Genomic DNA, 72,089 nt, shown 5'->3' on the forward strand with positions numbered 1-72,089 from the left:
TCTCTCTCTCTCTCTCTCTCTCTCTCTCTCTCTCTCTTTCTCTCTCTCTTTCTTCCTCTTCTCCTTCTTCTCCTCTCCTCCTCTTCTCTTTCTCAGTCTGTTTCTTCTCTTTTTTTTTTCTTTCACTTTCTCTTCCTCTTCCTCATCTTCATCATCATCACCTCTTCCTATCTACCCTTCCCTCCCCTTGCCTACCTATCAACCTCCTCCTTATCATCATCCTCCTCCTTCCCTTCTCTTCCCTTCCCTTCTCTTCCTCCTTTCCCTTTCCTTCCCTTCCCATCCTCCTTACCTATCTACCTACCTCTCCTACCTTCCCTTTTCCTTCCTATCCCTTTCCTTCCCTTTCCTCTCATACCCCTCCATTCCTTCCTTCCTCGTCATCATCATCATCATCATCATCATCATCATCATCATCATCATCATCCTTTCCCTATGACGTCACCACCGAGAAAAAACAAGTAAAGAAGAAAAAAACAAGAAATAAGGAAAAAGGTCAAATGAAAAGACAAAATCAGTGAGTTAAATGAAATAAAAGCCAGAAAAAGGTAAAATATTAAAGAAGAACAACAACAACAAATACAAGAAAACAAGAAGAACAAAAAAGAAAAAAAAGAAAAAAAACTCAATGCAGGAAAAAAGGAAAAAAGGTAAAAAAAAAATCGTGCTCCTATTTTGTGGGCGGACTCGGCTCCTTGAATGTAAATCAGGCGGCGTATTGTCAACAGGTGCTCGCGGACAGGTAAAGAGGAGGGGGTGAAAGGTGAGGTGAGGTTACAGCGTGAAGGAGGTGGTGATGACGAGGACTGGTGGTGGTGTTAGTGGTGGTGATGTTACGTAGCGGTGTTAGTGGTGATGGGTGATGACTGGAATGGAGATGAGTGGAGTGGTGACTGACTACAAGGTGTGGCTATGTTATGAGGCTAATGATGAATGGTGAAGAGAGGCATGGGGAGAGTGAGTGTGAATGTGATTGTCGTGTGTGTGTGTGTGTGTGTGTGTGTGTGTGTGTGTACTACCCGTGAACATTTCGAATCACACACATACGCACACACACGCACAAAGTTATCTCGCTCCTAAACTAATTCGGTACAATTCGGCACATCAATGGGAAAAAAAAGAACTATTGCAAAACACAGTAGAAACAAAAACTCACCGGCGCTGGATGGATTTTTATGGCTCGTTCGGCGCGGCCAAACTCGGCGAGGCGGCCCCTGAAAAATACAGCAAGAAAACATTGGCGTAATTAATGACTTTTTCCGAGTTATTATTAGTATTAGAATTATTATTAGGAGTAGTAAAGTAGTAGTAGTAGTAGTAGTAGTAGTAGTAAGAGTAGTAGTAATGGTTTTAGTAGTAACAGCAGAATGGTGGTGATAGTGGTGTTGGTGACCGAAGTGGTGATTAAGTTATGGTGATGGTAGTGAAGCTCGTGGTAGTGATATGTCGGCAGTGGTGGAGTCGGTAGTGGTGATTAATGGTACTGGTAGTGGTGGTGATGGTTGAGGTAGTGTTAACGATAGAGGTGGTGGTGGTGATGGTGGTGGTGATTATAGAGGCAGAACAAACACTACCACCACCACCACCTCCACCAGAACCAATATCGGAAAAAGTATCGGGCCAACATATTTTTTGAGAGATATTTATAGCCAGCCAGTAGCTGCCCTTTCTTTCCGCCCTTATAATTAGGTGTAGGTGCGCACGTGGGTAGGCTGGCCCGCTCCCAAAGATGGATTAGTTAGTAAGCTTTTTGTCCTATTCTTTTGTCCTTTTTTTCAATTAGTGAGTGTGAAATAGATAGAATGGGGAGAGAGAGAGAGAGAGAGAGAGAGAGAGAGAGAGAGAGAGAGAGAGAGAGAGAGAGAGAGAGAGAGAGAGATTAGCTCAGAGATACCCTGGAGATACCTTTTTATTTTCCTCCCTTCCTTCCTTCCTCACTTGTCTTCCCTTCCTTCCCGTTTGATGTTTTCTCTCTTCCTTTTCCTCCATTTCCCCCCCTTTCCTCCTCCCCTCCTCCTTCTCTCCATCACTTTTTGCTGTTTTCCTTTTTCAGTCCTACTTTTTTTATTCCTTACTTCCTTCCTCCTTCACCTCCCTACTTCCTTATTATATCTCTCCCTTACTTCTTTACTTCCTTCCTTCCTTCCTTCTATACTCGCCTCACAGCTCCCTAATCCCTTTCTTTCTTACTTCCTTTTTCCTCCTTTACTTTCTTTTTTCCCCCTTAGTTTCTCCTTTTCCTGGTTTCTTCCTCCCTTTTCCTTTTCCTCCATTTTCATCTTTTATCCCTCTCTCCATTATTGGCGTTCCTTCTTCTTCTCCTCAGTCCCCTTGTCCCGCCTCTCTTATTATCCACCATTTCACTTTCTCTATCGTCCACTTTCTCTCTCTCTTCCCTACACTTTTTTCTCTCCCTCCAATCACACATTTTTCCGTAACTTTCCAAATATTTTCTCTCTTTCTTTTCTTCCACTAACAGCTCCCTTTTTTCCTTCCCTCTCTTTCTCTTCCTCCTCGCATTTACACTTTCCTTTACCACCTTCCCTTTCAGTTTCTTCCCTCCACATCTTCTCTCCTTTCACTTCCAGCTCCATTTTTTCTCCTTTCCTTTCTATTACCTCTTCCGCCGGTGACGTCACGGCCGTAACCTCGGGGCAAATACCAGTGTTATTATTCTAATTCATATATTTCGCACAATACTTAAGATGGTGGGAGTAAACAATTATTGAAGGGAAAAATGCTCACTTCTTACCCCACAGGGCCGTTATTTTAAACGTATCGAGCTGCCTTTACGACTATTCCCAAGGCCGCGGAGAAGCTTGGCCAAGTTGTCACGGGTGACTTTACCATTCATGACGCTGAAGGCGTGTACAGCCATCACTACGATCACAAAACAGTCCGTGAATACCCCGGCAACTTCAACGAGAGGCTTTTCAAACAGGCGAGCCGAGGCGAAGATTACTTTATAAATAAGACCTTCCATCCAGCCAATCAGATCCCGTAGCTAAGCACACCCTCCCTCCATCAAGCCAATCAGCTCCCGTAGCTAACATCTCCCTCCCTCCATCCAGCCAATCAGCTCCCGTAGCGATCTTCACTACAAAAGGTGCAACTAGCTCTAGATTCAGCCCTATGCAATGTCAACTCTGTGCTCCCTAAAACGGCATATCGCAAACCGAGGTGATGTGGTAAATCTCGACCCTATACAGGGTAAGAAAAAGGAGAAGGGTGACTCCATCTCAAGAAATCAAAATCGCGTGGCTGATCCCCGAGGCCAGGCGAGCCTCAGAACCTTAGACACACACACACACACACACACACACACACACACACACACACACACACACACACAGAGGATAATGAGGCAGGGGACTAATGGACTAACGCTCTGCCGTGACAGGATAGGGAGGCTTCCCTCCAATAAGGAACAACAAGAGGAAGGCCTCCCAGAGGGAGTTGAAGCAACTCCCGAGGGCCGCTGCCGAAGCTGATGTCGGTCTGCTCCTGCTGCGACAGGAAAAGTTCTCGCGTGTTATTCGCCTAGCTCACGCAGCACGCACGCACTCACCCCGCAACGCACGCCAGCACGAACTCACTCCCCAACGCACGTTCGCTCGCACTCACCCCCCAACGCACGCACGCACAGACGCAAGCACACACGCACGAACGATCGGACGCACAAGCACGCACTCACCCCCCACCCACGCTCGCACGCACGAACGCAAGAACACACGCAAGAACGAACGGACGAACACACGCTCGCACACACCCATCCCCAACGCACGCTCGCACGCACGAACACGAATACACACGCACGAAGGAACGGATGAACACACGCTCGCACGCACGAATACGAGTACACACGCACGAAGGAACGGACGAACACACGCTCGCACGCACCCATCCCCAACGCACGCTCGCACGCACGAACACAAGTACACACGCACGAAGGAACGGACGAACACACGCTCGCACGCACGAACACGAGCATACACACGCACGAAGGAACGGACGAACACGCTCGCACGCACGAACACGAGTATACATACCCACGAAGGAACGGACGAACACACGCTCGCAGGCACTGACCGCCCAACGCACGCAGCACACAAGCACTCACACACGCAAGCACGCACACAATCACGTACCCACGCATGCACACGCACGCAAGCACACATACTCACGTACATATGCACGCACCCACGCAAGCATGCAGGCACGCACGCACACACTCACACAAGCAAGCACGCAGCCACGCACGAAAGAACGCATGCACTCATGCAAATACGTAAGCACGCACGAAGGCACGGACACTCTGATGACGACCCAGGCAACAAGGCACCCTGACACTCCCTGGACACTCTCTGAACAATGGATGGACACTCTGATGACGACCCACGCATCTAGCATTAAGGCCTTAGGTGTTGTGTGTTGGGTAGGGTTGCTGACTCCTCTGGGGTGAAGGAGACTCATCCTGAGCAGCATACAGCACCAAGATAAGGCGATACAGCTACCCAACACAAGGAAACGGAAAATAAAGAAAATAACACCGAAGAATTAAGATTACAATATAAAGAACACAAAAATAAAGAAGTGATAGAAACGCAAAATCAAGAAAAGGAAAAAAATCTAGCAGAGTAAGTCCTTTGGTGCTGTGTGTTGGGTAGGGTTGCTGACTTCTCTGGGGTGAGGGAGACTCATCCTGAGCAGCATACAGCACCAAGATAGGGCGATACAGCTAGCCTGCACAACATCAGGAAACGTAAAATAAATAAAAATATCATCGAAGAATGGATATTACTGAAAAAGGAACACGATAATAAAGAACTTGTAGAAAAACATCATGAAAGTGAAAACCAATCATTGGGGCAAGCATTAAGGCCTTTGGTGTTGTGTGTTGGGTAGGGTTGCTGACTCCTCTGGGGTGAGGGAGACTCATCCTGAGCAGCATACAGCACCAAGAAGAGGCAATATAGCTAGCCAACACAACACCAGGAAACGAAAAATAATGATAAAGAACACCGAAGAATGGATATTACTGAAAAGGAACACGAGAATAAAGAAGTGATAGAAACACAACATCATGAAAGTGAAACAACTCATTGAGGCAAGCATTAAGGCCTTTGGTGTTGTGTGTTGGGTAGGGTTGCTGACTCCTCTGGGGTGAGGGAGACTCATCCTGAGCAGCATACAGCACCAAGACAAGGCGATACAGCTAGCCTGCACAACACCAGGGAACGAAAAAAAAAAATAATAACACCGAAGAATGGATACATATAACAAAAAAAAACAAAAACATCACGAGAAAAATAAAGTGATAGAAACACAACATCAAGAAAAGGGAAAAATATCTAGCATTAAGGCCTTAGGTGTTGTGTGTTGGGTAGGGTTGCTGACTCCTCTGGGGTGAGGGAGACTCATCCTGAGCAGCATACAGCACCAAGATAAGGCGATACAGCTAGCCTGCACAACGCCAGGAAACGGAAAATTAAATACCGAAGAAACGATATTACAGAAAAAGAATACGAAAATAAAAAAGTCTTGGAAACACAACATGGACTGACACTCTGATGACGACCCACGCAACAAGGCCCCCTGACACTCCCTGGACACTCTCTGAACAATGGACGGACACTCTGATGACGACCCACGCAACAAGGCCCCTGACACTCCCTGGACACTCTCTGAACAATGGACGGACACGCTGATGACGACCCACGCAACAAGGCCCCTGACACTCCCTGGACACTCTCTGAACAATGGACGGACACTCTGATGACGACCCACGCAACAAGGCCCCTGACACTCCCTGGACACTCTCTGAACAATGGACGGACACTCTGATGACGACCCACGCAACAAGGCCCCTGACACTCCCTGGACACTCTCTGAACAATGGACGGACACGCTGATGACGACCCACGCAACAAGGCCCCTGACACTCCCTGGACACTCTGAACACTGCCCTGACCATTTGCAACAAAAAATCTCCTCACGACGTAACCTAAAAAGGACAAAATCCCCCCCGACAAAAAAAAAAATAGTTAACTTTCCAAACTATAACGAAATAGTTGTCACCAACAAGACATCAAAATAAAGAAGCCATAAAAAAGAAAAAGAAAAAAAGCAACAAAGAAATCAACTCAAGCAGTATTAAAAAAAATGACCTAACAAATCTAAAAAGGTCAAATCCTGATCAGTCAAAAAATAGAAAACTAAAAACATATAATGCCAAAATGTAACGAAACGTATGAACTCAAAACCAAGAAAGAAAAGAAAAAAAAAAAATAACCAAAAATCAAATCAACACCAAAAAAAAAACGAAACTGAGGAAAACTAAAACTAAGAGAAAAAAGAAAACCGGCAGCGGCTTGATTATCTTTGGCTTCAGCCTGGCTTAGATGGACAGACGAAGGAACACAGAAAGACAGGAATAAAGGATGAACTGAAGTGTAAGAGAAGGAAGAAAGAAAAGAATATTATTATAAAGAAAAAAATTATAGGAGAGAGGGAAGAATGGAGGGAAGGATGGAAAAAACGAAGAAAGAAAGGAAGAAAAATATAAAGAATAGGAGAAAGGGAGGAAGTAAACAAAGAAGGCAACAAAGCAGATGTAGATTCAGAAAAAAATATACAGATGGACGGAATGAGATGAACGGAAGAAAGAAAGGAAGAAAAATAGTTGCCTGGGTGGGATGCTGACGCTGGCTTAGTGTTCAGGGTGAAATGCTGACCCTGGCTTAGCGTTCAGGGTGAGATGCTGACCCTGGCTAAGTGTTCAGGGTGGGATGCTGACCCTGGCTTAGTGTTCAGGGTGGGATGCTGACCCTGGCTTAGTGTTCAGGGTGGGATGCTGACCCTGGCTAAGTGTTCAGGGTGGGATGCTGACCCTGGATTAGTGTTCAGGGTGGGATGCTGACCCTGGATTAGTGTTCAGGGTGAGATGCTGACCCTGGCTTAGTGTTCAGGGTGGGATGCTGACCCTGGCTTAGTGTTCAGGGTGGGATGCTGACCCTGGATTAGTGTTCAGGGTGGGATGCTGACCCTGGATTAGTGTTCAGGGTGGGATGCTGACCCTGGATTAGTGTTCAGGGTGGGATGCTGACCCTGGCTTAGTGTTCAGGGTGGGATGCTGACCCTGGATTAGTGTTCAGGGTGGGATGCTGACCCTGGCTTAGTGTTCAGGGTGGGATGCTGACCCTGGATTAGTGTTCAGGGTGGGATGCTGACCCTGGATTAGTGTTCAGGGTGGGATGCTGACCCTGGATTAGTGTTCAGGGTGGGATGCTGACCCTGGATTAGTGTTCAGGGTGGGATGCTGACCCTGGATTAGTGTTCAGGGTGGGATGCTGACCCTGCATTAGTGTTCAGGGTGGGATGCTGACCCTGGCTTAGTGTTCAGGGTGGGATGCTGACCCTGGCTTAGTGTTCAGGGTGGGATGCTGACCCTGGCTTAGTGTTCAGGGTGGGATGCTGACCCTGGCTTAGTGTTCAGGGTGGGATGCTGACCCTGGCTTAGTGTTCAGGGTGGGATGCTGACCCTGGCTTAGTGTTCAGGGTGGGATGCTGACCCTGGCTTAGTGTTCAGGGTGGGATGCTGACCCTGGCTTAGTGTTCAGGGTGGGATGCTGACCCTGGCTTAGTGTTCAGGGTGGGATGCTGACCCTGGCTTAGTGTTCAGGGTGGGATGCTGACCCTGGATTAGTGTTCAGGGTGGGATGCTGACCCTGGCTTAGTGTTCAGGGTGGGATGCTGACCCTGGATTAGTGTTCAGGGTGGGATGCTGACCCTGGATTAGTGTTCAGGGTGGGATGCTGACCCTGGCTTAGTGTTCAGGGTGGGATGCTGACCCTGGCTTAGTGTTCAGGGTGTGATGCTGACCCTGGCTTAGTGTTCAGGGTGGGATGCTGACCCTGGATTAGTGTTCAGGGTGGGATGCTGACCCTGGCTTAGTGTTCAGGGTGGGATGCTGACCCTGGCTTAGTGTTCAGGGTGGGATGCTGACCCTGGATTAGTGTTCAGGGTGGGATGCTGACCCTGGCTTAGTGTTCAGGGTGGGATGCTGACCCTGGCTTAGTGTTCAGGGTGGGATGCTGACCCTGGATTAGTGTTCAGGGTGGGATGCTGACCCTGGATTAGTGTTCAGGGTGGGATGCTGACCCTGGCTTAGTGTTCAGGGTGGGATGCTGACCCTGGCTTAGTGTTCAGGGTGGGATGCTGACCCTGGCTTAGTGTTCAGGGTGGGATGCTGACCCTGGCTTAGTGTTCAGGGTGGGATGCTGACCCTGGATTAGTGTTCAGGGTGGGATGCTGACCTGGATTAGTGTTCAGGGTGGGATGCTGACCCTGGCTTAGTGTTCAGGGTGGGATGACCTGGCTTAGTGTTCAGGTGGGATGCTGACCCTGGCTTAGTGTTCAGGGTGGGATGCTGACCCTGGCTTAGTGTTCAGGGGTGGATGCTGCACCTGGCTTAGTGTTCAGGGTGGGATGCTGACCCTGGCTTAGTGTTCTGGGTGGGATGCTGACCCTGGCTTAGTGTTCAGGGTGGGATGCTGACGAGTGTAGGAGGCTGTGGCGGGGGTGTCGTTCGAGGGACAGGAGGAGGCGGTGGCGGGGGTGGCGTGCGAGGGACAGGAGGAGGCGGCGGCGGAGGTGGCGTGCGAGGGAGGAGGCGGTGGCGGGGTGGCGTGCGAGGGACAGGAGGAGGCGGTGGCGGGGTTGGCGAGGGACAGGAGGAGGCGGTGGCGGGGTGGGGTGAGGAGGAGGCGGTGGCGGGTGGCGTGCGAGGGACAGGAGGAGGCGGTGGTGGGGTGGCGTGCGAGAGGAAGGAGGCGGTGGCGGGGGCTGGCGTGCGAGGGACAGGAGGAGGCGGTGGCCGGGGTGGCGTGCGAGGGACAGGAGGAGGCGGTGGCGGGGGTGGCGTGCGAGGGACAGGAGGAGGCGGTGGCGGGGATGGCGTGCGAGGGAGAGGAGAATGAGGTGGCGGGGGTGGCGTGCGAGGGACAGGAGGAGGCGGTGGCGGGGGTGGCGTGAGACGGACAGGGGGAGGTGGTGGAGGTGCGAGGGACAGGAGTAGGCGGTGGCCGGGTTGGCGTGCGAGGGGCAGGAGGAGTCGGTGGCTGGGGTGGCGTTGAAGGGACAGTAGAAGGCGGTGGCGGGGGTGGCGTGCGAGGGACAGGAGGAGGCGGTGGCGGGGGTGGCGGTCGAGGGACAGGAGGAGGCGGTGGCGGGGTGGGCGGTCGAGAGACAGGAGGACGCGGTGGTGGCGTGCGAGGGACAGGAAGAGGCGGTGGCGGGTGGCGTGCGAGGGACAGGAGGAGGCGGTGGCGGGGGTGGCGTGCGGAACAGGAGGAGGCGGTGGTGGGGTGCCGTGCGAGGGCCAGGAGGAGGCGGTGGCGGGGGAATCGTGCGAGGGACAGGAGGAGGCGGTGGCGGGGTGGCGTGCGAGGGAAAGGAAGAGGAGGAGGTGGCGGGGATGGCGTGCGAGGGAGAGGAGGAGGCGGTGGCGGGGGTGGCGTGCGAGGGACAGGAGGAGGCGGTGGCGGGGGAGGCGTGCGAGGGACAGGAGGAGGCGGTGGCGGGGGTGGCGTGCGAGGGACAGTAGGAGGCGGTGGCGGGGATGACGTTCGAGGGACAGGAGGAGGCGGTGGCGGGGATTGCGTGCGAAGGACAGAAGGAGGCGGTGGCGGGGATTGCGTGCGAGGGACAGGAGGAGGCGGCGGGGGTGGCGTTCGAGGGACACAAGGAGGCGGTGGCGCGGGTGCCGTGCGAGGGACAGGAGGAGGCGGTGGCAGGGGTGCCGTGAGAGGGACAGTAGGAGGCGGTGGCGGGGGTGGCGTGCGAGGACAGGAGGAGGTGGCGTGGGGGGGTGGCGTGCGAGACAGGAGGAGGCGGTGGCGGGGGTGCGAGGAAAGGAGGAGGAGGTGGTGGGTTGGCGTGCGAGGTACAGGAGGAGACGGTGGCAGGGGTGACGTTCGAGGGACAGGAGGAGGCGGTGGCAGGGTGGCGTGCGAGGGACAGGAGGAGGCGGTGGCGGGGTGGCGTGCGAGGACAGGAGGAGGCGGTGGCGGGGTGGTGACAGAGGGACAGGAGGAGGCGGTGGCGGGGTGTGCGAGGGACAGGAGGAGGCGGTGGTGGGGGTGTCGGGCGAGGGACAGGAGGAGGCGGTGGTGGTGGCGTGCGAGGGAAGGAACAGGTGGAGGCGGTGGCGGGGTGCGAGGGACAGGAGGAGGCGGTGGCGGGGTGGCGTGAGGGACAGGAGGAGGCGGTGCGGGGGTGGCGTGCGAGGGACAGGAGGAGGCGGGCTGGCGTGCGAGGGACAGGAAGAGGCGGTGGCGGGGGTGGCGTGCGAGGGACAGGAGGAGGCGGTGGCGGGGGTGGCGTGGGAGGGACAGGAGGAGGCGGTGGCGGGGGTGGCGTGCGAGGGACAGGAGGAGGCGGTGGCGGGGGTGGCGTTGGAGGGACAGGAGGAGAGGCGGTTGGCGGGGGAGGACAGGAGCAGTGGCGGGGTGGCGTGAGGGACAGGAGGCGGTGGCGGGGGTGGCGTGCGAGGGACAGGAGGAGGCGGTGGCGGGGATGGCGTGCGAAGGACAGGAGGAGGCGGTGGCGGGGTGGCGTGTAAAGGGACAGCAGGAGGCGGTGGGGATGGCGTGCGAGACAGGGAGGCGGTGGCGGGGGGTGAGGAGGAGGCGGTGGCGTGGTGGGCAGGAGGGGTGGCGTGCTAGGGACAGGAGGAGGCGGTGGCCGGGTTGGCGTGCGAGGGACAGGAGGAGGCGGTGGCGGGGGTGGCGTGCGAGGGACAGGAGGAGGCGGTGGCGGTGGTGGCGTGCGAGGGACAGGAGGAGGCGGTGGCGGGGGTGGCGTGAGAGGGACAGGAGGAGGCGGTGGCGGGGGTGGCGTGCGAGGGACAGGAGGAGGCGGTGGCGGGGGGGGCGTGCGAGGGACAGGAGGAGGCGGTGGTGGGGTGGAGTGGACAGGATGAGGCGGTGGAGGCTCTGGCGTGCGAGGGACAGGAGGAGGCGGTGGCGGGTCTGGCGTGCGAGGGACAGGAGGAGGCGGTGGCGGGGGTGGCGTGCAAGGGACAGGAGGAGACGGTGGCGGGGTGGCGTGAGGAGACAGGAGGAGGCGGTGGCGGGGTGGCGTTCGAGGGACAGGAGGAGGCGGTGGCGGGTGGCGTGCGAGGGACAGGAGGAGGTGGTGGAGGGTGGCGTGGAGGGACAGGAGGCGGTGGCGGGGGTGGCGTGCGAGGGACAGGAGGAGGCGGTGGCGGGGGTGGCGTGCGAGGGACAGGAGGAGGCGGTGGCGGGGGTGGCGTTCGAGGGACAGGAGGAGGCGGTGGCGGGGGTGGCGTCCGACTGACAGGAGGAGGCGCTGGCGGGGGTGGAGTGGGAGGGACAGTAGGAGGCGGGGGGGGGGGGGGGGTGCGAGGGACAGGCGGGGGTGGGGGGGGTGGCGTGCGAGGGACAGAAGGAGGCGGTGGTGGGGGTGGCGTGCGAGGGACAGGAGGAGGCGGTGGTGGGGGTGGCGTGGGAGGGACAGGAGGAAGCGGTGGTGGGGGTGGCGTGCGAGGGACAGGAGGAGGCGGTGGTGGGGAGACGTGCGAGGACCGGAGGAGGCGGTGGACGGGGTGGCGTGCTAGGGACAGGAGGTGGGGGCGCGGGGGGTGGCGTGCGAGGGACAGGAGGAGGCGGTGGCGGGGTGGGCGTGCGAGGGACAGGAGGAGGCGGTGGCGGGGGTGGCGTGCGAGGGACAGGAGGAGGCGGTGGCGAGGGTGGCGTGGGAGGGACAGGAGGAGGCGGTGTATGGGGTGGCGTGCGAGGGACAGGAGGACGCGGTGGCGGGGGTGGCGTGGGACGGACAGGAGGAGGCGGTGGGTGGGGTGGCGTGCGAGGGACAGGAGGAGGCGGTGGCGTGGGTGGCGTTCGAGGGACAGGAGGAGGCGGTGGCGGGGGTGGCGTGCGAGGGACAGGAGGAGGCGGTGGCGGGGTTGTCGTGCGAGGGACAGGAGGAGGCGGTGGGGGTGCGTGAGGGACAGGAGGATGCGGTGGCGGGTGTGGCGTGCGAGGGACAGGAGGAGGCGGTGTCGGGTGTGGCGTGCGAGGGACAGGAGGAGGCGGTCTCGGGGGTGGCGTGCGAGATACAGGAGGAGGCGGTGGCGGGGATTGCGTGCGAGGGACAGGAGGAGGCGGTGGCGGGGTGCCGTTACGAGGGAGAGGAGGAGCGGGTGGGTGGCGTGGGAGGGAAAGGAGGAGGCGGTGGCGGGGGTGGCGTTCGAGGGACAGTAGGAGGCTGTTGCGGGGGTGGGGTGCGAGGACAGGAGGAGGCGGTGGGGGTGGTGAGAATGACAGGAGGAGGCGGTGGCGGGGTTGGCGTGCGAGGGACAGGAGGAGGCGGTGGCGGGGGTGGCGTGCGAGGGACAGGAGGAGGCGGTGGTCGGGTTGGCGTGCGAGGTACAGGAGGAGGCGGTGTCGGGGGTGGCGTGGGATGTACTGAAGGAGGCGGTGGCGGGGTTGGCGTGCAAAACAGGAGGAGGCGGTGGCGGTGTGGCGTTCGAAAGACAGGAGGAGGCATTGGCGGGGTTGAAGTGAGGGACAGGAGGAGGCGGTAGAGGGGGTGGCGTGCGAGGGACAGGAGGAGGCGGTGGCTGGGGTGGCGTGGGAGGAAAGAGGAGGCGGCGGCGGGGTTGGCGTGCGAGGGACACGAGGAGGAGGTGGCCGGGCTGGCATTCGAGGGACAGGAGGAGGCGGTGGCGGGGGTGGCGCTCGAGGGACAGTAGAAGGCGGTGGCGTGGGTATCGTTGGTGGGACAGGAGGAAGCACCGGCGTGGGTGGCGTGCGAGGGACAGGAGGTTGTAGCGGAGGTGACGTTCGAAGGACAGTAGGAAGCGGTGGCGGGGGTTGCGTGCGACTGCCAGGAGGAGGCGGAGGCTGGGGTGGCGTGCGACGGACAGGAGGAGGCGGTGGCGGGGTGGCGGGAAGGACAGAAGGAGGAGGTGGCGGGGATGTCGTTCGATAGATAGGAGGAGGAGGTGGCCGGGCTGGCGTGCGAGGGACAGGAAGAGGAGGTGGCGGGGGTGGCGTGCGAGGGACAGGAGGAGGCGGTGGCGGGGTTGGCGTGCGAGGGACAGTAGGAGGCTTTGGCGGGGGTGACGTTCGAGGGACATTAGGAGGCGGTGGCGGGGGTGACGTTCGCGGGAGCAGGGGAGGCGGGGGCGGGGTGGTGTGGGAGGAGGAGGCAGCGGTGGTGGTAGCGAGGGACAGTAGGGGTGGTGGCGGCGTTCGATAGATAGGAGGAGACGGTGGCGGGGGTGACGGTCGTGGGACAGGAGGAAGCGGTGGCGGGGGTGGAGTGCGAGGGACAGGAGGAGGAGGTGGCGTGGGTGGCGTGCGACGGACAGGAGTAGGCGGTGGCGGAGATGGCGTGCGAGGGATAGGAGAAGGTGGTGGCGGGGGTGGCATGCGATGGACAGGAGGAGGTGTTGGCGGGGGTGGCGTGGGAAGGACAGGAGGCGGCGGTGGCTGGGGTGGTGTTTGAAAGACTGGAGGAGTCGGTGGCGAGGGTGGAGTGCGGGGGACAGGAAGAGGCGGTGGAGCGTATGGCGTGCGTGGGAGAGTAGGAGGCGAGGGAGGGAATGCCGAGCGAATGACTGGAGGAGGCCGTGTCGGGGGTTGCGTGCGAGGGAAAGGAGGAGGCGGCGGCGGGTTTGGCGTGCGAGGGACAGGAGGAAGCGGTGGCGGGGGTGGCGTGCGATGGACATGAGGAGGCGGTGGCGGTGATGGCGAGCGAGGAACAGAATCAGGCGGTGGCGGGGTTGGCGTGCGAGGGACAGGAGGAAGCGGTGGTGGGATTGGCGTGAGGGACAGGAGGAGGCGGTGGCGTTGATGGCGTGCGAAGAAAAGAATGAGGCGGTGGCGGGGTTAGCGTGCGAAAACAGGAGGAGGCGGTGGTGGGGGTGACGTTCGAAAGACAGGAGCAGGCGGTGGCGGGGGTGGAGTGCGAGGGATAGGAGGAATCGGTGGAGGGGGTGGCGTGCGAGAGATAGTAGGAGGCGGTTGCGGGGACGGCGTGCGAGGGACAGGATTATTTGGTGGCGGGGGTGGCGTGCAAGGGACAGAAGGAGGCGGTGGCGGGGGTGGCGTGCGTGGGACAGGATGAGGCAGTGGCGGGGGAGGCTTTTGAAAGAAAGAAGGAGTCGGTGGCGGGAGTGAAGTGCAAGGGTCAGGAAGAGGACCAAAAACGCCTTCACGAGGTGTGTCTTGGTTCACCCGCATGAGGCCATGAGCAGTATTCGACTGTTCACGACTGACGCTGGAGAGGAAGCCACCACTGGGAAGTTTGTGGTGAGGGCGGAGGCCAGGAAGCTGCAGCAGGAATACTGTTGCGGTTCTCGAGACCTGAATAGGATGGAGTTTGGCCACGTGACGTGCAAAGGGAACCGCGGCATCAACACCGCCCGGCCGCAGTGCAGGATCATGCCTCCGGGTCGCAAGGCCAAGCAGGAGTACCAGTACGAAAGAGTGGTGCGGCGCCCCACTCCCCCGCTGACTCGTGACCACCTCGGCGCCGCCATCCAGCGGCGAGGCTTCAAGCTGCCGCGCAGTCAGAAGCTCCACCTCATGAGGAGTGCCAAGCTGCACACCAGCTACTCCAGCGGCAAGGACGGCGAAACATTTCATTAAGGTGGGAAGGGACGCTCGTAAACATGATCTGTATCGATCACTTCCTCGTGAATAGCATGCGTGCTGGCCTTGATATTTCGGCCGTGTCCACTCAGTGACGGGGTCGCCTCCACTTCATAACGCAGCGCTGTGGCCTCAGTATTTCGGTAATGGGGATGTCCGTTCCGTCGCGGATGTTGATTTTACGTTGTAAGGATGCTGTTTGATATGTTTCATTTGCGTCTGATATGTTTCCTTTCTAGATTATGTGTTGTGATATGTTTCCTTGCCATGTAATGTCGTGTGATATGTTTCCTTGCCATGTAATGTCGTGTGGTATGTTTCCTTGCCATGTAATGTCGTGTGATATGTTTCCTTGCCATGTAATGTCGTGTGATATGTTTCATTGACATGTAATGTCGTGTGATATGTAATGTCGTGATATGTTTCGCCATGTAATGTCGTGTGATATGTTTTATCTTCATATAATGTCGTGTGATATGTTTCCTTGCCATGTAATGTCGTGTGATATGTTTCCTTGCCATGTAATGTCGTGTGATATGTTTTATCTTCATATAATGTCGTGTGATATGTTTCCTTGCCATGTAATGTCGTGTGATATGTTTCCTTGCCATGTAATGTCGTGTGATATGTTTTATCTTCATATAATGTCGTGTGATATGTTTTATTTTCATATAATGTCGTGTGATATGTTTCCTTGCCATGTAATGTCGTGTGATATGTTTTACTTTCATGTAATGTCGTGTGATATGTTTCCTTGCCATGTAATGTCGTGTGATATGTTTTATTTTCATATAATGTCGTGTGATATGTTTTATTTTCATATAATGTCGTGTGATATGTTTCATTTCCATGTAATGTCGTGTGATATGTTTTACTTTCATGTAATGTCGTGTGATATGTTTCATTTCCATGTAATGTCGTGTGATATGTTTCCTTGCCATGTAATGTCGTGTGATATGTTTTATTTTCATATAATGTCGTGTGATATGTTTCCTTGCCATGTAATGTCGTGTGATATGTTTCCTTGCCATGTAATGTCGTGTGATATGTTTTCTTTTCATGTAATGTCGTGTGATATGTTTCCTTGCCATGTAATGTCGTGTGATATGTTTTCTTTTCATGTAATGTCGTGTGATATGTTTTCTTTCATGTAAGGTCGTGATATGTTTTCTTTCATGTAATGTCGTGTGATATGTTTTCTTTCATGTAATGTCGTGTGATATCTTTCCTTTGCATGTAATGTCGTGTGATATGTTTTCTTTTCATGTAATGTCGTGTGATATGTTTCATTTCTATATAATGTCGTGTGATATTTTTTCTGTTCATGTAATGTCGTGTGATATGTTTCTCTTCATGTAATGTCGTGATATGTTTTCTTTTCATGTAATGTCGTGTGATATGTTTTCTTTTCATGTAATGTCGTGTGATATGTTTTCTTTTCATGTAATGTCGTGTGATATGTTTTCTTTTCATGTAATGTCGTGTGATATGTTTTCTTTTCATGTAATGTCGTGTGATATGTTCTATTTTCATGTAATGTCGTGTGATATGTTTTCTTTTCATGTAATGTCGTGTGATATGTTTTCTTTTCATGTAATGTCGTGTGATATGTTTTCTTTTCATGTAATGTCGTGTGATATGTTTTTTCATGTAATGTCGTGTGATATGTTTTCTTTCATGTAATGTCGTGTGATATGTTTTCTTTTCATGTAATGTCGTGATATGTTTTCTTTCATGTAATGTCGTGTGATATGTTTCTTCATGTAATGTCGTGTGATATGTTTTCTTTTCATGTAATGTCGTGTGATATGTTTTCTTTTCATGTAATGTCGTGTGATATGTTTTCTTTTCATGTAATGTCGTGTGATATGTTTTCTTTACATGTAATGTCGTGTGATATGTTTTCTTTTCATGTAATGTCGTGTGATATGTTTTCTTTTCATGTAATGTCGTGTGATATGTTTTCTTTTCATGTAATGTCGTGTGATATGTTTTCTTTTCATGTAATGTCGTGTGATATGTTTTCTTTTCATGTAATGTCTTGTGATATGTTTTATTTTCATGTAATGTCGTGTGATATGTTTTCTTTTCATGTAATGTCGTGTGATATGTTTCTTTTCATGTAATGTCGTGTGATATGTTTTCTTTTCATGTAATGTCGTGTGATATGTTTTCTTTCCATGTAATGTCTTGTGATATGTTTTCTTTCATTGTAATGTCGTGTGATATGTTTTCTTTCCCTGTAATGTCTTGTGATATGTTTTCTTTCATTGTAATGTCGTGTGATATGTTTTCTTTTCATGTAATGTCGTGTGATATGTTTTCTTTTCATGTAATGTCGTGTGATATGTTTTCTTTTCATGTAATGTCGTGTGATATGTTTTCTTTTCATGTAATGTCGTGTGATATGTTTTCATGTAATGTCGTGTGATATGTTTTCTTTTCATATAATGTCATGTGATATGTTTTCTTTTCATGTAATGTCGTGTGATATGTTTTCTTTTCATATAATGTCGTGTGATATGTTTTCTTTTCATGTAATGTCGTGTGATATGTTTTCTTTTCATATAATGTCATGTGATATGTTTTCTTTTCATGTAATGTCGTGTGATATGTTATCTATAATTATAATGTCATGTTATATGTTTTCTTCATGTAATGTCGTGTGATATGTTTTCTTTTCATATAATGTCGTGTGATATGTTTTCTTTTCATGTAATGTCGTGTGATATGTTTTCTTTTCATATAATGTCGTGTGATATGTTTTCTTTTCATGTAATGTCGTGTGATATGTTTCATTTTCATATAATGTCGTGTGAGGGAGGGAGCCGCAGCCACGACGATGGAGGGAGCAGCAGCCACGACGAGGGAGGGAGCAGCAGCCACGACGACGGAGGGAGCAGCAGCCACGACGATGGAGGGAGCAGCATCCACGACGAGGGAGGGAGCAGCAGCCACGACGACGGAGGGAGCAGCAGCCACGACGACGGAGGGAGCAGCAGCCACGACGAGGGAGGGAGCAGCAGCCACGACGACGAGGGAGCAGCAGCCACGACGACGGAGGAGCAGCAGCCACGACGACGGAGGAGCAGCAGCCACGACGACGGAGGAGCAGCAGCCACGATGAGGGAGGTAGCAGCATCCACGACGACGGAGGGAGCAGCAGCCACGACGACGGAGGAAACAGCAGCCACGACGACGGAGGGAGCAGCAGCCACGACGAGGGAGGGAGCAGCAGCCACGACGACGGAGAGCAGCAGCCACGACGACGAAGGGAGCAGCAGCCACGACGGAGGAGCAGCAGCCACGACGACGGAGGAGCAGCAGCCACGACGACGGAGGGAGCAGCAGCCACGACGACGGAGGAGCAGCAGCCACGACGACGGAGGAGCAGCAGCCGACGACGGAGGAGCAGCAGCCACGACGACGGAGGAGCAGCAGCCACGACGACGGAGGGCAGCAGCCACGACGACGGAGCAGCAGCCGACGACGGAGGAGCAGCAGCCACGACGACGGAGGAGCAGCAGCCACGACGACGGAGGAGCAGCAGCCACGACGACGGAGGAGCAGCAGCCACGACGACGGAGGAGCAGCAGCCACGACGACGGAGGGAGCAGCAGCCACGACGACGGAGGAAGCAGCAGCCACGACGACGGAGGGAGCAGCAGCCACGACGACGGAGGTAGCAGCAGACACGACGACGGAGGAAGCAGCAGACACGACGACGGAAGCAGCAGCCGACGACGGAGGAGCAGCAGCCACGACGGAGGGAGCAGCAGCCACGACGACGGAGGGAGCAGCAGCCACGACGACGGAGGGAGCAGCAGCCACGACGACAGAGGGAGCAGCAGCCACGACGACAGAGGGAGCAGCAGCCAAGACGACGGAGGAAGCAGCAGCCACGACGACGGAGGGAGCAGCAGCCACGACGACAGAGGGAGCAGCAGCCAAGACGACGGAGGAAGCAGCAGCCACGACGACGGAGGGAGCAGCAGCCACGACGACAGAGGGAGCAGCAGCCAAGACGACGGAGGAAGCAGCAGACACGACGACGGAGGAAGCAGCAGACACGACGACGGAGGGAGCAGCAGCCACGACGAGGGAGGGAGCAGCAGCCACGACGACGGAGGAAGCAGCAGACACGACGACGGAGGGAGCAGCAGCCACGACGACAGAGGGAGCAGCAGCCACGACGACAGAGGGAGCAGCAGCCACGACGACGGAGGAAGCAGCAGACACGACGACGGAGGGAGCAGCAGCCACGACGACGGAGGGAGCAGCAGCCACGACGGAAACACTGAAGAAATGGTTCAAAGGAAAAAAAAACACTGAAGAAACGACGATTTAAACACACACAAAAAAATAAAACGAAAAAAGAATACTCCGAGGAAACGATGTTGTTAAAAAAAAATCGGGAATTAAGAAGTGATAGAAACACAACGAAAAACGGAATAAAACATCAAGGTAAGCGTTAAGGCCTTTGGTGTTGTATGTTGGATAGGGCTGCTGACTTCTCTGGGGTGAAGGAGACTCATCCTGAGCAGCATACAGCACCGAGATAACGCGATATAGCTAGCCTTCACAACACAAAGATACGGAAAGTAAATAAAAATAACACCGAAGAATGGAGACCAAAGAAGAATACACCGAAGAAACGACATTTAAAAAAAAATACACCGAATAAACGATACAAAAAAAAATACACCGAAGAAACGATGCAAAGAAAAATACACCGAAGAAACGATACAAAGAACAATATACTGATGAGACGACGATAGAAAGAAATATACACTAAAAGAACGATACATAGAAAAAATTACCTAATAAACGATACTCCAGAAAAATGCACCAAAGAAACGATAGAAAGTACAATACACCGAAGAAACGATACAAAGTAAAATACACCGAAGAAACGATACAAAGAAAAATTCAGCGAAGAAACGATACAAAGTACAATACACCGAAGAAACGATACAAAGTACAATACACCGAAGAAACGATACAAAGTACAATACACCGAAGAAACGATACAAAGTACAATACACTGAAGAAACGATACAAAGTACAATACACTGAAGAAACGATACAAAGTAAAATACACCGAAGAAACGATACACAAAAACTCATCGAAGAAAAGATACAAAAAAATAAATACACTGATGAAATGGTATAACGTAAAATATACCGATGAAACGACGATACAAGAAAAATAGACCGAAAAAACGATATTGTTAAAAAGTATCGTTAATTAAGAAGTGATATAAACACATAAAGAAGAGGAAAGAAAATCATGGCAAGCGTTAAGGCCTTTGGTGTTGTATGTTGGGTAGGGTTGCTGACTTCTCTGGGGTGAAGGAAACTCATCCTGAGCAGCATACAGCACCAAGATAAGGCGATATAGCTAGCCTACAGAACACAAGGAAACGGAAATTCATGAAAAATAACACCGAAGAATGGACAGCAAAGAAAAATACACCGAAGAAGCGATACAAAGAACAATACACCAAAGAAACGACAATTAAACGAAAAACAGAAAAAAACGGCAAAAAGAAAAATATACGGGAGAAACGACGATAGAAATAAACATATAGCAAAAAAACGATACAAAGAAAACAACAGCGATGAAACAATACAAACAAAAATACACTGAAGAAACGACGATACAAAAAAAACATGAATAAAACGGTATAAAGAAAAAGATATATACCGAAGAAGCAACAATTGAAAGAAAACTCACAAACGGTACTAAGAAAAATACACCAAAGTAACGATACAAAGAAAAATACACCGAATAAACGAACAAAGAAAAATACACCGAAGAAACGATATTGTTAAAAAAAATCGTTAATTAAGAAGTGATATAAACACTTAAAGAAAAGGAGAGAAAATTAAGGCAAGCGTTAAGGCCTTTGGTGTTGTATGTTGGGTAGGGTTGCTGACTTCTCTGGGGTGAAGGAGACTCATCCTGAGCAGCATACAGCATCAAGATAAGGCGGTATAGCAAGCCTAAACAACACAGGGAAACGGGAAATTAAGAAAAAATACACCTAAGAAACGACGATACAAAGAAAATAGCACGAAATAAACGGTCGAAGAAATATCTGCCGATGAAGCAACGATATAAAACAACGATATAAACCCATCAAGAAAGGAAAAAATAATCAAGGCAAGTGTTAAGGCCTTTGGTGTTGTATGTTGGGTAGGGTTGCTGACTTCTCTGGGGTGAAGAAGACTCATCCTGAGCAGCATACAGCTCCGAGATAAGGCGATATAGCTAGCCTTCACAACACAAGGAAACGGAAAGTAAAGAAAAATAACACCGAAGAAAGGAAAGCAAAGAAAATACACCGAAGAAAGAATACTACAGAAAAATATATCTAAGAAACGATACAAAGAAATATACACCGAGGAAACGCGACAAAGAACAACACACTGAAGGAACGGTATAAAGAAAAATATACCGATGAAACGACGATGAAAAGAAAAATACATCAAATGAACGATCCAGAGAAAAATTTACCTAAGAAACGATAATACATAAAACTTCACCGAAGAAAGAGTATAAAAAAATATACCGATGGAACGACGATACAAAAAAAAAAATACAGAGATAAAACGGTATAAAGAAAAAAAAAACGAAGAAACGACGATAAAAATACACCGAAGAAATTATATTACTGATAAAAACACCAAAGAAACAATACACAAAAAAATCACCAAAGAAAAGATACAAAGAAAAATACATCGAAGAAACGATACAAAGAAAAATACATCGAAGAAACGATACAAAGAAAAATACGTCGAAGAAACGATACAAAGAAAAATACACCAAAGAAACGTTACAAAGAAAAATACACTAAAGAAACGATACAAAGAAAAATACACCAAAGAAACGATACAAAGAAAAATACACCGAAGAAACGATAAAAAGAAAAATACACCAAAGAAACGATAAAAAGAAAAATACACGAAAGAAACGATAAAAAGAAAAATACACCGAAGAAACGATAAAAAGAAAAATACACCAAAGAAACGATACAAAGAAAAATACACCGAAGAAACGATAAAAAGAAAAATACACGAAAGAAACGATAAAAAGAAAAATACACGAAAGAAACGATAAAAAGAAAAATACACCGAAGAAACGATAAAAAGAAAAATACACCAAAGAAACGATACAAAGAAAAATACACCGAAGAAACGATAAAAAGAAAAATACACCGAAGAAACGATAAAAAGAAAAATACACCAAAGAAACGATACAAAGAAAAATACACCAAAGAAACGATAAAAAGAAAAATACACCAAAGAAACGATACAAAGAAAAATACACGAAAGAAACGATACAAAGAAAAATACACCAAAGAAACGATACAAAGAAAAATACACCAAAGAAACGATACAAAGAAAAATACACCAAAGAAACGACGATACAGCGATATTGTTATAAATAATCGGGAATTAAGAAGTGATAGAAACACAACAACAAACCCAAAAAAAAAAAAAAAAAAAAAAAAAATCAAGGCAAGCGTTAAGGCTTTTGGTGTTGTATGTTGGGTAGGGTTGCTGACTTCTCTGGGGTGAAGGAGACTCATCTTGAGCAGCATACAGCACCGAGGTAAGGCGATATAGCTAGCCTTCACAACACAAGGAAACGGAAAGTAAAGAAAAATAACACCGAAGGAAGGATAGCAAAGAAAAATGCATCGAATACTACAGAATAGCACACCTAAGAAGCGATACAAAGAACAACACACTGAAGAAACGGTATAAAGAAAAATATACCGATGAGACGACGATAAAAAGAAAAATACCGTACACCAAATGAACGGTCCAGAGAAAACTTTACCGGAGAAATGATACTACATAAAAATACACCAAAAACGATACAAAGAAAAATGCACCAAAGAAACGGTATAAAGAAACATATACAGAAAAAACGACGATACAAAGAAAAATACACAGAAGTAACGACAGTACAAAAAATACGTAGAAAAAACGGTATGAAGAAAAAGATGCCGAAGAAACGGCGATATAAAGAAAATTCATAAACGGTTGTAAGAAAAAATACACCAAAGAAACGATACAAAGTATTCGAAAGAACTTAACGTTATTATGACAATGAATAATATCTTAGTTGCTGGTTGGATTCAAAATACTTGTTTAATCTATTCTTGAAGGCCGTAACTGTTGTACTATCAACGACATCACAGGGGAGAGCGTTCCAAACATTAACAACTCGATTGAAGAAGTGTTTAGCTTCGTGCGACGAGAATCTTGTACCACTTATCTTTAAATTGTGATTTCTTCTTGTTCTATTCGATCGATCAATTGTAAAGTAATCATCCGCATTAATATCACTGAATCCTTTAAACATTTTAAACACTTCTATTAGATCGCCTCGCATTCTTCGTTTTGACAGGCTGAATAAATTTACTTCTTTAAGCTTTTGTTCATATGATAAATTTATCAACCTAGGAATCATCTTTGTTACTCTTCGCTGAACCCTTTCCAACTTGTCTATGTCTTTTCTGTAGTAGGGAGACCAAAACTGTACACAGTACTCTAGACGGGGTCGAACCAACGAATTATACAGTTTTAATATTACTTTTTTCCGATTTATTATTAAAGACTCGTCCGATGAAGCCAACCAATTTGTTTGCAGTTTTAACTACCTCTGAACAATGCTGACTGGGCTTTAAATCGCTTGATATAGTGATTCCAAGATCCTTTTCTTTACTTACTGCAGAAAGTTGTTGGCCATTCATTTCGTATCGAACGCGATTGTTTTATTTTCCGATGTGCAACACTTTACATTTGTCAACGTTAAATTTCATTTGCCATTGATTGGCCCAACGTGCAAGTCGATCTAGATATGATTGTAAAGCTTCTTCGTCGAGTGTCGCAGTTACTTTACTAGCAATTTTTGTGTCATCAGCAAATTTTGATACTTTGCAAGTGAGCCCATCATCGATATCATGAACATAAATTAAGAAGAGCATGGGGCCAAGCACTGATCCTTGAGGTACGCCGCCTCTGACATCGAGCCAGTTAGATGTAACACCGTTTAGAACTACTCTCTGTTTCCGCCCAGAGAGCCAGTCCACAAGCCAATTGTGAATGTTACTCAAGATACTGTGCGCCAATAGTTTGTTGAGCAATCGTTGGTGGGGGACCTTATCAAATGCCTTTTGAAAATCCAGATATATGATATCTACTGATCTGCTTTCATCGAACACTTCAAAAATATAATGAAAAAAATCAAGTAAGTTAGTTAAACACGAACGTTTACTACGGAAGCCATGTTGCGAGTTATTTATTATATTCTTTTCTTCGAAGAATTTCACCATATTGTCGCGAATGATAGTCTCCATTAAATTACAAACAATCGATGTCAGGCTAATTGGTCGCAGATAAAAAAAAATGTCAATTTTCAAAACGTCACAGTTGTCTTGTTTGTTTGTGGCTGAGAACGTAAGTTTAACCCGTTCAACTCCCTGCCTCTTTTGTCTGTTTGTTGCTCAGATGAATACATCCCTGCCTGTCTAATCCACCATTTAGGAGTTTTTAACTCAGGAACTCAGTTGCTTTGCTTGTGTTTTTCAATTGACACAACCCACCCGTCTAACCTTATCCATTCAGGTGTGTTAAGTCAGACACCCACTCTTTTATTTGTTTGTTGCGAAGAAGAACACAACCCCACCTGTCGAACCTCATCCACTCAGGTGTGTTAAGTCAGACACCCACCCTTTTATTTGTTTGTTGCTAAGACGAACACAACACCACCTGTCTAGCCTCATCCACTCAGGTGTGATATTTAGGCACAAACCCTGTCTTGAGAGGGAAGGCGATCCCACCGCCGCCACTAGACCATTAACCATCACCACCACCATCACCACTATCTCTTTCATCATATTTATTACCACTCCTTCGCTATCATCACCACTATCACTGCTCCAAACACTACCACCTCAATCCCGCCGCCACTAGACCACTAGACGAAGAATGGAGGAGGACGAAGAAAGGAGGAGGACGACGAGTTGAGGAGGACGAGGAGGAGCAGGAGTATAGGAAAATAATTCTGCCTTGGCAACGGGAACAGAGCAACATCAAGTGGCGGTGCAACATTAAGGGAACGTCACCACGTTCAGAGTGTTGCGACTCGTGTGTGTTGCGAGGTGAAGGACGCCTGACACCACTGACACCGCCACTGTCACTCCTCATGTGGCTGCTGCTTGCTTCCTCCTCCTTAATCTGCCCTTGCCCTCTCTCCCTCCCTCCCTCTCTCCTTCCATTACTTTTATCCTCTTCCTTCACCTCCTCTTTATGTCCTTCCTTGCCTCTTTCTTTCCCTCTCCTCTGTCCTCCTCTCCTCTCATCTCCTCCCCTCTCCTTTTCCCTTACCCCCTCCCTTGCTTCCCTCTATCCTGGAAGCTGGAAAGGTGACAAGCAGGTGTTATGGGAGGAAGGGGGGAGGGGGGAAGAGGCGGAGGGGGAAGGGGGTCGTCTGGATGCTTTACCAACACTAAAATGGTCTTTATACTGTCAGGTCCAAAGAGGTGTTGTGATGGCAGTAACGCTCGCCTTTACGTGCTAACACCGCCATCACCGCTGACGTGTTACTGCTGCCACCACCACCGCCACCACCACCACTACTACGACCAAAATGTACATACACTAACTCCATCATTGTAATGCCGGGATGTGTAGGGAGGAGGAAAAACTTAGAGATATAAAACAAAAGACCAGAGGGTACGTCATTGTAAGTGATTATAAGTATCTATAAGTGAGTATAAGTGATTACAAGTAGTTATAAGTGATCATAAGTAGTTATAAGTGATTATCAGTCATTATAAGGCCATCATAAGTATGTGAGTAATTATAAGAAGCTATCATAAATCACAACCTATAACACTATGTATCGGAAAGCTTGGGTTGTCTATGTATTGTATAACATAACAAATCCCCCCTCAGACTACAATTACACAATGTGGTGCAATACTTCACGCCACTGTCCCGCCAGAATTCAGCGTCAGCCGTCCCTCGAAGCAGTTGCCAGCCACCTTGTTTGTAAATGTCCTATCTGATAAAGTCATCCACCTTACATAGATTTTTTTCGCAGCTCCAAAAGTAAATTTCGTCACCTTCCAAGTTAAGAGATCATAACCCATATGTACTACTTGCCCCCCCCTTTTCCCGCTCTTACGGGACGCCGCTCTCGCCGCAGGAGAGTATAAAAACTCGGGGTGGCTTTTCCCGGGCATCACTTGCCCTCTCACCCAACTGTTGTGCCCACAGGTACATACGTGACTCTCCCTCATCCCCCCATTTTTTCCCCCTACGTGCTCCCCAGTGTTAGTTATCGTCTCCCCTTTAACTAACCTGTGTCTTAATTATCATGTAAATGCATTTCTGATCCTATTAAGTTAAATAGATCACTCGCCCGCTCACCCAACTGTTGTGCCCACAGGTTTGGCGGCCAACTCCTGCCACACACACCCACAAACCCACACACATACAACCTCTACACCTACACGAACCCGTGATTCTTTCCCAATGTGTTCTTTTAGTTGTTAACCTCAGTACTCCTCTTTTTTTTCCGTGATAGGGTAGAAAGAAGGAAACCCCTTAACAATATATTCATTTGATCTTCATACAATTTGTAAAAGAGGCAAAATGCAGCTTCTCTCACATGCTTTTGAATTGCAATGTTAAAGAGTAATAAAACATGAAAGACCTCTAATTTTCCACTTGCATGCTAAAAACAATTGTAAGAGAGAGAGAGAGAGAGAGAGAGAGAGAGAGAGAGAGAGAGAGAGAGAGAGAGAGAGAGAGAGAGAGAGAGAGAGAGAGAGAGAGAGAGAGAGAGAGAGAGAGAAGCTTTCTTGGCTATATCCTGCACCGCATACTGCCGCTGCATCGCGCTCCTGGGAATTAGGGGCGCTGTTATGATGACTGATCAGGGTTGGCATTAAAAAAAAAAACACCCTTTCCCCCCCAGAAAAAAAAACCAGTAAGTGTTAAAATATTTTACATAAAATTTAGTTTTATTTCCTATTGATAAATAAGGTCCATATATCTACATAAAATAAAATGGAAAATCCATAAAGATCTTCCAAAAAAATATAAATAACATCAAAGTTTTTTTTTTCTTTATCTTATTTGTGTTCTAGTTTTTGCTTAGAGACACCTGACACATCATCACTCAACCACCACGCTACGACACAAGCCAAACCATACTCGGATACTCCACATTACACCCAGCCATAATTATCACACAGTCACACCACAAATCGCACATAAATTGAGGCCATCTTACAACGTGACTATACCTCGCCGCTATAGCAAATCGTTTCGCACAACACCACTTCGTACACATGAAAAACTAGTGTTTTCTATTTCATCAACCTTTTCCACTAAGAATAAATCAGGGCTCAATCTTATAGTTTCCAATGCCACACAGTTTGTGATAATTGTTTTACTGAAATCGACACAGCATTTTGAAACTACTATATCAGTAGAGGCAGTAGCCACAAAGGGACCAACCTGCCAAAAAGGAGCAACACCTAAACAAGTGTCTGTCCTTCAGATAACACTTCACACATCTTGTTTTACCCTTCACTACTTTTTAATTTATTATTCAAATTGATTTAATATATAAATACGAAGAATAAACAAAAAACTAACACCCCCAAAAAATAAAGCCCCCCGAAACAAAACAACCCTTTTTTTTTAAACCCGGGTTTTTCTCCAACCCTGTGACTCAGAACAACAATGGCCGCCTTAGCATACACACACTGTACGTATGTACACTTTTCAATCCACAGACGACAGTGTATTTATTTATTTAGATATAATGTACCAAAATCATGTTTTCAGTTTCTTTGAAGTTACTGCATTTGAATAGAGATTTGAGTTTACCAACTGATAATATCATGCTGGTGTTAGTAAAATGGCTGTGCAATGTTATAGATTTAAAAACCACATATAATCAAAACCATAATACCTGATGAAAACTACAAGGATACAAAAAAAAAAACCCTAGTTTTATTGATGTTTTTTTGGTTTAAACCAGGGGTGTCAAACTCATGGCCCGCGGGATAGTCATAAATGGCCCGCGGTATCACGATAACTTCAATCTTGTCAATGTATTTTCTACCCTTGTTGGTCCCCATGACGGCACTTCAGAGCATGAATTGGCCCTCCAAGGGTTTTGAGTGTGACACCCCTGGTTTAAACCACCAACCCTGCTGTACATAATTGAAATCTTACATATAGTTAAAACCACAATACTGATGAAACTAACAAAGATACAAACAAAAGAAAAAAATGGTTTTATTAGTTGGTTTAAACCAGTGTTTTTTATTGGTTTAAACCACACTTTAAACCATTTGGTTTAAACCGCCAACCCTGACATGTACACATACATACATATTCATATACACATACACTTACCTCCATAATCACACGCATGCATGCTAACACACATACACACAAATGCACCTATATATGCCAAGCATAAACACAGTCATAAGCAAACAGATAACACAGATACCCATTCAACACAGCCACACATTTCCACACCCCTCTACACCTGCACCTTCATGCACATACACACAACTGTTTATGCCATAAATGTGTATTTATATGTTAAGGTTGCCTCATGTTGGGATCCATTCCTCCTCCACCTCCCGCACCCAGCTTGGCCCCTCTCCCAGTATCACGTTTATTTGTCTTTATTAACTCATTATTAATCATTCCCCAAAACCTGTTCCAGGTTATTCATGACTTGCGGGTCTACTAGTGTTTAGTGTCTTCTTTATTATTTCCTCCTCCAAAGTGTATCATGACTAGGCTTCCTACCCCTGTTCCAGGCCTGTGGTAATCTCCCTTTCCTCTATATAACACTGTTATAACATGCCTGGCAGTCACTTCCATATAATCATTCTTTTCCAGTGATTCCATCTGTTCCTGGCCTGCATCCTTCCCATTTTTCCAGTACTTTCACCACACTCTCACCCTCCCCCAGCTCTGTTTCTCTCCATTTCCCATGCACTGTGTGTCATCATGTTCTCCATTCCTTCTTCCTCTGTGTCTGTCTACTCCAGTCATCTTACTCCAGTAGTCTTCTATAACTGATCTACCTTTTGAGTTCCTCTACCCTCTATTTTCAGTTTTATTCTTTGATTCATATCTTTCTCTTCAAGGTTCTTCAGTCTTTTTCATCCTTTACCTTTCTTTCCGGGGTAATGTACTGATCGTGTGTAGCCTACGTGCCTACAGCCTTCATCCCAACCAGCTAACTTTTATTTAAAAGTCTGTATTTAATTATGTACTTTCCTATATCGATGTTATGCTCTCTTATTCTCGTCTGTGCTGACCCACTTATGTCATCTTCCTTAATTTCCTCTGCCTCATATTGTTTTTCTCTCCTTTCCAGCTATCGCTAGTTTTACCCCGTACTCCCACTGCCTCCGTAATTTCCTCTGCCTCATATTGTTTTTCTCTCCTTTCCAGCTATCGCTAGTTTTTCCCCGTACTCCCACTGCCTCCGTAATTTCCTCTGCCTCATATTGTTTTTCTCTCCTTTCCAGCTATCGCTAGTTTTACCCCGTAATTCCACTGCCTCCGTAATTTCCTCTGCCTCCTGTTGCCACTTTTCTCGGCACCTATTACTAGGTCTACCCAGTAGTCAGAGCAAAGAAGCTGCCTACGCCCCCCACATCTACCACGAGAGAGAGAGAGAGAGAGAGAGAGAGAGAGAGAGAGAGAGAGAGAGAGAGAGAGAGAGAGAGAGAGAGAGAGAGAGAGAGAGAGAGAGAGAGAGAGAGAGAGAGAGAGATGCCGTAAGACACTCTGGGCAGCGGGCGGCACCACCACCACCTTTCGAGACGGCGCTCGTCGCTCCTCGGCCCAAAAGTCTCCCCTGAGCCCAGTCGTCTCAAGTCAGTGTAATAGCCACCCTCGGGGGAGGGTGATTGCGTATGATACCTCGCCGGCTCTTTAGTGACCTAAGGAGCGAGGGAGACGAGACCTGCCCTTGTCGCTGGCCGTGTTGTGTGTGCTTATCAGTCATCGTCCAATACGCTGTGGAGTGCCCGTGATGGAAAGGATCTTGTCGTAGGCTAGGCTGTTTGCAGCTCTTCCCCGTTTATAAGGTAAAGTGTTGTTGTTGCATTTAACGACTAAGGCCGGTGTCACACTAGGCGGTTTTGCCGCTCGGTCTCGCCGCACACACAAACCAATTGGAGGTGTCACACAGGGCGGTTTTGCCGCCCACCGCCGCAGCAGGCTGCGGCAGAACCGCCCTGTCGCGCTACCGCTTACCGCCGCGATTGAGGACACAACACAGTGACCACACAGTTCAATGCACGTGGTCACACTGGACGGTTCTGCCGCGCGGGCGACCAACATGTTTGACGTTGATTTGTTTATTCAATTAGTGTAATTGTCAGTCTTTCCTCGGCACATTTTGCCCTCCTGAACTGTGTGTTTTGTTTGGAGATGTGAGGCCTTAGAACTTGCAGCCATTCGGTAATTAATATCATAAGAACATCAGAACGTAGGAGTCTGCAAGAGGCTGGTAGCCTGTACACGGCAGCCCCTTTGAACCTAAGCTCCCGTGAATCTAACCCAACCTTATATCACTGTCTATGAATTTATCTAATATATTTATTAATGCAACAATTGTACTGGGACTCACCACATCACTCCTCAGCCTGTTCCACTCATCTACCATTCTTTTAGTAAACCATTTTTGGCCTAGTTCCTTGTTGAATCTGAATTTATCGAGTTTAAACCCATTTATACGTGTCCTACCCGGTTCTCTTACCAACATAGGCGGGGTAGGCGGTGGCCGAACTGGTTCGAATCCCCACGCTACCACCTCGGATTTTTCAGTCACCGCCGATTGGCTTAAAACTACCCACATGCTGTCCTGAAGACCACCCAGCAAGCCGGACTCTAGAGGAAGCCGTCCAAGCGAATCAAGAACGAGTTCCGGGGGGCAGCATGAGCCAATACAAGATGGCGCCACTATAAACACTCGCCTGCGTCAGAACGGGCTGGGCCGACCATCAGGCCCCACCGCGAAGAAGACTTGGGCCGACCATCAAGCCCCACCGGGAAGAAGCCTACCGGTGCAATAGGCCGCAACATAAAAAAAAAAAAACATAACCTTTATAGTACCCCCCTTATTACAGCCCTTTGTCCATTTATAAACCTCGATCATGTCTCCACGCACCCTTCGCTTTTCTAGAGAATGCAAGTTTAACTGTGTGAGTCTTTCCTCGTATGGAAAGTTTCGTAACCCTTGAATCATCTTCGTCATCCTTCTCTTTACCGATTTTTGCATTTTTATATCCATTCTATAGTAAGGTGACCAGAACTGAGCCGCATAATCAAGATGAGGTCTAACTAATGCTAAATATAGTTTGAGGAAGACTTCGGCGCTTGCCTACGCTCCTTGAGATAAAACCCTGTACCCCGTGTGCTCGATTTTTAGCTTGAATGCACTGTGCCCTTGAACTGAGATCAGAGCTCACAAACACCCCCTATTCTCATAAAACTTCTCAAACTTTTCACTAGTTTCCCTCTCAGCATGAAATGGGCAAACCAAATTTATCAGACATGTGGGCTCTTTAAGTAATCCTACTGCCTCAGTGAAACACACACCCTGGAGGTGTAGTCCCAGTCACACATTCACGACAATGACTCCCGGCGCCCTTCCGACATCAGACCACGCGCTGACAGTTTTGGAATGTCGCGCTGCTAGACGTACGTAACGACCATCGTTAAGTACATCCCCTTGAGTGCCAACCATAGCCGATGTCGAAACGACGTTGTTGAGATGGACATCCGACGGCCGTAGCTTATTCGCAACGGGTGACGGATGTCAGGGAGGGCCTCGATTGTTTTTAAATTTCCAAAACTGTCTGCGTGCGGCCCGACGGTGGGAGGCGTGGTCTGAGTGGGGAAAGCGCCGGGAGTCATTGTCGTGAATGTGTGACAGGGGCTTTAGCGCTGCCGCGCGACGAAACATAAGAACATAAGAACATTGGGAAACTGCAAGAGGCCGAGTGACCTATACAGGGCAGCTCCAGAATCTCCCCCACTACTCACGATGGGTGAGGTGTAGTTTCAGGGGTTACAGATAGAGGCTTGATCCTCATTTACCTTCGGTACGGGCGTACGCTCCAGTACCCTGTCTCCTTACTGCACCCACACCTCACTGCCACCTGTCATCCTCGTCCATGTAGCTGTTCAGTCTACTCTTAAAACAAGCTATCGTCCTTGCACTATGTGATTGCTGAATCTATTCAATTCCCCCACCACCCTATTACTAAACCAATGCTTGTCTATATATCTCCTAAATCTATACCTTTCTAGTTTAAATCCATTACTGCGTGTTCTATCCTGCTGGCTAATTCTCAGTACTTTACTTATATCGCCTTGTTGTAGCCCTTGACCTATTTGAATACTTCTATCAGATCTCCCCGCACTCTTCGGCTTTCTAGTGAATGTAAGTTTAGATGTTTCAGCCTATTTTGGTATGGGAGGTTCCTCAGCCCCTGAATCACCTTAGTCATCCTCCTCTGAACTGATTCTAGCAAGTTGATGTCCATTCTGTAGTGTGGGCACCAAAACTGGATAGCATAATCTAAGTGTGGCCTAACTAACGCTAAATAGAGTCTGAGGATGACCTCTGCACTGCTATTGGTTACTGTCCTGTTAGTAAAGCCTAATACCTGTTAGCCCTATTCCTCGCACTAATACATTGCTTCCTTGGTTTTAGGTTGAGTTCACTAACACTCCCACATCCTTTTCACACTCAGACCTGCCTATCGTTGTGGTGTCTAAACTATACCCGTGTAATGTGTTGCGTGTTCCTACACTAAGTACGCTACACTTGGAGATGTTAAAATTCATCTGCCATTTCTCTGACCAAGCTGACAGTTTGTTGAGATCCTCCTGCAGTGCTCTAGCATCCTCCCCTGTCCTAATAGCGCGTCCTATTTTGGTGTCAGCTGCAAATTTACCTGTCACTAGTTATCCCGTTGTCTATGTCATTGATTTGATGTAGATAATGAATAGAAGCGGGCCTAAAACTGAACCTTGAGGAACCCTACTGGTAACATTACCCCATTCGGATGTTTTACCGTTAATGGTAACCCTCTGTTTCCTGTCGCTAATCCACGCCTTAATCCAATCAAATACCTTCCTTCTTATTCCATGAGCCCTGACTTTATTTAACAATCTCTGGTGAGGTACCTTATCGAAGGCCATACTAAAATCAAGATAAACTACATCATTGCTCTCATCATTGCCAGCTGCCTCGTATACTCTATTGTAAAAGGATAAAAGATTAGTGAGGCACAACTCTCCTTTAATAAACCAATGCTGTGAGTCGTGAATTAAATTATGTCTGACACTATGGTCCTTCCAAACTTCCAAAGCGTGACATGGTACTGCTTAGACAGCGCCGCCCTTCTCCACCCAGCGGTTTTACCGCACGGCGAAATCGCCCAGTGTGACACCAGCCTAACGGTCAGCCAAGGCAGGTGCGTGTGGATGGTACTTGGGCACGCTTTGAAATGGTAGCCACGAAGAAAGTTGTTAGTCTTCACTTTGCCCTGTGTTGGTTATTAGATAAGATTGTTACGTGGTTGTCGCTGTAATGTTTTGTCTGTCGCGTGGTCTCAGTTAACATATATTGCAATCTCTCGCCATTTCCTTTCATCATCATCATCATCATCATCATCATCGTCATCATCATCATCATCATCAGCAGCAGCAGCAGCATCGTCATCATCACCACCACCATCCTCATCATCATCATCATCATCATCATCATCATCGTCATCATCACCACCATCATCATCATCATCATCATCATCATCATCGTCATCATCACCATCAGCATCATCATCATCACCATCATCGTCATCATCATCATCATCATCATCATCATCGTCATCGTCATCATCATCATCATCATCATCATCATCATCATCTCATTTCTAAGGCGACACAACCTTGCCGAGTCCGAGTTTTGAAGGAGCTTGCTTTATGTGATGCTTGGACTTATTTATGTTCAGTTAATCATTTATTTATTCGTGTTTATTTATTTGTTTACTTGAAATTTACAGCACAAAACTCTGCCTATTTACTTACCTGTTTATCACACACACACACACACACACACTCCGGTGGCTCAGTCGGTAGAGCGCTGTGCTGCGATGCTTCACGGCTAGACAGGCGGCGGTTTGAGCCCCGCTCAGGCCGGATTCTCTCGGTTGACTAGGAGTGGTTACTGTTACCCTTTAAGCAAGGGGGATGGGGTGTGTGGTGTGCGAGGTCCTGGCAGTACCCAGAGATCGACTATAATGAGCACTTACATAAGAACATAAGAACATAAGAACGCAGGAGTCTGCAAGAGGCCGGTAGGCCTGTACGAGGCAGCTCCTTTGACCCTAAGCTCCCGTGTATCTAACCCCACCTAATATCGCTGTCCATGAATTTATCTAGTCTATTTTTGAATGTGACAATTGTATTTTTGCACTCACCACATGACTGCTAAGCCTATTCCACTCATCCACCACCCTGTTAGTAAACCAATTTTTGCCTATGTCCCTGTTGAATCTGAATTTATCCAGTTTAAACCCGTTACTTCGTGTCCTACCCGGTTCTCTTACCAACAAAACCTTATGAATGTCTCCCTTATTACCCTAGAACGCTAACCATGGGTATGAGGTACCCGAAGCGAATGACGTCATTGCCATTGTGTATGGTTCCGGTGCTCTGAGGGTACCCACCTCCTCAGTAGCTTCATGTGCCCGCTTGACAGTGTAGGGGAAGGTCACGTTGTCTCGCTCTCTCTGCTCACCTTTGTTGTAGGCCTACATTCGGGTGCGGCATACCCATGGTTGGTGATACAGGGTGTTGTACATGTCCCTAGGATATTGTTTACGTACTTTTTTAGTGATCAATTGTGCAGTGAATCACAGGACCTGGGAGGCCATACAAGAAGTTTGGAAGCCATCGGATTATAATTTTTTTTATGAAATTTTTTTTTTGAAATTTTTTAACATTTTTCCTATTTTTAGTAACATTTTTCAGTACCTGATTTTCATACCAAAACAATACGTTTTTCAGTTCTTCTTAATGTTAAGTCAAGATACAAAGTTTGAAGTCCCTTCATGTAACTTTATTCCATTAAAACTTTACATTTAATTTTATTTTTATTTTTTTCAAAATCGGGTATGATGTACCCATGGTTAGTAGTGGTGTGACTTTTTCTAAGGTTAGTGTTCTAGGGTTAAAGCCCTTCATCCATTTATAAACCTCGATCATGTCTCCACGCACCCTTCGCCTTTCTAGAGAATGCAAGTTTAACTGTTTGAGTCTTTCCTCGTATGGCAAGTTTCTCAACCCATGAATCATCTTAGTCATCCTCCTCTGCACCGATTCTAACATTTTGATATCCATTCTATAGTAGGGTGACCAGAACTGAACCGCATAGTCAAGATGAGGTCTAACTAATGCTAAATATAGTTTGAGGAAGACTTCGGGGCTTCTGTTGCTTACGCTCCTTGAAATAAATCCCAGTACCCTATTAGCTCGATTTCTAGCTTGAATGCATTGTGCCCTTGGACGGAGATCAGAGCTCACTAAGACCCCTAAATCCCTCTCGCACCCAGACCTACTTATGAGAGTGTCATTTAAGCAATAGTTATGTGAGGGGTTGTTCCTACCTACACTCAGAATACTGCACTTCCCTACATTGAACTCCATCTGCCATTTATCCGCCCAGTCATATAATCTGTTGAGTTCACCTTGGAGAATACTAGCGTCCTGATCCGACTCAATTACTCTACCGATCTTGGTATCATCTGCAAATTTACTAACATCACTACTAATTCCTGTGTCTAAGTCATTGATATAAATAATAAACAAAAGTGGACCTAATACCGAACCTTGTGGGACCCCACTCGTAACACATCCCCAGTCAGATCTTTTACCATTGATTTGCACTCTTTGCTTCCTATTGCTAAGCCACGCCTTGACCCAGTTCAAAACTTTACCCTCTACTACGTCGGGAGGGTACCTGCTGCCGAAAGCAAGTCCAACCCGTGATCAGGCCGTGGTGAATAACACACACACATACACACACACACACACACACACACACACACACACACACACACACACACACACACACACACACACACACACACACACACACACACACACACACACACACACACACACACACACACACACACACACACACACACACACACACACACACACACACACACACACACACACACACACACACACACACACACACACACACACACACACACACACACACACACACACACACAAACACACACACACACACACACACACACACACACACACACACACACACACACACACCACACACACACACACACACACACACACACACACACACACACACACACACACACACACACACACACACACACACACACACACAACTGAGAGAGAGAGAGAGAGAGAGAGAGAGAGAGAGAGAGAGAGAGAGAGAGAGAGAGAGAGAGAGAGAGAGAGAGAGAGAGAGAGAGAGAGAGATTTTCTTGGTTCTCGTACAGTGGGTCACAGGCGAGGCTGTTTGCTTTAGCAGACGGTTCACCTCCACCACCACCACCACCACCACACCACCCTCACCACCACCCCCACCTCCTCCACCACCACCACCCTCACCACCACCACCACCTCCTCCACCACCACCACCAACAACAACAACAACACCAACACCACCCTCACCACCACCACCACCACCATCGCCACCACCACCACCACCACCATCGCCACCATCACCTCCACCACCACCACCACCACCATTGCCACCACCACCATCACCACCACCACCATCGCCACCACCTCCTCCACCACCACCAACAACACCACCCTCACCACCACCACCACCATCGCCACCACCATCGCCGCCACCACCACCACCACCATCGCCACCACCACCACCACCACCACCACCACCATCGCCGCCACCACCACCACCACCAGTACCTCGATCAACATCATCAACGCCAACAATAACAACAACAAAACCGTCCATCATTAATCAGGCAGTCAGTAAGTCTGCCAGGTAGTTAGTCAGTTAGCTAGTCAGTCAGCCAACCAGTAGGTACAGTCATTCATCAATCAGATAAAGCCAGTCAGCTTGTCAGGTAGTCAATCACTTAATCAGTCAGTTGGTCGATTAGTCATCCGGTTAGTCCTTCAGGTATCCAATCAGTCATTCAGTCAACCAATCAGTGTATCAGCTAGTCAATCAGGGAGTCAATGAGTGAGTGAGTGTATCGGGGAGTGAGTAAGTGAATCAGTCAGTCACTCAGTTAGTAAGTCCCCCCGCCGCACCGTGAGGACAAATAATCATTAAAACAGTGTACCATTGAAGAGCCCCGCCGCGATGACTGCCTAACCTAGCTGATCGTGAAGGATTGCTCTCCCGCGGCGACGAGAAAACACAGCAAGACCACGCGACGGAGACCCGGCAAGACGAAGGGGAAGACGAAGATTATGATGAGGAAAAAGAAAAAAGTTCTGTAGTTATTTGTAGTGCCGTACACTGGTAGGCAATAATGAATGATACTTAGAGGAAGGGAATTCCTTTCTTGTGGATTTCGTTTATATGTATGTTAAACGTCAAGTGGGAGTCCATATAAACGCCAAGATTCTTGATATGTTTGCTAGGAGTGATGGGAGTGTTGCCAAAGATGAGAGTGGTGTTTTGGGGAATTTGTTTAATGCTTGACCACGTCCACACTGTGTTTTATTAGTATTCAGCAATAGACCGTTTTTATTATAGTACTCCCTGGCCAGTGTGAAGGTCTCTTGTGCCGCCATGATGGGGTCAGGCAGCGTATTATTTGTGTCAGTGTTCTCGGGCTGCGTGTCGTCTGCGTACTGTACCTGTGAGGCACGAGTCGCCTGTATCCAAGTTAGCATCTTGAACATGCACTAGGCTTGACACCCTTGCGTGTAATAAATTAATCAAAACAAAATCTCTCTCTCTCTCTCTCTCTCTCTCTCTCTCTCTCTCTCTCTCTCTCTCTCTCTCTCTCTCTCTCTCTCTCTCTCTCTCTCTCTCTCTCTCTCTCTCTCTCTCTCTCTCTCTCTCTCTCTCTCTATATATATATATATATATATATATATATATATATATATATATATATATATATATATATATATATAGGAATACATAGGAAGAACAGACACCAGAAGACCTATCGATCTATGGAGGTCTACGAGCAAGAGGAAGATGTGGAGGAGGAGGAGGAGGAATAAATAGGAATACATAGGAAGAACAAACACCAGAAGACCTATCGGTCTATGGCGAGGGTGTCTATTTACTACCGCTACTACTAGTAATCTACGTGTGGTAGGACAGGACAGAACAGATGAAGGCTCCTCCCCACTCACCTCTCCCCCCGGCAACGTGCCGGCAGGAAATAGTAAGAAGAGAACACCATGTACCTTTAAGGAAGAAAGGGACATGGAAATTTTACAGTAAAGAGAGAAATAAGAGGAAATTACTACCCTTAACTTACACTACTGGTAACCTAAGCTGTGGGGGAAAATGACTTCATTACATAAGAACATAAGAACACAGAGACACAAGGAGAATGGAAGAGGACGTGTGGCCTACACAGTGCAACCTCAGGATCCCCCCTAATACTCACGATGGGTGAGGTGTAGTTTCAGGGGCACAGGTGGAGGCTTGATCCTCGTTTTACCGGCGGTACTAGGCACAGCACCAGTAACCTGTCACCTTACCGCACCAACACCTCACTCCACCTGTCGTGCGGACATTAACTGTTGATTTACTCCGTTGTTAACTTACGCTACTTGCAATCTAGGTTGCGGGCGAGAATAATATGAATTTAGTTTGACGTCTTGCTGCAATCTGTCTGAAAACATATGAAGAAGGGTCAGTATAATCTTATTTCCGTGAAGTACTTATCCAATGAAGACTTGAAGCTATTGATACTCTGTGCGCTAATAACTGACAGTGGGAGTCTATTCCAGTGATCGACGACTCTATTCTTGAGAAAACTTTTGTGCACCAATGTGTTACATCGGTTTCCCTTTAACTTCATACCGTTGCCGCGTGTTATTGTGTTGGTGTCTCTCTGAAATAGACTATCTGGGTTAATATTGTCGAATCCATTAAGGATTTTGAACACTTCAATTAAGTCCCCTCTTATCCTTCACTTTTTTAGGGAAAACATATCTAAACGCTTTAAACGTTCGTCATATGGCAAGTTTCGGAGCGCTGGAATTTGTTTGGTTGCTCGTCGCTGTATCCTTTCTAGCAAAACTTGATCTTTGATATAGTTCGGTGACCAGAACTGAACGGCGTATTCTAGGTGTGGTCTTACAAATGCTAAATATAATCTCTTCATAAGTTCGGGTGATTTATAATCAAAGTTTCTTGAAATTAGTCCTAACATCATATTGGCTTTTTTACTCGCTGCAGAGCATTGATCACTCATTTTAAGAGTGTTACTGATAATGACACCAAGATCCTTTTCTTGTTTTACTTCGCTGAGCTCATGTCCTTGAATCTGATATTTAAAGTTAGGATTTTTTTCACCTATGGGCATTACTTTACATTTATCTACGTTAAAACTCATTTGCCATTTTTCGCTCCAGTCGGCAAGTCTTACTAAGTCTGATTGAATCTTTTCGCAACTTTCACTGTTCATTACCGTACCTCCTAATTTGGTGTCGTCGGCGAATTTGGCTACTTTTGATAGAATATCAGTTTCTAAGTCGTTCACGTAAATAATAAATAGTGTTGGCCCCAGGACCGAACCTTGGGGCACGCCACTGGTGACGGGTTGCCAATCCGATGCTTCACCATTAAGAACTACACGCTGTTCTCTGTCGGTGAGCCAGTCATGAATCCACGCACATAGATGGTCGTTAATACCGTGGGAACGCGGTTTAGAAATAAGTCTAACGTGAGGAACTTTATCAAACGCTTTCTGAAAATCTAGGTAAATTACGTCATATGGGCTTCGGGCGTCCCAACATGTATAAGCATCGTTGAAAAAAGTTAGTAGGTTGGTTAGGCAAGACCGATTACTACGGAATCCGTGCTGACTATCAGTTATCAAATCATTTGTTTCAAGGAAAGTGATCATTTTATCCCTGATCATTTTTTCGAATAGTTTAATTAGGACAGACGTAAGGCTGATAGGACGATAATTACTGGCTTGTTTTTTATCTCTTTTTTTAAAGATCGGGGTAATATTGGCCTTTTTCCACTCGAGAGGCACACTGGCCTGTGCTAATGACTTGTTGAATATTTGGATCTATTTTCTACAGGTACGCACGCACTTCGCTGATATCAATGTCGGTCAATGCAAGCTTATGTTCTTCAGGGCCTTGAAATTTTTTTCGGGGCTGGAATCGATGTCATGTTCTCTTTAAGGAAGAGAAGGGAAGTAGAATTTAATTACTCATTACGCATTTCAGTCACCTGCGCGCGCGCGTGTGTGTGTGTGTGTGTGTGTGTGTTTGTTATCACAAACACACACACACACACACACACACACACACACACACACACACACACAATTCCAATGTGGTAACAACAACAAAACAAGAGAGAGAGAGAGAGAGAGAGAGAGAGAGAGAGAGAGAGAGAGAGAGAGAGAGAGAGAGAGAGAGAGAGAGAGAGAGAGAGAGAGAGAGAGAGTTTTATAGTTTTTTTTTACTGCTTCTGCCGTAACTGACCACACTGAAGACTCGTTGTGCTTTACGCCTTCCTTCCCTCACATATAGGTGAACGGAGGGAAAGAAGGTGGGGAAGGAAGGGAGGAGGAAGGGAGGGAAGCAAGAAGGGACTGGTCGATGTATAGATGGAGTTAATGGAGAAACGTGAGGGAGGAATTGAATGACTGAAGAAAGGAGGAAAGGAAACGAGGAAATGAAGGAGAAAAGGGAGAGGAAGTTAAATACTGAAAACGAGGCTGTTGGAAAGGGAAAGGGCGCTAAAGATGTGAAAATAAATATATGAATGAATGAAGAGAAAGGAGGAAGGGAGACGGAGGAAAAGGAAAGGAGGTTGAAAAAGTTGAGGAGTTTGATATCTACGGCTATTTGGAAGGGAAAATGAATGAATGGAGGCAAGAAATAAGGAAGAGGCAAGGAAAGGAAAGGAGGTGTAAAAGATGAGTATGTTGACGGTAAAGGAGTAATGGAGTAAAGGAGCCATGTAGGACGAAAAAGAATGGAAGAAACGACGAGGAGGAAGTCAGATACAGAGGAAGGGAAGTGGCCAGGAAAGGGAAGGAGGGAATAAAGAGGACTGAGGAAGGGAATGATGGATGGAATGAGCATAACTGATGGAAGGAAAAAACGGAATGAAATGGGATGAAGAAAATATGTAAGGAAACGAGAAAAAAAAGGAAATATGAAGAGAAGCATAAAACTGCATAGGAAGAAAGGAAATGAGGCTAAAATAGAGAAGGAAAGTAACGAAAGATTAAGCAAGGAAAAAAGAAGAAAACTGATAAAAAAAGGAAGAAAAATGAAGGAAAGAAGAAAGGAAAAAAGCAGCGATAAATAAATAGATGAATCCATGGATGAAGGAAAAAAAGAAAGAGGAAAGAGGAAAAGGAGCGAGATGGCAAATATACATGAGAGCAGAAGAAGAAAGGAATGAATAAACGAATGAATGAGTTAACGGAGAAAGGGAGAGAGGGAGGGAGGGAGGGAGGAAAAATCTGGAGAAAAGAATAAAGGGATAGCTGAAAGGCGAAAGGACCAGTGACAAAAAGTAACAGAGGACATGGAAGGAATGGAGAATGAAAATTGGAACGAGAGAAGAAGTGTGAGGAGGAAGAGGAGGGAGGCAGGAAGGGGAGGGAGGGAGGGAGGGAGTTAATGACGTGTGGGAAGCGGGGTAACCAACATGATCACTTAACCCGTACAGTGTTTTGGTATTTTGTAATTTCCTCCTCATCCCAGCGTCGGATGAAAAATCGATGTTTTTTTTTGCATAAAACACCTTAAAACCATGAAAAATGAAGAAACAAAGCGTCTTGTGTGTATTGAATTGAATTGAATTTATTGATTAGGCTCAGACTTTATAAAAATGTATGGAGCTCCTCCAAAAGTAAAAACAGATAACAATATGTCCATGCAACAAGTAAATATCTGGTTATGTAACTAACCAAAACAAACACAACAATAATTCAATACATTAACTAGAGTAAAAAAAAGAGGTACTAAGAAATATAAATAATTGAAGGAGAATAATGAGTGCCAACACCTGACACTCATCTGAACATGCTTAGCACTGGCCTCAAGAACAGAGCTAAGTTTTTCATGATGGTAACATTGGTGGTTTGCATCAGTGATATATATTTGAAATGTGATGGCCTGTGTGTATAATAGCTTGGTATGTACATATCACGCAACCTTACAATTTCACTATCAGTGCACTCAAAAAGAACATGGAGTTTATCTCCCACAACACCAGAATCACACTTATTACAAAGCCGATTTTCTCTATTTACACCTTGATGCCTGCCAGCATTAACAGTTGCATTAACTGTTGTTACAAGTTCTTAATCTCGTCACCATTATTTCGTTGCTCTTCTGTAAGCTTGAAATGTAACACTCCATGCCATAATCCACCTTAACCATTTTGTAGTTACTGCACAGAGATTTTGTTATTATGTTGTTGTGCCAAGTTGCAATCCACTGGTCTTTCAATCTCAATTCCACAGCTTTTTTAACCCATGTTGTATTGGGAACATCTTGAGACAACCATAACCATGACATACCACACTCATCACAAATGTTTTTAATAATAACCATGGAGAAGTATATATCCCTAACCTATCCAAATGTAACAAGCAGTGATACATTACTGAACAAAATTCTGTATCTTTACCTAAAGTAATTTTAGACCAATATCCAATCATTCTGCTCTTTACATGTAGTCAAGTGGAAATACTCCCAGCTCACTATATTCCATTTCACTGCTAGTAATCCTATGAACTCCCAATGCCTGTTTTAAAAAATTCATATGCAAAGACTCTAACTCTAACTCTGTAAAATCCCCAAATCTCTGAGGCATATGTCAGTACGGGCAACACCGTGGTATTAAATAGTTCAGTTTGCATGTCGGCTGGCAAGTCAAATTTCCTACACTTTCCTATCAGTGAATACATTGCCCGTGTTGCTTGTTCTTTAAGCTCCAGCTTGCTTAAATAACAAACCAAGATACTTACAGTCTTGCACTACTTCAATGTTTTCACCTCCAAATTAAAATTTGTAGTTATCAATGTTGGCTCTTCCCCTACTAAACATGACTATTTTTGTTTTGTTGCTGTTAAGTTGTAGTTTCCACTGATTACAGTACAGATTAAAAGCAGTCCAGGCTTGTTGCATTCCCTCCTCACTATCACACACAATAATTGTATCATCTGCATACATTAATACCAGGAGTTTTAGGTATGAATTTAAGAAATCATCACCAAAATCTAATAATTACAATTCAATTTACTTCCAATATCATTAATATAAAAAGCGAACAGCAATGGTGACAAATTTTCTCCCTGCCTTACCCCTGCATTACATACAAAGGTGTCTGATGTCTGTTGGTTCAGCATGACACTAGACCTGATTACATGTTTCTGATTACATTAAATATTTTCCCATGCACCTTTTCCTTCACCAACTTGTACCACGAACCTTCACGCCACACCATATCAAAAGCTTTCTTGTAGTCCACAAACAGCTTCCTTTTCCTCCAGTTGAACAAATCAGTTATACATTTAAGCAAAAATATATGATCCAGTGTAGATAACTCATGCCTAAAACCTGCTTGTGTTTCATTAATAATAAACTTAGTATTTGAGTGTTCAATGAGTCTCTCGTTAAGTATTGAGGTAAGCAGCTTCCCCATACAACTAAGCAAAGTGATCCCCCGGTAGTTGTTAACATGCTGAGTGTCACCCTTATTCTTATAAAGCGGCACTGTTGCCCCAACCAGCCACTCAGATGGCAGTATCAAGTATCTTATTAAACAGCTTAACAAATAGGGGGGAAAAAATATGCTGAGTACTTTTGATGCATTCATTTAATATTTTGTCAGATGCTGGGGATTTATTGTTTATTTTTTATTTTTAAATATTTCTTGCAAACTCTTCGTTGGTTATAGGGTCATTAAGTAATGGTGAGAGTTCATTATCCATATTATCATGATCATTTAGAATATTCCCTTCATTATTATCAATGTTGTCATCACTCGCTAGCGGGTACATTACTTGGTCCCATAAATTTAATCTTTACGTGTAATCCACAGTGTACATCAGACAATAGCGGAGCATAATCCAATACTCTAAAAACCACCACATACTGAATAACTTCAGGTGAACCTAAGAAGTAATATATATTTGTATTGTATGCAAATACAAGTCTTCCCCCCTCATTCCATTAAATATAAACACTTGATGATTTTTACAAATCTCAACCAGTTTCCTGTCATAAAAGTTCCTGTCTAGGGTCAGATCTTGGTTTGCCCTGGTCTTAGTTATATCATAATCAGTTACACTTATGTGGGGATTTCGGCAGGCACCAGATCATCATCACCAGCACCAGAGGGAACATAGTGAGAGTATGAGCATTAAAATCACCACACAGTACATGCATATAGTCATCACTGGGATAAGTTATCAAATAATTGTCCATCTCATCAAAGTACTCTTCAGTGCCATATCTTGAGTGTGAGGAGGGAAAGTAAACACAGCTTATTACCAACTCCTTACCTAAATTTGCACTCCCTCTGTCTACTGTAATTGAGAGTTTGTTTTTATGTGCCTCCACTGAAAACTAACATTTTTCCTAATGGCAGTAAGTAGACCCCCCAGACTGTGTGTGTGTGTGTGTGTGTGTGTGTGTGTGTGTGTGTGTGTGTGTGTGTGTGTGTGTGTGTGTGTGTGTGTGTGTGTGTGTGTGTGTGTGTGTGTGTGTGTGTGTGTGTGTGTGTGTGTGTGTGTGTGTGTGTGTGTGTGTGTGTGTGTGTGTGTGTGTGTGTGTGTGTGTGTGTGTGTTTGTGTGTGTGTGTGTGTGTGTGTGTGTGTGTGTGTGTGTGTGTGTGTGTGTGTGTGCATGTGTGTGTGTGTGTGTGTGTGTGTGTGTGTGTGTGTGTGTGTGTGTGTGTGTGTGTTTGTGTGTGTGTGTGTGTGTGTGTGTGTGTGTGTGTGTGTGTGTGTGTGTGTGTGTGTGTGTTGGTGGGTGGTAGGATGGGTGTCTCACTTGTAAAAATGCAATTCTTGGCAGACGGAATCACGCTCTTCTTGTATCCAGTTCACGCCCCCACAGACAACTTAGCTCGTCACATATATCACTTATGTGTTCCAGCTCTGTGTTATAATGTGTCAGACATCAGTAACATCAGTATAAACATCTCAACTGTTTAAAATATGTGTGTTCTCACAAAATAATTAACATATATATGATAAAACTGTGTAAATAAAGGGTAAGTAATGACGTCACGAGCTGCCAATTCGTGGCCTGGCTGAGCGCGAGCTGTGATTGGTCCTAATTTCCCGTGAAGACGAAGTGTTCCAGACTTGGCGAATATGAGTATGCGCCCGGGCCCCGCGCGGAGCCAGTCCAGAGATGAACTCAAATTTACCTTTGGATCCGGGGTGGTGCCAGTCCAGTGCCGTTGAATATATTCTACATATCATGAAAATATGAAATAAAAATACTTAGCTACAAAATAGCATATACAAGACGTCGTTTTTGTTAATGCTGTCCATATGTTTTTCAACAAATGATGAGCGATGGACTGACGGAGTGGATCATTCGTGCCGAGCGGCCACTGTTTCGCTGACGTCATTTTGGCGTCATTAACGTCGAGGGATCCGTCAAAACGGAATAGTGGGAACCCCGCTAGCTTGGATTCATCTCTAGACTGGCCGACGGAGCTCCGCGCGAGGGCCCGGGCGGGCCCCGGTTCCCACCGTCCTCCTCGTCGATGACGTCACTGACGGTCTACGGATCCAAGGAAACGGAATAGTGGGAACTGCGCCAAAGACACACACACACACACACACACACACACCTTCCTCGGGTTTCCCTTGGCACCCATTTTCCGGCCGCCGGGTTAGACATATAAAACAGCAACACGCAGCACGAGGGCACGTGTGATGCACAGAGAGGAGGCCGCCAGTCAGAAGAGGCCTGACAAACGCAGCCCAGGATCAGAGGGAGACTTCGTTTGGACGGCCTGTAATAATTCTGGATGTGAATCTATTTATGAGATAATTTGTTAAAAGACAAACTGACAGACAAGCGGGAGGATGGTGAAGGAAATATTGTTCACTTCCTCTGGCGACAAAAACAACACAGCATCGATCACACACGCGTTGAGCCGACACGCAAAGCTCAAAAGTTCGTTTACGGATTCCGGAGACAAGATTCCTCCGCCGATAAAATTAACGCAACGCAAAAACTTGTCCTTTCCTTGCTCATAAAAGTTGATTCCTTTTTTGTTCTTTAAATCCTTTTTTGCTCCGTAAACTTAAATCCTTTCTTTGTTCCTGAAACTTAAATCCTTTATTTTGTTCCTTAAACTTACATCCTTTTTTGTTCCTTAAAGTTAAATCCCTTCTTTGTTCCATAAACTTAAATCCTCTTTCGTTCCTTAAATCCTTTTTTGCTCCGTAAACTTAAATCCTTTTTTGCTCCGTAAACTTAAATCCTCTTTCGTTCCTTAAATCCTTTTTTGCTCCGTAAACTTAAATCTTTTTTTTGCTCCGTAAACTTAAATCCTATTTCGTTCATTAAATCCTTTTTTGCTCCGTAAACTTAAATCCTCTTTCGTTCCTTAAATCCTTTTTTGCTCCGTAAACTTAAATCCTCTTTCGTTCCTTAAATCCTTTTTTGCTCCGTAAACTTAAATCCTCTTTCGTTCCTTAAATCCTTTTTTGCTCCGTAAACTTAAATCCTCTTTCGTTCCTTAAATCCTTTTTTGTTCCGTAAACTTAAATCCTCTTTCGTTCCTTAAATCCTTTTTTGTTCCGTAAACTTAAATCCTTTTTCGTTCCTTAAATCCTTTTTTGCTCCGTAAACTTAAATCCTCTTTCGTTCCTTAAATCCTTTTTTGCTCCGTAAACTTAAATCCTTTTTTGCTCCGTAAACTTAAATCCCCTTCACCCCAGAGAAGCCTCGCCCGTGCCAACACGCCACACCAGACACCTGGGTGCTAGATTAGCATTTATATACTTTGTTGTTGTCGTTGCTGTTGTTGTTGTTTTCCCTTTTTTGATGTTGTGTTTCTATGTGATCCTTTTCCTTTTCTTCTGTATTATTCCGTCTCCGGTGTTATTTTTCTTTATTTCCCGCTTGACAGTGTGGTGTAGGGTATCTACATCGCCTTTCCTTAATGCGGTATCCTGCTACAGCTGAGTCTCCTTCACCCCAGAGAAGGCTTACCCGTACCAGCATACCACACCAAAGTCCTAAATTCTAGTTGTTATTTTGCTAATGTTGTGTTTTGTATCTGATTTTTTTTTCCTGGTTTTCCTTTTATGCATTATCCTGTCTCCGGTGTTGTTTTTCTTCATGTGTCGTGTGACAGTGTTGTGTAGAGTATCTACATCGCCTCCTCCTGGTGCCATATCTTGCTACAGCCGAGTCTCCTTCACCCCAGAGAAGGCTCTCCCGCACCAATACACGGCACCAAGGGCCTTCATGCTGGATTTTTGCACGTGTTTTCGTTATATTTTTTTCCTTTTTCTCATGGCGTGTTACCGTCATATCTATTTCCTGGAATTCCGTTCCAGTGTTATCCTATTTCTGATGTTTCTTTAGTTTATTCTCCTTATTATCGGTGTTTTTCACCTGTATTATCCCTTTGGTGGAGTTGTTCAGAAATCGCCCTTCCTTGGTGCTGTGTGCTGATACGAATGAGTCTCCTTCACCCCAGAAAAGACCCGCCCATATCAACACACAGCACCAAAAGCACTCCCCTCCCCACGCCCCTGGACACTCAGGATCTCCGGCACCGCCATGGACGCCCCGAGGGAGCCGAGACGCCCTGCCGGAACCCCTCAGCCCTGCGGCGCTCGCCAGGGAGGCCTTGGGCTCCCCGACGCTCCCAAGCACCGCCGAGGCGGGGGAGGGCGAGAACTCCAGACGACTGCAGGACAACTCCAGACGGGAATATTAAATTAATCGTAAACACCGCGACGGCGCAAAGGCTGCGTTTGTCGAGTCTGGGATGGCAGGAGCCGGCCGAGTGTTTTGGCGCGGCATGCGTTTCCCTCTTTGCTTCTGATTTCCCTCATTGTTTATTGAGAGAGAGAGAGAGAGAGAGAGAGAGAGAGAGAGAGAGAGAGAGAGAGAGAGAGAGAGAGAGCATTTTAATAGATATAATGCTTTCGTAATGCTTTAGTTAGTTGATATTGTTGTCATTACCAACATCTATCTATCTACTACCCCACCCTTCACCCCCCACACACACTCATTGTGTGTATTTAGTGTGTGTGTGTGTGTGTGTGTGTGTGTGTGTGTGTGTGTGTGTGTGTGTGTTTTCTCTCTCTCTCTCTCTCTCTCTCTCTCTCTCTCTCTCTCTCTCTCTCTCTCTCTCTCTCTCTCTCTCTGTGACATTGCTAGGCCTAATGGTACTGAAGACATCTGGATCAGTGTACATTGTAGAAAATTACCCTCAGCGTCTCAACAAACCTTTGAATATATACACGAGACCTTAAGATTATGTGCCTGAAGAGCAAAAGTTTTTATATGCTCGGTGCCTTAAATGATGCTTTACTATATACCTACCAGCAACAAACTAGGTACCATAATATGTATAAATAAACTACACCAGATTATTGACACCCGCGTCACCCCTCAGTCAGCCACACTTCTAGACATCATTGTTACTAACAAACATGACGGAACAATACACAAAGACATAATACCAAACACTATAGCAGACCGTGACCTTATAACAGCAACGGTTAAAATCACCAAACCTAAACGCAAGCCGGGAATGAGAACTTTTCGTCATCTCGGGGCTCACAGCAAAGACCTGTCCTGTGATGGCTTAATAGGCGCTGCTCCCGCCCAAAAGGAAATTTCCTCTACAGACAACGTAGACATCCAGCTACACTCCCTCACGTCTGTACTCTCAAACTGCCTGGAACAATGCGCTCCTTTTGTCACCAAAGAAATAAATGAGCCTTTTGACTCCTGGATAAACGACGAAATTCGCTCAGCTATGTCAACACGAAACACCCTTCAAGCGCGCCTGAGACAAAATCGTAATAATGCTGAGTTACCAGACCTATATAAACACCAACGCAATAGAGTAAAGTCACTGCTGCGTTATGCTGAACAATCATATTGCCGAGAAAAATATACGACTGTAGAGCCAATTCAGCGGCCACATGGAAAATAATACAAGACATCAACCCAGCAAAATAGAAACTAATAATAATAACTTCATAACGAACGTGAAATGCCGGATAAATCCACTAACAATGCAAAACAATCTCAATATTACAAATCAAAACCGTATTATACCCCAACAAGATGTAAACCACACTCATCTTTTCAGGGCCGGCCTAGCAGACATGAACACAGTCATATTAACTATTAAAAACCTAAAGAACACTAACTCAGCCGGTTCAGATGGGATTACACTTCGGTACATCCAAGATTCCAAACCCGTTACGATCACATACATTACTACAATCATCAACACATCGATTGTTACTGGAAAATTCCCTACCATGTGGAAACACGCGACCGTCATACCTATCTATAAAAACAGAGACTGGGGGAACGTAAACAATTATCGGTCAATATCACTGTTACCCATTCTCTCAGAGATATCAGAGAAAACTGTGGTCCAACAGATGACCACCTTCCTAGAGTCCAAGAAGCTTCTCTCTAACACTCAACACGGCTTCAGACCTAAACTTCCAACAGAGACCGCCCTTACCACGTTTACAAATAACATGCAGGAATATGGATGAGAAGAAACTATTGCTTATAACGTTGTGCGACCTATCAAAAGCCTTCAATTGCATAAAACACGATATCTTAATATAAACTGCTCAAGGTCAAAAAGTGTAGGTCAATAGTACCACGTCTACGACTGCACCAATACAATACGGAGTTCCTCAGGAAACTATCGACCAATTAGCCTGACATCTATTGTTTGTAAGTTAATGGAGACTATCATTCGCGACAATATGGTGAAATTCTTCGAAGAAAATAATATAATAAATAATTCGCAACATGGCTTCTGTAGTAAACGTTCGTGTTTGACTAACTTACTTGATTTTGTTCACTATATTTTTGAGGTGTTCGATGAAAGCAGATCAGTAGATATCATATATCTGGATTTTCAAAAGGCATTTGATAAGGTCCCCCACCAACGATTGCTCAGCAAACTACTGGCGCACGGTATCTAGGGTAACATTCACAATTGGCTTGCGGACTGGCTCTCTGACCAGAAACAGAGAGTAGTTCTAAACGGTGTTACATCTAACTGGCTCGATGTCAAAAGCGGCGTACCTCAAGGATCAGTGCTTGGCCCCATGCTCTTCTTAATTTATGTTAATGATATCGATGATGGGCTCACTTGCAAAGTATCAAAATTTGCTGATGACACAAAAATTGCTTGTAAAGTAACTGCGATACTCGACGAAGAAGCTTTACAATCAGATATAGATCGACTTGCACGTTGGGCCAATCAATGGCAAATGAAATTGAACGTTGACAAATGTAAAGTGTTGCACATCGGAAAAAATAACAATCGCGTTCGGTACGTAATGAATGGCCAACAACTGTCTGCAGTAAGTAAAGAAAAGGATCTTGGAATCACTATATCAAGCGATTTAAAGCCCGGTCAGCATTGTTCAGAGGTAGTTAAAACTGCAAACAAATTGGTTGGCTTCATCGGACGAGTCTTTAATAATAAATCGGAAAAAGTAATTAAAACTGTATAATTCGTTGGTTCGACACCGTCTAGAGTCTCCCTACTACAGAAAAGACATAGAAAAGTTGGAACGGGTCCAACGAAGAGTAACAAAGATGATTCCTAGGTTGAGAAATTTGTCATATGAACAAAGGCTTAAATAAGTAAATTTATTCAGCCTATCAAAACGAAGAATGCGAGGCGATCTAATAGAAGTGTTTAAAATGTTCAAAGGATTCAGTGATATTAATGCGGAAGATTACTTTACAATTGATCGATCAAATAGAACAAGAGGAAATCACAATTTGAAGATAAGTGGTAAAAGATTCTCGTCGCACGAAGCTAAACACTTCTTCATCAATCGAGTTGTTAATGTTTGGAACTCTCTACCTTGTGATGTCGTTGATAGTACAACAGTTACGGCCTTCAAGAATAGATTAGACAAGTGTTTTGAATCCAACCAGCAACTAAGATATTACTCATTGTCGTAATAACGTTAAATTCTTTCGAATACTGGTGTCCTTGTCCGCTTTTATCGCCCGGTTAGTGGTAGCAGTAATGGTAGTTCTTTCCTCTTTCCTACATAAATTCCATGCAGTTTTCCATGCTGCATGTTTTTTCTTTCCTGCCAGCTTTGGCTGGAGGGATGGGAGGGTAGGAGGAGCCTTCGCCTTTGCTGTCCTTCATTTTCCACCTTTGATTAGATAGTTAGTGTAGCTTGTCACAAACAACCTCGTAAGGACCAGCAGGTCTGCTGTTGTTTGTTCTTCCTTTGTGTTTCTTTGTACTGATAGTCTTCTACCTCTCAAATTCCGCCGCCATGTTGCCTCCTTTTCTATCTTCTGTCGATATTTTCACGCTCACTGCTTTTCTGAACTTGCTAACTGCATGCCTTCCACCTTTTATGCGGCCCCGCCGCACACGACTTTCTACTCATGCTCATCCCTACACTGTCCAAAGCCCTTATGCAAGAGTTAACGAGCATCTTCACTCTTTTATCCCTCACGCTGGTAATTTCTGGAACGATCTTCCTTCATCTGTATTTCCTCCTGCCTACGGTTTGAACTCATTCAAGAGAAAGGTATCAGGACACCTCTTCTCACGTAACTAACTGCTCTTTCGCAAACCTCTTCTGAGTCTTTACATGAGCAGCGAGTAGCGAGCTTTTTTTGGGGTTTCCTTTATGGTACTTTAGGAGAGGATGTTTGAGACGCAGATATAACTGGCAAAAACAGGCTTAGGTGCCAAATGTGGATGATTACGGCACTCGTAGGAGCAACTTTGGGGTAGACTTCGCTAAAACATAAACAGGCACTGGTAGCGAGGCTGTAATAGGTGTCGTCATGTTGCACCGCCTCTCACTAAATTACAGGTTCACGTAGTAGAGGGTAAAGTTTTGAACTGGGTCAAGGCGTGGCTTAGCAATAGGAAGCAAAGAGTGCAAATCAATGGTAAAAGATCTGACTGGGGATGTGTTACGAGTGGGGTCCCACAAGGTTCGGTATTAGGTCCACTTTTGTTTATTATTTATATCAATGACTTAGATACAGGAATTAGTAGTGATGTTAGTAAATTTACAGATGATACCAAGATCGGTAGAGTAATTGAGTCGGATCAGGACGCTAGTATTCTCCAAGGTGAACTCAACAGATTGTATGACTGGGCGGATAAATGGAGTTCAATGTAGGGAAGTGCAGTATTCTGAGTGTAGGTAGGAACAACCCCTCACATAACTATTGCTTAAATGACACTCTCATAAGTAGGTCTGGGTGCGAGAGGGATTTAGGGGTCTTAGTGAGCTCTGATCTCCGTCCAAGGGCACAATGCATTCAAGCTAGAAATCGAGCTAATAGGGTACTGGGATTTATTTCAAGGAGCGTAAGCAACAGAAGCCCCGAAGTCCTCCTCAAACTCTATCTAGCATTAGTTAGACCTCATCTTGACTATGCGGTTCAGTTCTGGTCACCTTACTATAGAATGGATATCAAAATGTTAGAATCGGTGCAGAGGAGGATGACTAAGATGATTCAGGGGTTGAAAAACTTGCCATACGAGGGAAGACTCAAACAGTTAAACTTGCATTCTCTAGAAAGGCGAAGAGTACGTGGAGACATGATCGAGGTTTATAAATGGATGAAGGGCTTTAATAAGGGAGACATTCATAAGGTTTTGTTGGTAAGAGAACCGGGTAGGACACGAAGTAATGGGTTTAAACTGGATAAATTCAGATTCAACAGGGACATAGGCAAAAATTGGTTTACTAACAGGGTGGTGGATAAGTGGAATAGGCTTAGCAGTCATGTGGTGAGTGCCAATACAATTGTCACATTCAAAAATAGACTAAAGTTCATGGACAGCGATATTAGGTGGGGTTAGATACACGGGAGCTTAGGGTCAAAGGAGCTGCCTTGTACAGGCCTACCGGCCTCTTATAGACTCCTGCGTTCTTATGTTCTTATGTTATGTTCTCATTCATCAGGGGGTGTTTAGCGGGATTTTTTGTCTCATTATTACTTTTTTTGCCCTTGAGCTGCCTCCTTTGCTGTAAAAAAGAAAATGACATCGATGTAACGTTTAACTATGACTTACCAGTAACCATCAGTTCAACCGGCAATCTCTCTCTCTCTCTCTCTCTCTCTCTCTCTCTCTCTCTCTCTCTCTCTCTCTCTCTCTCTCTCTCTCTCTCTCTCTCTCTCTCTCTCTCTCTCTCTCTCTCTCTCTCTCTCTCTCTCTCTCTCTCTCTCTCTCTCTCTCTCTCTCTCTCTCTCTCTCTCTCTCTCTCTCTCTCTCCGTGTTCGGGTGTGAGGGCGAGCACACAAAAGCAGAAAAGACTTGAAAAGGAAAATAAGTAATGATCAAAGTGAAAAAAAAACAGCTGGAGGAAGAAGAAAAAGGAGACACAAAAGCCAAGCAGATGCAAAGGAAGAGAGGGAAAAGGGAATAATATAATATTTTGAAAGAAAAGGAACATTAATGAATATAATTTAAAAAATTATAATGGGGATGATATTGCTACTACAACTACTACTACTACTAATATTGCTACTACTACTACTACTACTACTACTACTACTACTACTACTACTACTACTACTACTACTATTTCTTCTACCAGCAGCGCCACTACCATATAAAGCCTAATCACACAAAAAAGGTCTAGACTAATATTTCAACTGCCGGAGGAATCTTTAAGGCGAGCAAGTTCTTCAAAGCTTCTAAGACACCTCGAAACACGCCGAGTAAAGCCTCGAGCCGCGGGTGTGTCAGGGCAGCTTTCTCTCTGTCGCAAAATCTCTCCCTCACAACGTACATTTGAATGCTGATATTTCACTATTCAAATGTCTTTCTTGGGTATCCCTCACGCCCGCATTTTCCTCCTCCTCCTCCTCCTCCTACTCCTCCTCCTCCTCCACCGAATAAACGAATTTCACTGGAAAAGAGACGCTTACGCGAGAATATGAATCTTCAAGTATTTGAAGAACTTCAGTAACGTTGACCACTCCATTTTTTTTTGTTACAAACCATCCCATGAACTAGAAACAACGGTTTATCCAGTCAAGTGAAGCGAGGCAATACAGACATTGCTAGGCATTTCTTTTCAAACCAAATCATGCGTCAATGGAACAACCTCCCTGCTGAAGTCTTAAATTCAGAAACCATCAACTTTGAAAATCGCATCTACTGTTACTTCGCGAATCAAGCGTAAACAGAACGTGCGCACCAAATTGCTTTGATCTGATCTGGAGGCACCAAGTGACTGTCCAACAGATCACAGTACTGGAGGGCGGCCTCGTAGTGAGCCAATAGGCTTCATCTTGGCTTGATCTGCTCTGGAGGCACCAAGTGACTGTCGAACAGATCACAGTACTGGAGAGGGCGGCCTCGTAATGAGCCAATAGGCTTCATCTTGGCTTGATCTGCTCTGGAGGCACCAAGTGACTGTCGAACAGATCACAGTACTGGAGAGGGCGGCCTCGTAGTGAGCCAATAGGCTTCATCTTGGCTTGATCTACACTGGAGGCACCAAGTGACTGTCGAACAGATCACAGTACTGGAGAGGGCGGCCTCGTAGTGAGCCAATAGGCTTCATCTTGGCCGCCTTTCAATGGGTCCTTGTTTCCTCCTCCTCGTCCTCGTCCTCGTCCTCGTCCGTGTTCTTCTCATAAGTTCGACCTGTCCTTCAATACCTCTTCCTTTACTCAGGTTTCTACATCATCGACTCCTCCTCCTCCTCCTCCTCTTCATCTTCTTCTTCCCCCTGTGCGCGTAATAACGAGGACAAACCTAATTTTTAAAAGTTATATCCAAACGACGATCCGCTGATTCGAACGCCTTACAGACGATCATGACAGTGCTAAGACCTCCCTCACGGCAGGAGGAGGAAGAGGCGGAGTGATGGAAGAGAGAAAGGCGAGATGAGAGCCAATGGAGAGAGAGGAGAATCAAATGTGATGAGAAATGGAAACAAGAGAGAGATTGATTGACTGATTGATTGATTGATGGGCCTCAAGGTAGTTACATAGATTATTTTACACATTGTCTTTAAAAGCCACTTGTCCATTGAGCCGTAGCTCTCTTATGGACTACATGTTATATATATATATATATATATCTATATAAATATATATATATATATATATATATATATATATATATATATATATATATATATATATATATATATATATATATATATATATATATATATATATATATATATATATATATATATATATATATATATATATATATATATATATATACAGGTGCGACAAGGTCTATCAAAAATATATTAAAGATTGCAAAAAAATTAAGTATGGCTAACTCAGAATGCATACTATATACATGTGCACCCCAATACAAAATTAATGAAAATAGGCTTTTGTTCCTGATTAACAGAACAAAGTGATAATACTAATACTAATAATAACAATAGCAATAGCAACAAAATACGACTACCACTAATGATAGTTTCATAACAATATTACTAATAATAATGATAATGACAATAAAAAAAAAATAATAATGACAGACATGATAATAATGAGACATGATAATAATGATAGACATAATAATGATAGACATGATAATAATGATAAACATGATAATAGTGACAGTAGTAACGCATAATAATAATAATAATAATAATAATAATAATAATAATAATAATAATAATAATAATAATAATAATAATAATAATAATAATAATAATAATAATAATAATAATAATAATAATAATAATAATAATAATAATAATAATAATAATAATAATAATAATAATAATAATAATAATAATAATAATAATAATAATAATAATAATAATAATAATAATAATAATAATAATAATAATAATAATAATAATAATAATAATAATAATAATAATAATAATAGTAATAATAATAATAATAATAACAATAATAATAATAATAATAATAATAATAATAATAATAATAGTGATAATAAAATTATAATAGTGATACTGATCCTGAACATTACTATTACATATTCTAATAGTAGTAGTAGTAGTAGTAGTAGTAGTAGTAGTAGTAGTAGCAGTGGTAGTAGTAGCAGTAGTAGTAGCAGTAGAGAAGGGAGGGAAAGGGGGAAGGAGAAGGATAGGGTGAAAGCATAGCAGGCACTCTTTAACATGCCTTAATGTGAGGTAGTTAAGGTATATATTTCACTGAAAAATATTAAGTATAATTACCATGTAACAATGAAAATAAATTTCTTTTAAATGAGACTTGATTATCATTATTTAGAAGGGACTGAGGCAAGGTATTCCAGCTTTTTTATCCCCATGACAGAACACTCTGCTGGGCGTGTGTGCTCCTGTATAACGGTGGACGCAATTGATGAGTTCTACGGGGCACAGAGCGGGGCATCACAGTAAAGCCAGGGTATACAGGGAAAGAGTGAAGAGCTTTGTGTACAAATAAGTTAGTTTGAAGGTATATAATATCGGGAAGCTTTAACAACCTAAAATCTCTAAAAATACAATTTGTATGAGCATACCGATCTTTAAAGAACATAACACGTAAGAGTTTTTTTTGTGAAATAATCAGGCTGTCGATGAAGGTGTTATAGGCGCCTCCCCATATGGCACAACAGTATAGAAGGTGCGGATATATTAGAGAGAATCTCTTAATCTGAATATTACGCCCGTTAGCAGGGCTACCTTTGATTTTACCATGTCAATGTGTCGTTTCCATGTTAATTTATTATCGATAGTTATACCTAAAAATTTAAAAGAAGTAACTACATTTAATGCAAAATTATTAATTTTTATTGATGTATGAACTGGCTGAGTCGTGAGTGGACTAGAAATCATGAACTTAGTTTTGTTAATATTTAATGTTAATTTATTACTCATGATCCAATTTGATACATTGATAAGCTCAGTATTTAAAGCGTCTGTTATATCTTCAAGATCATGTCCTTGAATGAAAATTGTGGTATCGTCGGCAAATAAAAGGAATTTTAATTTATTGCTGCTATGAATTATGTCATTTATATAAATTAAGAAAAGAATCGGGCCAAGAATTGATCCCTGAGGCACACCACATGCAGTATCTGTATAAGAACATAAGAACATAAGAATGCAGGAGTCTACAAGAGGCCGGTAGGCCTGTACAAGGCAGCTCCTTTGACCCTAAGCTCCCGTGTATCTAACCCCACCTAATATCGCTGTCCATGAATTTATCTAGTCTAGAATGTGACAATTGTATTGGCACTCACCACATAACTGCTAAGCCTATTCCACTCATTCACCACCCTGTTAGTAAACCAATTTTTGCCTATGTCCCTGTTGAATCTGAATTTATCCAGTTTAAACCCATTACTTCGTGTCCTACCCGGTTCTCTTACCAACAAAACCTTATGAATGTCTCCCTTATTAAAGCCCTTCATCCATTTATAAACCTCGATCATGTCTCCACGCACCCTTCGCCTTTCTAGAGAATGCAAGTTTAACTGCTTGAGTCTTTCCTCGTATGGCAAGTTTCTCAACCCCTGAATCATCTTAGTCATCCTCCTCTGCACCGATTCTAACATTTTGATATCCATTCTATAGTAAGGTGACCAGAACTGAACCGCATAGTCAAGATGAGGTCTAATGGCGATGACACATTGTTAAACGATGTACATTGTTTCCTGTGTGCTAAGTAACTTTTGAACCAATTATGCGCATTGCCACGAATTCCATAAACAAACAATTTATCTAGTAGACTGTTATGAGAAATGGTGTCAAAAGCTTTAGTGAGATCACAGAACACAGTTATCTGGAACATTTTTGCATCCAAAGCATTGTAAATATTTTGACAAAGATGGTGAAGTGCTAATTCAGTAGAATACTTAGGACGGAAGCAATACTGAACGGAGGTGAGGAGTGAGTGTTTGGACAGGTAATTAATTAGTCTTACTGACATCATTTTTTTTTATAATTTTGCTAAAGCTGGGTAAGATAGAAATAGGTCTGTAATTAAGTGGTAATGAAGAGTCTCCCTTCTTAAAGATTGGAACAACACGTGCCATCTGCAGGTGACTTGGAAAAGAGCCCTCTTTAAAAGATGTATTAATTATATAATCTAAAAAGGGAGAAACTAGGTCACAACATTCCTTAATTATTTTAATACTAATGTCATCATGTCCCGGGGAAGAGGCTTTTATATTACGAATGACAGACTTAACTTTTGGTAGTGTAGTGGGTCGTAAGTAGGAAGAAAATGGAACCGATTCGGGGAGATAAGTGGTAAAAGGTGTTTGGGTCTCTGGGATGATCGTGGCTAACGTGTTGCCAATATTACTGAAATAGTTATTGAAAGCGTTTGCTACATTAAAAGAATCTGTTACGGTATCACCATTGAATAAAAAAGATGAAGGAAGTTTCGCTTGTTTTTAGCGAGTAGACTATTTATAGTAGACCAGGTCTTTTTGGAGTCCCCTGCTTCACTTGACAGTTTGTTTTTATAGTAATTTGCTTTGGCAGTTCTTATGGTCGTTGTTAATTTATTTCTATTGGATTTAAAGAAAGAGAGAGAGAGAGAGAGAGAGAGAGAGAGAGAGAGAGAGAGAGAGAGAGAGAGAGAGAGAGAGAGAGAGAGAGAGAGAGAGAGAGAGTTTGGTGTGTCTGTTCGTTTCACTGTATTTACTTTTTTTCTCGTGGCATTTCTTGTCTTTTCCTGTTCATCGTTATTCTGCGATAATTTACAGGTGTTATTTTCCGGTTTTTCAGCATAAGTCGCAATACGTGCTTGCATTCAAACATAACATTTACTTGGTGAGTGTGTATTATTTCTGTTTAGTTTTACTATTCTAATAACCTGTTATGTTATTTACTCTACGATAGTTTCAGTGCAATACTTTTTCAATCAACAATCATTTACTAGCTGTTTATTTCAAATTTTACAGTAATATACTGTAACATTATCTTACTACATGTTCTCGTAATGAGTTAAGCATTTTACCGTTTCTTCTAGGATAACTAAATGTTGATAATAGGTTTTTCTTCTTACATATTCACATACTAAGTTTGTCTTGTTTTACGGTTTTATGTGATAATTTACTGTTTTTTTCTACGTTTTCTTCACATAACATGTTCTTGTATTAAGATTGTCTCGAATTTTTTTTTCAACGATAATTTATCGTCTGACACTCACCTACGCCAGAACGGGCTGGGCCGACCACCAGGCCCCACCGGGAAGAAACCTTGGGCCGACCGTCAGGATCCACCGGGAAGAAGCCTTGGGCCGACCATCAGGATCCAACGGGAAAAAGCCTTGGGCCGACCATCAGGATCCACCGGGAAGAAGCCTTGGGCCGACCATCAGGATCCACCGGGAAGAAGCCTACCGGCTCAATAGGCCACGACGTAGAAAAAAAAAAAAAATATATATATATATATATATATATATATATATATATATATATATATATATATATATATATATATATATAATATAATATATATATATATATATATATATATATATATATATATATATATATATATATATATATATATATATATATATATATATATATATATATATATATATATATATATATATATATATATATATATATATATATATATATATATATATATATATATATGATGTGAGAGATACAAACCACTGCTTGTGGAACGACGAGTGTTATTATTACTGGCAACTGAGCACATATTGTAGTATTATGTTTAAGACTTGTCATATATATATATATATATATATATATATATATATATATATATATATATATATATATATATATATATATATATATATATATATATATATATATATATATATATATATATATATATATATATATATATATATATATATATATATATATATATATATATATATATATATATATATATATATATATATATATATATATATATATATATATATATATAGAGAGAGAGAGAGAGAGAGAGAGAGAGAGAGAGAGAGAGAGAGAGAGAGAGAGAGAGAGAGAGAGAGAGAGAGAGAGAGAGAGAGAGAGAGTGCCACCTTCCTACGCCTCCACCTTCCTACAGGGTCAGATTAGTGCAGTCCAGCCTTATAATATCATATTACCTTCAAGCCTCTCTGCAGCACATAACACCTTTTGATTCCCTAGCATTGAGCCAGAGAGTGCCTCCTTCCTACTGCTGGATCTTGCTAGAGGGTCAGATAAGTGCAGTCCAGCTTTTCACTAGCATAGTTATAACACCTCCAAGCCTCTCTGCAGCAGATGACACCTTTTGATTCCGTAGCACGGAGCCAGTGAGTGCCACCTTCCTACACCTTCACTTTCCTACTGGGTCAGATTACTGCAGTCCAACATTTCAGTAGCATAGTTATAAGACCTCCAAGCCCCTCTGCAGCACATGCAACCTTCTGATTCCCTAGCACAGAGCTTGAGAGTGCCACGTTCTTACTGTTTCACCTTTTATCAGGGTCAGATTAGTATAATCCAGGCTTTCACTAGCATAGTTATAACACCTTTAAGCCACTCTGCAGCACATGACACCTTTTAATTCCTGACAACTGAATTAGAAAGTGCCTCATTCCTATAGTTACACCTTACTACAGGGTCAGATTAGTGCAGTCCAGCCTTTCACTAGCATAGTTATAACACCTCCAAGCCTCTCTTCAGCAAATGACACCTTCTAATTCCTTAGCACTGACCTTGAGAGTGGCACCTTCCTACAGGGTCAGATTTGTGCAGTCCAGCCTTTCATTAGCATAGTTATAACACCTCAAAGCCTCTCTGCAGCCCATGACACCTAATTCCCTAGCACTGAGTCAGAGAGAGCCACCTTCCTACACCTCCACCTTCCTACAGGGTCAGATTAGTGCAGTCCAGCATTTCACTAGCATAGTTAAAACACCTCCAAGCTTCTCTACAGCACATGACACCTTCTGATTCCCTAGCACAGAGCTTGAGAGTGCCACCTTCCTACACCTTCACCTTCCTACAGGGACAGATTAGTGCAGTCCAGCCTTTCACTATCATAGTTATAACACCTTCAAACAACTCTGCAGGACATGACACCTTCTAACTCCTTTGCATAGAGCCAGAGTGCCTCCTTCCTACAGTTGCATCTTCCTACAGGGACAGATTAGTGCAGTCCAGCCTTATAATATCATACTACCTTCAAACCTATCTGCAGCACATGACATCTTTTGATTCCCTAGCATTGAGCCAGAGAGTGCTTCCTTCCTACAGGTGGATCTTGCTACAGGGTCAGATAAGTGCAGTCCAGTCTTTCACTAGTAGGGTTATAACACCTCCAAGCCTCTCCGCTGCAAATGAAACCTTCTGATTCCCTAACACTGAGCCAGAGTGTTCCACCTTCCTACACCTTCACCTTCCTACAGTGTCAGATTAGTGCAGTCCGGCCTTTCACTAGCATAGTTATAACACCTCCAAGCTTCTCTACAGCAGATGCCACCTTTTGATTCCCTAACACAGAGCCTGGGAATGCCACCTTCCTACACTTTCACTTTCCTACAGGGTCAGATTAGTGCAGTCCGGCCTTTCACTAGCATATTACTAACACCTCCAAGCCTCTCTGCAGCACATGACACCTGATTCCTTAGTACTGACCCAGAGAGTGCCACCTCCTTCACCTTCACCCTCTTACAGGATCAGTTTAGTGCAGTCCAGCCTTTCACTAGCATAGTAATATCATATCCAAGCTTCTCTGTACATGACACCTTCTGATTCCCTACCACTGAGCCAGAGTGCCACCTTCCTACACCTTCACCTTCCTTCAGGGATTAGATTAGTGCAGTCCAGCTTTTTACTAGCATAGTTATAACACCTCAAAGTCTCTCTGTAGTACATGACACCTTCTGATTCCCTAGCACTGCGCTTGAGAGTGCCACATTCCTACACCTTCACTTTCCTAGAGGGTCAGATTAGTGCTGTCCAGTTTTTTACTAGCATAGTTATAACACCTCAAAGTCTCTCTGTAGTACATGACACCTTCTGATTCCCTAGCACTGCGCTTGAGAGTGCCACATTCCTACACCTTCACTTTCCTACATGGACAGAGTAGTGCAGTCCAGTCTTTCACTACCATAGTTCTAACACCTCCAAGCCTCTCTGCAGCACATGCAACCTGATTCCCTAGCACTGGGCCAGAGAGTGCCACCTTTCTACGCATTCACCGTCTTACATGGTCAAATTAGTGCAGTCTAGCCTTTCACTAGCATAGTTAGAACACCTTCAAACCACTCTGCAGCACATGACACATTTTAATTCCTTAGCACTGAGATAGAAAGTGCCTCCTTCCTACAGTTGCATCTTCCTACAGGGTCACATTAGTGAAGACCAGCCTTTCACTAGCATAGTTATAACACCTCCACGCCTCTCTGCAGCACATGACAACTGATTCCTTAACACTGAGCAAGAGAGTGCCACTTTTCTACACCATCACCCTCCAACAGGGTGAGATTAGTGCAGTGAAGCCTATCACTAACATAGTTATGACACCTTAAAGCCTCTTTGCAGCACATGGCACCCGATTCATTAGCACTAAGTCAGAGAGTGCCACCTTCCTTCACCAGCACCCTCTTACAGGGTCAGGTTAGTGTAGTCCAGCCTTTCACTAGCATAGTTATAAAACCTCCAAGCTTCTCTGCAGCACATGACACCTTCTGATTCCTTAGCACTGATCTTTAGAGTGGCACCTTTCTACAGGGTCAGATTTGTGCAGTGTAGATTTTCACTAGCATAATAACACCTCCAAGCAACTCTGCAGCACATGACACTTTATGATGCCCTAGAACAGAGCTTGAGAGTGCCACCTTCCTACACCTTCACCTTCCTACAGGGTCAGATTAGTGCAGTCCAGCCTTTCACTAGGATAGTTATAACTCCTCCAAGCCTCTCTGCAGCACATGACACCTGGTTCTCTACCACTGAGCCAGAGAGTGCCACCTTCCTACACCTTCACCTTCTTTCAGGGACAGATTAGTGCAGTTCAGCCTTTCACTAGCATAGTTAAAACACCTTCAAGCCACTCTGCAGGACATGACACCTTCTTATTAATTGGCACTTAACTAAAAACATTCCTACAGCTGCATCTTCCAACAGGGACAGATTAGTGCAGTCCAGCCTTGCAATAGCATATTTATAACACCTTCAAGCTTCTTTGCAACACATGACACCTTCTGATTACCAGGCACTGAGCTTGAGAGTGCCACACTCCGACACCCTTACCTTCCGACAGGATCAGATTAGTGCAGTCCAGCCTTTCACTAGCATAGTTATAACACCACCATGCCTCTCTGCAGCACATGACACCCTCTGATTCCATAGCACTGAGTCAGAGAGTGCCACCTTCCTACTATGTCAGAATAGTTCAGTACAGCTTTTCATTAGCATAGTTATAACACCTTGAATCCTCTCTTCACCACATAACACCTTTAGATTCCCTAGCCCTGTGCCAGAGAGTGCCAACTTCCTACACTTTCACTTTCCTACATCGTCAGATTAGTGCAGTCCAGCCATTCACTAGCATAGTTATAACACCTCCAAGCCTCTCTGCAGCACATGACACCCTCTGATTCCTTAACTCAGAGTTTGAGAGTGCCACCTTCCTACATTCACCTTCCTACAGGGTCAGATTAGTGCTGTCCAGCCTTTCACCAGCATAGTTATAACACCTACGCCTACAGCTCTGCAGCACATGGTACCTGACTCCCTTACACTAAGTCAGAGTGCCACCTTCCTACGCATTCACGCTTCTACAGGGTGAAGTTAGTGCAGTCCACCCATTCACTAGCATAGTTAAAACACCTTCAAGCCTCTCTGCAGCACATGACACCTTCTGATTCCTTAGCACTGAGCCAGAGTGCCACCTTCCTACACCTTCACCTTCCTACAGGGTCAGATTAGTGTTGTCCAGCCTTTCACTAGTATGGTTATAACACCTCCAAGCATCTCTGCAGTACATGACACCTGGGGCGGTATCAATAAATACTCCTAGCAGTACTTTTAGAAGTGCTGCTAGAAGCTGTCCTTTTAGCAGTAGCTTTTAACTTTACTGCTATAGTCTGTTCAAATTACTTTGCCAATAATAATTATTTACGCCGAAAAGCCCCTCCCCAATTCTGGCTAAGCTCCGACCCCCCTTCACCTGATTGGCTGTTCATGACGTTATGCGTTGTATCAAAGACACGTACCAAATATACATGATTAAGATAATCTAACTAGTTTTATGATTAAAAAAATATTCGTAATTTAATTGAATGGCGGCACTCTACTTTAACAATCAATGACATCACCTAAGAAACAAAGTACAATAATAAGTATGCCAGTTTTGAAGGGATAACGGGCGGCCCTTCAAAACAAGCAATGTAGCATTGAAGGCGATTATAGTAGGCTACCTATTAAGTAATGCACACTTTCCGTCATTATTTCCTACATAGCTCATTCACATAGGCATACTAAATATAATCACATAAAAAAAAATCTTCTACAGTAACTTCATACAGGTAGGAATCATTGTATTAAGGAATAAGTTTTGTATCCTTGGCTTGGAGGGACGGGTGTGTACGCTCGCGGAACAGCGGGTGACGGTGAACGCGGCAGACGACGCACCCGTCCCTCCAAGCCACAGATACGAAAGTTATTACTTATTCCTTCCTACCTGTATGAAGTTACTGTAGAAGATATGTTTTATGTTATTATATTTAGTATACCTATGTGCATGAGCTATGTAGGAAATAATGACGGAAAGTGTGCATTACTTAATAGGTAGCATACTATAATCGCCTTTAATGCTACATTGCTTGTTTTAATTGGCGCCTCCCCTGGAACAGCTGTTTGTCCGTATTTTATTGGTACAGCACTTCAGACACGATAATTAGTGCGGGGGCGATCAGTCAGCTGTTATTATCGTTATTATATTGAATGAGACATCCGAAAAGTTAGCTTTTAAGTCGTTACAGAGTGTCACCTTCCTACACATTCATCTTCCTACAAGGTCAGCCTCCAAGCCTCTCTACAGCACATGACACCGTCTGATTCCCTAGCACTGAGCCAGAGAGTGCCACCTTCCTATACGTTTATCTTTCTACAACGTCAGAATAGTGCAGTCCAGCCTTTCACTAGCATAGTTAAAACACCTCCAAGCCTCTCTGAAGCACATGACACCTAATTCCCTTGAACTGAGCCAGAGAGTGCCACCTTCCTACACGTTCACCTCCTACAGCGACAGATTAGTGCAGTCCAGCCTTTCACTAGCATAACTATAACACCTCCACGCCTCTCTAAAGCACATTACACCTTCTGATTCCGTAGCACTGATCCAAAGAGTGCCACCTTCCTACACCTCCATCTTCCTTCACGGTCAGATTAGTTTAGTCCAGCCTTTCACTAGCATATTTACAACACCTCCAAGCCTCTCTGCAGCACATGTCAACTAATTCCCTAGCACTGAGGTTGAGAGTGCCACCTCTCTACACCTTCACCTTCCTCCAGCGTCAGACTAGTGTATTGCAGCCTTTCACTAACTAACTTTCACTAACCATGAACTTTACATTTCAGCACGGTATCGTGCCAAATCTATTCTCCGACTTTACAAAACCTCTGTTATCAATAGAAATGTCAACACCTTGCTTTCTCTAATTCATCCCTTGACTTCTGGTACCTAGCAACAATATCACCAATTTCACTTCTTCCTCTTTCCCTCCTCTCCTTAACCCTGACGGGAGCACTGCCGTCTTATCTATCTCTAAGGCTGAACTCTTTGCTCACACATTCTGTAAGAACTCCACCCTGGACGATTCTGGGCATATTCCTCCTACTCATACCCCCTCTGACTCCTTTATACCTATTATTAAGATTTTTCGTAATGATGTTTTCTATGCCCCCTTTGGCCTTAACTCTCAGCAGTCTAATTGACCTGATGGAATGCCTTCTATTGTCCTTAAAAACTGTGCCTCCGTGATGACACCCTGCCTGGTCAAACTCTTTCGCCTCTGCCTGTCAACATCAACCTTTCCTTCCTGCTTGAAGTTTTCCTTTGTACAGCCTGTACCTAAGAATGGTGACCGCTCCAATCCCTCAAACTACCGCCCTATTACTTCACTTTCCTGTCTATCTAAAGCTTTTGAATCAATCCTTAACCGGAAGATTCAAAAGCACCTTTCCACTTCTAACCTTCTATCTGATCGCCAGTATGGGTTCCCCAATGAGCGTTATACTGGCGATCTTCTTGCTTTCTTAACTGACTCTTGGTCATCCTCTCTTTGCCGTTTCGGTGACATATCTAAAGCTTCGATAGAGTCTGGCAAAAGTCTTTGCTTTCAAAACTGCCCTCTTTAGGATTATATCCCTCTCTTTGTTCCTTTATATCCAGTTTCTCTTCCGGCCGTTCTATCTCTGCGGTGGTAGACGGTCACTGTTCTTCCCCTAAACCTATCAACAGTGGCGTTCCATGAGGCTCTGTTCTATCACCCACTCTCTTCCTGTTATTCATCAATAATCTTTCCATAACAAACTGTCCTGTCCACTCATTCGCCGACGACTCCACTTTGCATTATTCGACTTCTTTCAATAGAAGGCCATCTCAACAGGAAGTACACGACTCCAGACTGGAGGCTGCAGAACAGTTAAACCTCAGACCTTGCTATCATTTATATTGGGATAGAAAGAACCTTGTGTCCTTCAGTGCTTCAAAAACTCAATTTCTCACCCTATCAACTCGAAACAATCTTCCAAACACCTCTCCCCAATTCTTCGACAACACTCAGCTGTCACTTTCTTCAACATTAAATATCCTCAGTCTATCCTTAACTCAAAATCTCAACTGGAAACTTCATATCTCCTCTCTCGCTAAATCAGCTTCCTCAAGGTTGGGCGTTCTGTATCGTCTCCGCCAGTTCTTCTCCCCCGCACAGTTGCTATCCATATACAGTGGCCTTGTCCGCCCTCGTATGGAGTAGGCATTCACTAACACAGTTCTTCTGGACAGAGTGGAGTCTAAGGCTCTTCGTCTCATCAGTTTTCCTCCTCCTACTGATAGTCTTCTACCTTTTTAATTCCGTCGCGATGGTGCCTCTCTTCCTATCTTCTGCAGCTATTTTCACGCTGACTGCTCTTCTGAACTTACTAACTGCATGCCTCCCCACCCCCCTTTCCCGCGGCCCGCTGCACGACTTTATCCCTCTACTGTCCAAACCCCTATTGCAAGAATTAACCAGCATCTTCACTGTTTCATCCTTCACGCTGGTAAACTCTGGAACAATCTTCTTTCATCTGTATTTCCTCCTGCCTACGACTTGAACTCTTTCAAGAGGAGGGTATCAGGACACCTCTCCTCCCGAAACTGACCTTTCTTTCGGCCACCTCTTTTGATTATTTCTGGGAGCAGCGATTAGCGAGCTTTTTTTTACATTTTACGCACAATTGAAAAAAAATTAAAGTAATCAAAACTCCTGGTCCAGACAAAACTACCCCTAGGGTCTTAAAAGAAATCAAACATCAAATTTGTATGCCGCTCTCCATCATATTCAATAAATCTTTAACAGCTGGAAAAGTTTCGTCGGATTGGAAAATAGCAAATGTCACACCAATTTTCAAAAATAGGGACAAGTCTCATCCAGGAAACTATCGACCAATTAGCCTGACATCGATTGTTTGTAAGTTAATGGAAACTATCATTCGCGACAATATGGTGAAATTCTTCGAAGAAAATAATATAATAAATAATTCGCAACATGGCTTCCGTATTAAACGTTCGTGTTAAACTAACCTACTTGATTTTTTTCATTATATATTTTAGGTGTTCGATGAAAGCAGATCAGTAGATATCATATATCTGGATTTTCAAAAGGCATTTGATAAGGTTCCCCACCAACGATTGCTCAGCAAACTACTGGCGCACGGTATCTCGGGTAACATTCACAATTGGCTTGTGGACTGGCTCTCTGAGCGGAAACAGAGAGTAGTTCTAAACGGTGTTACATCTAACTGGTTCGATGTCAGAAGCGGCGTACCTCAAGGATCAGTGCTTGGCCCCATGCTCTTCTTAATTTATGTTAATGATATCGATGATGGGCTCACTTGCAAAGTATCAAAATTTGCTGATGATACAAAAATTTGCTAGTAAAGTAACTGCGACACTCGACGAAGAAGCTTTACAATCAGATCTAGATCGACTTGCACGTTGGCCCAATCAATGGCAAATGAAATTGAACGTTGACATATGTAAAGTGTCGCACATCGGAAAAAAAAAAACAATCGCGTTCGGTACGTAATGAATGGCCAACAACTTTCTGCAGTAAGTAAAGAAAAGGATCTTGGAATCACTATATCAAGCGATTTAAAGCCCGGTCAGCATTGTTCAGAGGTAGTTAAAACTCCAAACAAATTGTTTGGCTTTATCGGACGAGTCTTTAATAATAAATCGGAAAAAGTAATTAAAACTGTATAATTCGTTGGTTCGACCCCGTCTAGAGTACTGTGTACAGTTTTGGTCTCACTATTACAGAAAAGACATAGAAAAGAAGAGTAACAAAGATGATTCCTAGGTTGAAAAATTTGTCATATGAACAAAGGCTTAAATAAGTAAATTTATTCAGCCTATCAAAACGAAGAATGCGAGGCGATCTAATAGAAGTGTTTAAAATGTTTAAAGGATTCAGTGATATTAATGCGGAAGATTACTTTACAATTGATCGATCAGATAGAACAAGAAGAAATCAAAATTTGAGAATAAGTGGTAAAAGATTCTCGTCGCACGAAGCTAAACACTTCTTTTTCAATCGAGTTGTTAATGTTTGGAACTCTCTACCCTGTGATGTCGTTGATAGTACAACAGTTACGGCTTTCAAGAATAGATTAGACAAGTATTTTGAATCCAATCAGCAACTAAGATATTACTCATTGTCATAATAACGTTAAGTTTTTCGAATACTGGTGTCCTTGTCCGCTTTTATCGCCCAGTTAGTGGTAGCAGTAATGGTAGTTCTTTCCTCTTTCCTCTTTCCATGCTGCATGGTTCTTTTTTCCTTTCCTGCCAGCTTTGGCTGGAGGGATGGGGGGTTGGGAGGAGCCTTCGCCTTTGCTGTCCTTCATCTTCCACCTTTGATTAGATAGTTAGTGTAGCTTGTCACAAACAGCCTCGTAAGAACCATCAGGTCTGCTGTTGTTTGTTCTTCCTCTTTGTTCTTTGTACACCTTCACCTTCCTACAGGGACAGATTAGTGCAGTCCAGCCTTTCACTAGCATAGTTAAAACACCTCCAAGTCTCTCTGCAGCACATGACACATTCTGATTCCCTTGCTTCGAAACTCTTTCTGAACAGCGGAACAAGCCAATTGGATGTTAACTAAACCACCGATCAATGCGTTCACTAGCCTCTGGCTACCCGCGGGCAGTGGGAAGAGGTAAGAAGCCGACTGTGTGAGAGTCTCCCTCACTCACCGTCTCGACCTCATCCCTACTGATACGTTGAACCCAGCTCCTAGTCACCAAGCTTGTTAGTGTTATATTGATACAATGTTAAGGTTACTTAAAGAGTTGAGTTGACACACACCGTCTCGACCTCACCCCCACAAGTTCCCTAGCATACTGACTGACCTGGTACCTCACTTGTTGTGTGTCACAATGTAGTACGTGAACATCCCCTTTTGTGTGGGCTTATGATCACCCCCTTGGTATCTTAACCCCACACCAATACCTTCCCCCATGCTCATCTTTGTGAACACATATCGATCGCTGGTTGAAGAGAGACATTTTTTGTATAATTCTGCACCATAGAAATTTGACTAGGGAAGTTTTGATAGCTATTGCCAGGACTCTATATCTATATCTATCTATCTACTATATCTATATCTTTATATATTTATATCTATATATCTATATATCTATATATCTATATCTATATATATATTAATCTATCTATCTATATATATATCTATAAATCTATCTATCTATCTATCTATATATCTATTATCTATATCTATCTATCTATCTATCTATCTATCTATCTATCGATGTATATATATATATATATATATATATATATATATATATATATATATATATATATCTATATATATATATATATATATATATATATATATATATATATATATATATATATATAGATATATATATATATATATATATATATATATATTATGATATATATATATATATATATATATATATGTCTAATCAGTATTGTAGAGTACTTCGGTGAAAGCTCGCTTCCATTACCAACAGAGTGAGTTGTCAATAGCATTGTTAATTAACTTCAATAAGCTCGCTATCATTACCAACAGAATGATGAAGTGTAAATAATATTGCTACTTAACTTGAATAGCTTCGCTACCATTATACACCAACAGAATGTGAATAAACTTAATCATAATTTAACATTGTATTGCGTAACCCTAACAACTATGTAACTCACTTAATAGTAATATATTAAAAACAGAGGATCGAGGCTGAAGGCAACACACTAGCATAGTTATAAGACCTCCAAGCCTCTCTGCAGTACATGAAACCTTATGATTCCCTAGCACAGAGCTTGAGAGTGTCACCTTCCTACACCTTCGCCTTCCAACAGGATCAGATCAGTGCAGTCCAGCCTTTCACTAGCATGGTTATACCACCTCCAAGACACTCTACAGCACATGACACCTTCTGATTCACTAGCCCTAAGCCAGAGAGTGCCACCTACATACAGGGTCAGATCAGTGCAGTCCAGATTACACTAGCATAGTTATAACACATCCGAGCCTCTCTGAAGCACATTACACCTTCTGATCACCTACCACTGAGCCAGCGAATGCCACATTCCTACACCATCACCTTTCTAAAGTGTCAGATTAGTGCAGTCCAGCCTATCACTAGTATAGTTATAACACCTCCAAGCCTCTCTGCAGCACATGACACCTTTTGATTCCCTATCACAGAGCTTGAGAGTGCCACCTCCCAACGCCTTAACCTCCCTACAGGGTCATATTAGTGCAGTCCAGCCTTTCAGCAGCACAGGAATAACGCCTCCATGCCTCTCTGCAGCACATGACACCTTCTGATTCCCTAGCACGAAGCCAGTGAGTGCCACCTTCCTACAGGGTCAGATTAGTGCAGTCCAGCCTTTCACTAGCATAGTTATAACACCTACAAGACTTTCTGCAGCACATGACACCTTCTGATTCCCTAGCACTGAGCCAGAGAGTGCCACATTCCTACGCCTTCACCTTCCTACAGGTTCAGAATAGTGCAGTCCAGCCTTTCACTAGCATAGTTATAACACCTCCAAGCCTCTCTGCAGCACATGACATCTTCTGACTCCCTAACACTGAGCCAGAGAGTGCCACCCTCCTACAGTTGCGCATTCCAACAGGGTCAAATTAGTGCAGTCCAGCCTTTCACTAGCATAGCTATAACACCTCCAAGCCTCTCTGCAGCACAGGACACCTTCTGATTCCATAACACTAAGCCAGAGTGCCACCCTTCTATAGGGTCAGATTAGTGCATTCCAACCGTTCACTAGCATAGTTATAACACCTCAGAGCCTCTATGCAGCACATGACAACTGCTGATTCCTTTGCACTGAGCCAGAAAGTGCAACCTTCCTATAGGGTCAGATTAGTGCAGTCCAACCTTTCACTAGACTAGTTAAAATACCTCCAAGCCTCTCTGCAGCACATGACACCTTTTGATTCCCTAGCACTGAGCCTTACAGTGCCACCTTCCTATAGGGTCAGATTAGTGCAGTTCAGCCTTCCACTAGCATAGTTATAACACCTCCAAGTTACTCTATAGCACATGACATCTTCTGATTCCCCTGCACTGAGCCAGAGACTGAAACCTTCCTATAGCTACACCTTCCTACAGGGTCAGAGTAGTGCAGT

This window comes from Eriocheir sinensis, unplaced genomic scaffold (genome assembly GCF_024679095.1).
Source record: "Eriocheir sinensis breed Jianghai 21 unplaced genomic scaffold, ASM2467909v1 Scaffold259, whole genome shotgun sequence".
Classification (NCBI taxonomy): domain Eukaryota; kingdom Metazoa; phylum Arthropoda; class Malacostraca; order Decapoda; family Varunidae; genus Eriocheir; species Eriocheir sinensis.